At 46.2% G+C, this 60948-nt stretch overlaps 1 protein-coding gene and 1 non-coding gene across 2 annotated transcripts; both read left to right on the top strand.

Moving 5' to 3' along the window:
* The first annotated feature begins 2076 nt into the window (after positions 1-2076).
* LOC139356312 (POTE ankyrin domain family member I-like) lies at positions 2077-33005 on the top strand. The gene is made up of 11 exons (XM_071070041.1): positions 2077-2801; positions 7177-7291; positions 7451-7624; positions 10272-10378; positions 11708-11845; positions 14299-14369; positions 19062-19132; positions 20522-20566; positions 21602-21768; positions 30112-30235; positions 31584-33005. The coding sequence occupies exons 1-11, from the start codon at positions 2218-2220 to the stop codon at positions 32910-32912; spliced, it is 2925 nt and encodes a 974-aa protein (XP_070926142.1). The 5' UTR covers positions 2077-2217; the 3' UTR covers positions 32913-33005.
* LOC139356448 (U6 spliceosomal RNA) lies at positions 13080-13186 on the top strand. Its single transcript, XR_011608418.1, has one exon. It is a non-coding gene; the product is annotated as a U6 spliceosomal RNA (small nuclear RNA).
* Positions 33006-60948: the final 27943 nt, after the last annotated feature.

Here is a 60948-nt window from a genome sequence, read left to right as displayed (position 1 = left end):
AACTTAGTGCCCAAAGTACCCCTGGGCCCGGCATGGCTGGGCTGGAACTCGGGGATGCAGCTCAAGCCTTGTGGCATCTCTGGGTTCTCTGTCCACTGAGGGTGCCCTGGGACCCAAAGCTGCCGGGAAGAGATTGGCTTATCCTCATGCCTGGCACCCCAGACTGTCCTTCCTGGTCCAACGCCCTGGTCACATTCCCCAGGGCAGCTTAGGGCTTTGTTTAGGGATTTACCGTAGTCAGGTGCCTAATAAGTGCTGAGACCTGCAAGGCCATGTGGGCAGATGGGAGGTGCTCTTCGGTGAGCACCCCCAGCAGCCAGCAGGGCAGTCCCCCACCCAGGCGTCTCGTGCTCCGCTTGTTTGACTGTTACAGCACTTCATGTCAGGGACAGCACCTCCCGTCCCTCCTGTCAGGAAGGACACAGACAGCAGGTGCCTGGGGGCAAGGCATTTGCCAGGTAACTCAGGCTGCGAGTGCTGGAGCCGGGATTTGAACCCGGATCATGGCACTCTGTATGGGGCAATGGAAGATATAGGGATGTCCATGCAGGAAGGAAGGGCAGCCCGGTCCCACTGAGCCCAACTGGAGGAAATTGCTCAGCCTGCAGCTGGGGGGAGAGACCAGGAGGTCAGGCTTCCCCTTGCTTCCTGGTTCGGGATCACAGAGGGACAAGGAAATTTAGTGTGTGTGTCTTTTTTCTTTTTGTTTCATTCAAAATTTAGTTTATTATCAAGCAAGAGGAGTTTATGCAGCAGGAGGGTTGAGGTGCCACTGCCCTGGTCCAGCTCAGACGCCAGCACCAGGGAGGCGGGAACAGTGTCCTGTACCCAGGATCTGCACAGGGGGGTGACTTTCTGCATCTCCCCATCCGTGGGAGGTGCTCCTCCAAGCCTCCTCTTGCCAGTCTGGACACAGCAGCCTGCACCTTGACCCTATTGCATGCCAGTGGAGCAGAGCCCCCCAGGCCAGAAGCCCCACAGCTGTTGGCTCTGGCTTGGACACCAGGCAGGGGGCACCGGGGCAGGAGGTGGCCGCGATCCCGTGACCGCAAGTGCCCCCTCGCTGATGGCCTCGTGTTCTGTGTGCCGACCAAAGAGGAGCAAGTGTGGAAGGCACCTCAGGCAGGCACTGGGCTCGGTGGGCGTCTTGTGCTCCGCGATTTTGAGGCCATTTGCAGCCAGCTCCCTCAGCCCGAGTTCCGAGCTGCAGCCGCTGCCACGCACAACAGCACGGCCAGGAGTGTCTTGGGGGCTTTCTTCATAGGAGGCTGTCAGCATCCTCAGGTTCCAGGCGCTCAGGCCCAGTCCTGCTTCAAGAGGCTTTTTTCCCCCACCAGAGGCTTCTCAATGGCCTGAAAGCTCCGCTGACTCCGGGGAAGTTTGCTGGGAACACAAGGCTGTCAGTGACATTCGTGGCGCCAAGACTTAACCATGCGGGTTGCACGGATCCGCCACTGTCTGTGCCACGTGCACTGGCGCCACCTGAGATGCACGCGCACGCCGCACGCGCACGCCGCACGCGCACGCCGCACGCGCACGCCGCACGCGCACGCCGCACGCGCACGCCGCACGCGCGAAACGGTTTGGCTGACCTGTAACGGTTTGGCTGGCCTGTAACGGCTTGCACGCGCACGCCACACGCGCTTAACAGCTTGGCTGGTTTGTAACGGCTTGCACACGCACGCCGCACGCGCGTAACTGGCTGACCTGTAGCGGTTTGCACGCGCACGCCACACGCCTAACGGCTTGGCTGGTTTGTAACGGCTTGTACACGCACGCCACACGCGCGTAACTGGTAACTGGCTGGCCTGTAACGGCTTGCACGCGCACGGCACACGCGCGTAGCGGCTTGGCTTGGCTTTGCGTTCTTTGCTTGGCTTGGCGTGGGTCGCTTGGCCTTCTGTTCCTCCTCGGACCTCCTTGGATTGACGTTTTCTCCTTTGGGTTGACCTTTCCTCCCTAGTTCCTTTGCTGGGCTTGACCTTTTCTCTGCTGGGTTTGGCATTCCCTTGGGTGGGCTGGGTGTTTTATTGGGGGGGGGGTTGGCCCTTCCTGGGGTGGGCGTGGGTTTTCCCTGGGTGGGGTGGGCTGGGCTCCCCTGCTGGGGTTGGCAGGTTTTGGCCGGGATTGATCTTTCTCTTCAAACAGATCGGAAACCCGCAGTTACCTGCTAGTTGGTGAAACTGGTTGGTAGACGGGATCTGCTGTTAAAAGCAGATGGTGGCTGAAGTCGGTTCCATGCCGGTTGCGTCCTCTGTGAAGAAGCCATTTGGTTTCAGGAGGAAGATGGGCAAGTGGTGCTGCCACTGCCTCCCCTGCTGCAGGGGGAGCGGAAAGAGCAACCTGGGCGCTTCTGCAGACCAGGACGACTCCGCTAGGAAGACACTCAGGAGCAAGATGGCCAAGTGGTGCTGCCACTGCCTCCCCTGCTGCAGGGAGAGAAGGAAGAGCAACGTGGGCGCTTCTGGAGACCAGGACGACTCTGCTATGAAGACACTCAGGAGCAAGATGGCCAAGTGGTGCTGCCACTGCCTCCCCTGCCGCAGGGGGAGCGGCAAGAGCAACCTGGGCGCTTCTGGAGACCAGGATGACTCCGCTGTGAAGACAGTCAGGAGCAGCAAGAGCAATGTAGGCGCTTGGGAAGAATACGACCATAGTGCCTTCATGGAGCCGAGGTACCACGTCCGTCGAGAAGATCTGGACAAGCTCCACAGAGCTGCCTGGTGGGGTAAAGTCCCCAGAAAGGATCTCATCATCATGCTCAGGGACACTGACGTGAACAAGACGGACAAGCAAAAGAGGTAACCGGGCCTGGGCTGGGAGGAGGAGGGACGTGGGGGGATGATGGGGACATATCCTCCTGGTGGGGGAGGAGGGGGACCTGGCTTTCTTGTCTCCGCAGGCCCCACACCACCCTGGGTGTGGAAACCTCAGCGAGGTCAGAGGTCAGGGCACAGGTCCCTTCCTGAGCCGCAACACAAAACAAAACTTGAGCTGATTTCCAATCCAATTATAATTTCCCTCACAGAACACTAATAGATTGTTTTAAAGTGATTTAACTTGAAAAATTAAGTTGATGCAGCGGATTATTTTTAATGTACACATTTTAAAGCAATGTTCTATGTATTATAGAAAAGTGTATATTGAGAACTAAGAATGAAGCCCCATAACATATCAACTTCAAGGCTAAATATTCTTCAAATAAAATCCAGTATGGATTTTTTATCAATGTACCCTATGTAAATATGTTCTTTACTGAGGAACCTTAGAAGGAAACTGAAATGGCAAGAAGGTTTGTGTGCTTGAAAAGGAAGATTGAATTTTCTGAAGATGTGAGCTTTTTCTGTTTATCACTTTTACCTAAGCCAAATAAAAATAGGAAAGTTTTAGAGTTTTTACACATGCTGTCTTTTCTTATTGTGATAAATTATTTTTTTGTAACAGAATGGAAAAAGACTTGCTTTTCCAGATATCAAAATGTTCATGTGCTATTTCCACAAATTGTTTACTAACAGCCGAAAAGATCAATGAGTAGAACAGAATAGGAAATCCAGAAATACCCAAATATATGTAAGAATTTAGCACTTGATAATGGTGATATTTTGTATTATTTAAAAAAGGTGGATTGTTCATAATTCATTTTTGGAGAAAACTAGCTAGATTTTTATGTCACAAAAATAAGAGTATAGATTAAAAATTTTAAATATACAAAAGGAGAAACATACCAGAAGAAAACACAAATGCCTATTTATATATGCAGATATATATATATATATATATATATATATTTTTTTTTTTTTTTTTTTTTTTTTTTTTTTGACAGAGTCTCACTCTGTTGGCCAGGCTGGAGTGTAGTGGTGTGATCTTGGCTCACTGCAATCTCTGCCTGTTAGGTTCAAGCAATTCTCTGCTTCAGCCTACTAAGTAGCTGGGATTAAAGGCGCCTGCCACCATGCCTGGCTAATTTTTTTTTTATTTTTAGTAGAGATGGGGTTTCACCATCTTGGCCAGGCTGGTCTTGAATTTCTGTCCTTGTGATCCATGCACCTTGGCCTCCCAAAGTGCTGGGATTACAGGCGTGAGTCACTGTGCCCGGCCTATATATGCAGATGTAATAATAAAATACGCATTCTAAAATTGGGCATAGTACTTTTTAGCGTATCTACCGGTGACCTACGTACGTAGGAAAACAGTGTTCCTGGTAGGAGAAGGAATTTAAGTTAGAGGAATGAAATACTGTTTTCTACTTAAGTTAGAAGAGGAGTGAAAGGCCGGGTGCAGTGGTTCATGCCTGTTATCCCAGCACTTTAGGAGGCTGAGGCAGGCGGATCACAAAGTCAGGAGTTTGAGAGCAGCTTGGCCGGTGTGGTGAAACCCCATCTCTACTAAAAATACAGAAAATTAGCTGGGCATGGTGGCATGCACCTGTAATCCCAGCTACTCAGGAGGCTGAGGCAAGAGAATTGCTTGAACCAGGGAGGTGGAGGTTGCAGTGAGTCGAGATCACGCCACTATACTCCAGCCTGGGCGATGGAGTGAGAGTCCATCTCAAAAAAAAAAAAAAAAAAAAAAAAAAAAGGAATGAAATACTGTTTTTTATCCACAAAGTTTGTGAGGATGAAGAACAGTGGTACATATATAGTTGTTCAAAATTTAAGTTGCTGCAGCTTTTCAAACACACACTTTAGTGGTAAGAACCACATTTTTTAAATGTATATGCTTTTTACTGATCAATTCCATTATGCTGAAATATCTTTACGAAACAGATACATCTGTTTTTCTTAGTATTGCTTAAAACAGCAGTGTATTTAGAAGAATTCATAGATTTTATGAACAAATTTCAGTGCATCCATAGGATGGAATAATAAGTAACTATTGAGGGCATCAGTAGATACAGAGATATGTTGACATGCAAAGATGTACTTTGCTATATCAAGTGAGAAAAAAATCAGTTTGTTACACATATACACAAATATAATCTGCTCTTGTGTTAGCTGAAAATATGTAGAAAATATAATCAAACTTATTTCTGGGGATTTGTAAGTGAAGTTTTTTCCTTTCTCTTATCTGTGATTTCTGCAATGAACATCTGAAGTTTAGTTAAGGTTCATTAGTAATGAAATAATCCTTGGGAAGAGAAGGAATATGCTGCTTGCATAGATACAACTAATTCCTCACATTCTATTATTTATTTTTATTTCTGTGGATGGCTGTCTTCTGTGAACTTTTATCCTCTTCAGAAGTAGAGAAATTCTGTTTACCTGTTCCTGTAGATTTTATTGTATATACATTTTATTATATAATTATCTTTTCATTATATATAGGTTAACATGTGTAAAAAGTGTGATTCATTTTAGTTGAGTTATGTACTTATGAAAATTAAAATAGCAAATATAAATGATTATTACTGTTGCAAATGTATTCTCCTACTCTACAGCAGTTTCCTTTAAAAATATTGAACTCCCAAGCTGCGTTTATCCATTCTTTCAGTCCATTTAGTCATCAGACATAAGCCAGACACCTATTATGTGGCAGGCGTATTCTACTATCTCTCAGGATCCTTCCATCTTTGAAAACTTCATGTTTACCTGCTGGGCATGAGCAAGCTGAGAGATTTAAAGTTGGAGCATTAGGACTTAATCTCAATTGAAGCTTTTCCTCCCTCCTTTCAAACAAAAACATTTATGAAGGTAGAAAATAGTAAAAGATAACCTTTAATTGCCTTTTTGAACTTTTATAAGTCTTGAATAAAGACTGTTTTAGTTGTTTTAAGAACTAAAATGTGGTAGATAAACAGCAGGGACTACTATGCAGCCATAAAAGAAAGAACGAGAGCATGTCCTTTGCAGGGACAGGATGGTGTTGAAAGCCATTATTCTCAGCAAACTAACATAGGAAGAGAAAACCAAATACTGCATGTTCTTACTTATAGGTGGGAGCTAAATGATAACACACAGATACCTAGAGGGAAGGAACACGCACTGGGGCCTATCGGAGGTGGAGGGTGGGAGGAGGGAAAGAAGCAGGAAATAGAGTGAACGGGTACTGGGCTTAACGCCTGGGTAATGAAATCATCTGTCCAACCAACCCCCTTGGCGCACGTTTACCTGTGTAACAAACCGGCACATCTGCACCTGTACCCCTGAATGTAAACGTTGAAAAAAGCTCCACAAATAGTTTCATAAATCCATTTTAAAAAGAGGAAATTTATAACAGTCTTAAATCCTAATAGGAAAGATTGGAAATATCTGATGTACATACATTGTATAAATCTAAGTATTGAAACCAATGAGCCCATGGTGTTTATTTGAATTTCCAGGTTTTCTTTGCCTTAACGTTTTTTGAAAACCAAAGTAAGAATTAGTTTATTTTAGAAATTTTTGTTTTCACCTCAGCCCTCTTATTCCATAGTTTTTTTAAGAACTAAAATTTATCTAAATGCTGGTCATCTGACTGGAACTGCCCCAGGCCTGTTATAACATATTCTACTTAATGTGAGGCACCAGGGGTTATATGATGCCCCATTATTTTATGTCTCAATAAGAGAATTATTTAAATGCCGCCAATTATAGTAAATCATGAATTATAAGTGGTATTTCAGTGGAGACAACATGGAGACGATGATCATCTTAGAATCACTGAAATACAACGTTACCTGTAGTCTTTAAAACATACCTGAGAATGTAGGTATAATTGTATCATCTCACTTAATTCAAATGTCTTTAGGGTATTAGTAGAAATTATAATATCTAACAATTATTGAGCTGTTCTTTGTGTTAGGAACTATTCTATATCTTTTGCGTAGAGTCTCATTTAAGCATTACAGTGGTTTCCTGTGAGAAAGCTACTATTTTCATTCCCATTTTATTGATGAGGAAACTGAGACACCAAAAGGCTAAGCAACAGCTGGGAAGCGACAGAGCTTCAAGTAGGGTTCCAGTCCCAGCTGAATGTCATCCAAGGGCTGTGCTGTTTCTATTCAAATAGGCTGCTCTTTCATTAATACAGCGAGTAATGAGAGGTAATAAATAGTGTGCTTTCTTCATGGGAAAAGTAAATGTTTGTTTTGAAGGCAGAGTAACAGCAGGCTATTCAGTGTTTGTAATTACACGAATCATTGATGTGCCTGTAGCTAGTGCACTAACAATTTCCTAAAAAGTCTTCTCACTCTCCTAGGACTGCTCTACATCTGGCCTCTGCCAATGGGAATTCAGAAGTAGTAAAACTCCTGCTGGACAGACAATGTCAACTTAATGTCCTTGACAACAAAAACAGGACAGCTCTGACAAAGGTATGCAGTAGCCGACTATATCAGTGTGAGATGGGTTTGATTTCAATACATAGCACAAAAATGAGTTTTCTCCTTTAAATGTAACTAGTTGGTGAAAGCTGTGGAATGTTACTTTGAATTCCTAGCATTTATAATTTGTTTTTGGTCTAACACTGACAGGCTGTACAATGCCAAGAAGATGAATGTGCATTAATGTTGCTAGAACATGGCACTGATCCAAATATTCCAGATGAGTATGGAAATACTGCTCTACACTATGCTATCTACAATGAAGATAAATTAATGGCCAAAGCACTGCTTTTACATGGTGCTGCTATTGAATCAAAAAACAAGGTATAGATCTACCAGTTTTCTTTTCAAAATACTGAAATGCATTCATTTTAACAGTGACCTGTGTAAGGGCCAGTTTTCCATATTTGGAAGCTCAAGCATAACCTGAATGAAAATATTTTGAAATGACTTAATTATCTAAGATTTTATTTTAAATATTGTTACTTTCAAAGAAGCATTTGAGGGTACAGTTTTTTTTAATGCACTTGTGGTAAATACTTTTTTGAAAACACTGAATTGGTAAAAGGTAATACTTATTATTTTTCAATTTTTCCCTCCTAGGTTTTTTTTTTTTCCCTAATGAATGTAAAATTGCAAAATTTGCCCTGAAATAGGTTTTACATGAAAACTCCAAGAACACTTAAACATGTTTCAGTGAATAGAAATCCTGCTGCTTTGGCAAGTTCCTAAAAAACAGTAATAGATATGAGGTGATGTACCTCTCAGTGGCAAGGCTTAAGATATTTCTGATTGCTCATGAGGCAGAAGTGGAAAGGGAAAAAGAGCAATCAGAAATATCAAGGCCAGTCTGGAAATTAGGTAATAGAGGGAAAAGACCATAAAGAGGTTGCGTGCATATGCGTGTGTGTGTCTGTGTGTGTGTGTGTGTGTCTGTGTATTGTTCATTTATTTGTTTCCTTTGTATGGTGAGACAAGGTTCAGTTTTAGAGACTGACAGTTTTCATTTTGGGAGAGGGAGTTAGTGAGTTGTGAACTGCCTAGAGATCAATTTTAGGAGGCCTCTGAAGAACCAGATTGGCAGTAAATAGGTGGTCATGTAATGGGAAACCCTTGAGCAGAGGGAATAACAAGTAATTAACTGACTTAGTACCCTATTCTGGTAGAAATGGCCAGTTAGAGTCTCAACTCTGCTTTCAAATCTAGCATGTCTGGATGGGAAGGTGGGAGATAAGGAGCTTTAAGTAACAAGATCAAGTTGGATTTTGAGTTTACTAGACCTTGTTCTTCTCTTACCGGGGAAAATTATGTGGTGTTTTCAGCAAATGAGTCTGTCTCCTACTCTTTCCTCTTTTTGGCCAAATCTTCAAATGAGAAAGAGAATTGGTCACGTGGGTGAGAAATGAGACTGAATTAACTGTCTGTTGTACTAGCTTCCAGCTAGAAATTTGCATCCCAGTAACCTCAGGAAAATTTTTAAATAATCAATAAGTCTAGGCTTTTTCCTGAAGATTTTGATAGAGTAAGTCCAGTAAAGCCTAGATATGTATGTTTAAAAATGTTTCCTTGAAGCCAGGCATGGTGGTGCATGGCTGTAGTCCCAGCTGCTAGGGAGGCTGAGGGGGGAGGATTGCTTGAGCTCAGGAGTTCGAGTCTAGCCTGGTTAACATAATGAGACCCTGTCTCTAACATCAACAATAACAACAACAACAATTTTCTCAAAATCTGGATACACACCTGCTTAAGAACCACTGAATACATAAATGTAATATGTAAATTCTTATATCTCAGAAACTTAAGATATCTGTAGAAGAGTTGGAGTTGGATATGTGCTGATTTCTTTAAATCTTTCCTATCCAATTACATTAATCTGACTTTTTTTTTTTTTTTTTTTTGGAGATGTGGTCTCACTCTGTTTCCCAGTCTGGAGTGCAGTGGTGCAATCACAGCTCACTGCAGCCCTGACCTTCCTAAGCTCAGATGGTCTTCCAACCTCAGTTTTTGTATTTCTCTTTTTTTTTTTTTTTAGTAGAGATGAGGTTTTTGCCATGTTTCTCAGGTTGGTCTTAAACTCCTGGGTTCAAGTGATTCACCTGCCTCAGCCTCCCAAGATGCTAGGATTACGGGTGTGAGCCACCATTCCTGGTCTAGTCTGACTTTTATCTCTGTGGTGAGACATTAAAATGAATTTTTTTTTTTTTTTTTTTTTTTTTTTTTTTGAGATGGAGTCTCGCTCTGCCGCCCAGGCTGGAGTGCAGTGGCCGGATCTCAGCTCACTGCAAGCCCCGCCTCCCGCGTTCACGCCATTCTCCTGCCTCAGCCTCCCGAATAGCTGGGACTACAGGCGCCCGCCACCTCGCCCGGCTAGTTTTTTGTATTTTTTAGTAGAGACGGGGTTTCACCGTGTCAGCCAGGATGGTCTCGATCTCCTGACCTCGTGATCCGCCCGTCTCAGCCTCCCAAAGTGCTGGGATTACAGGCTTGAGCCACCGCGCCCGGCCTAAAATGAATATTATTGGCTTAATATTCATCAGCTTACAGAGTAATACCCTATTTAGTATTATTTATATTATTTATTATTGCTTTATACACAACAATTTTTCTTAGGGTGGAGGATATAGAGATAAAAGATACAGCCCCTGCCCTCAAGAAGCTCTTTGTTTAGATGGGAAAAATATTATCATCCAATAAGCTTGCCAAATGCTGGGTTAGAAGCAAAGAGTCTTGGAAGCAGTGAATGTTGAAAGTGAGTTTTTGAGATGATCAGAGTTGATGTGGTGAGGCAGAGAGGGGTGTTTCCAAGGGAGGGAGCAGCACGTGGGAAAGCACAGAAGATTGAGAAGGAAGCAGCTACATTTTACTTACTTTGTATGCGTGTAAGTCCGTAGGATCTTATATAAAGTTTCCGCTTCAGTTGAGGAATGTGTACTTTTTTGAATTACATTCGTTTTTGCTTTATATTGTTTTACAGCATGACCTCACACCGCTGTTACTTGGCGTACATGAACAAAAACAGCAAGTGGTGAAATTTTTAATCAAGAAAAAAGCTAATTTAAATGCATTTGATAGATATGGAAGGTATAGTTATTTCTTTCAATCTGTGTGTTGTTAACTAGATAGCAGTTACTCAAGTCATAAATGTTAAATTAATAAGATTAATGTATACTTATTGGGACAGTGATCAGTATCAACACAAATCAGTCAGGTAGAAAAACAATTATTTGGACTGGGCAACATAAAGAACAGTTTTTGTAGGATTCATCTTCTCTTATTGTATTGACTGATGTTCTTTGTTGTATGATGTTTTGGTTACATGATCTTATGTTAGCTAGAGGGATTTCGTATTAATTTTATGAAGTGTGAACTTTAACTTTCAGTTTACTTTATGACTCAGTATTGAACTTCTTAACCCTTTCTACCAGTTTTTAACCTCTGTGTCTTACATGCTTTTCCACTAAATATGCTATATTAAACATAAGTAGGGGTTGAAAATTCTTTTGTCTTTTCAATGACTCTGCTTTAAGTTGCTTTCTTTGAAGAATATTAATGTTAGCTTATCCCTACATGACAATTAATTGCTATTCCCACATACTGTGGGTTCAACAGCTTTCTTCCTTTTTTATTTCCAGTGTATTTTGATGTTTTTATTTTTAATTGGTATGGAAAGAGGGAGTGAAGATAGTTTTAAGTGGATACACTTTTCCTTACATGAAGGCAAGCTGTAGGTGGGTGATAAAGAGAAAAGAGCTAGGCTTTGGATTCACACAAGACAGAATTTAATTCCTAGCTTTCTTACCTGCTAGGTGTGTGACCTTGGGAATGTTACTTACCACCAAATGTATTGTCATATATGAAAAGCAGGAGAATATATGCTTCAAAGTTGACTGTGCATAAGTAAGAGAGATATATATGGCACTTAATTCAGTGCCTAGTACATGCTTATTGGCATCATTAACTGACACTCCTGTGACTACTATTCTTACTATTATTATTATTACTGCTTTCAGCATGCAGAGAGCTCTTGTTTATGTTACCCTCTAGCTAATTTTCTATTACAGCGTATCAGTCTAGGGAAGCTGTGATGAAATCTTCACTTAAATCTTTGTCCACTTCAGATAAGTGGCCCTAACATTGTTTCTTGCCCATCAAAGGACTTTAGATTAGTAGCTTCTACTATGCAATGCCCCAGTGAGATAAGAGGTTTCCTTTTTGTACCTTTCTTTTAACCTTGGTGTTACTTTACAAAGATGAACACTTGAGCACCCAAGATGCTATGTCTTTTGGTGCATGTAAATGTTTGATTCTGCACGGAGAGACAAGATGTTAAATTGGTAAAATATATCAAATTAGCTTTAAAAATAACTTTATTGCAGTTCCTAAGGGAGAAATTATCTCTTGTCATTTTAGAACTGCTCTCATACTTGCTGTATGTTGTGGATCAGCAAGTCTAGTCAGCCTTCTACTTGAGCAAAATATTGATGTATCTTCTCAAGATCTATCTGGACAGACGGCCAGAGAGTATGCTGTTTCTAGTCATCATAATGTGTAAGTGTTTACATTAAAAGGGGAGTTAATGCTAAATTGAGGTTTAAAATAATTATAACAATTGCGTCTTACGTATCAGGTGAGATGTCATAGTTCGGTTCAGGTTGTTTTAGAATGGCAGTGAGTTAGTACCCTGCATCAGCCAGAAATCAGAAAAAAAGCAAGACAAGTTAGAAGTACCAGTGGGTGGAGGATTCTTTATCTCAGGACTTTTAAGACCTTTATCCTTAGAGATCCCAACATTGTTAATTTCATCCAAGTATAACACCTATGCATGGGATAAAAAATGGTGTCACATCTTTGATTTTTCTGATTAGTTATTTGGGTCTTGAAATGTCCAGTTTAGCAGAAAGTCTTGTACTGTCCTCTGGGGACTATCTCCTACATACTCCATGAATTTTTCAGGAACCGAAGGGGTTCACTAAATCCAAGGAAGACAGTCCCTTTTATCAAGTCAGAAGGAGGAGGCAAAAAAGGACATTCCAGTCATTCTGTTGTTTCCATTGTTTCTGTGGCTGCATTGTTGCCACTCAAACTGGTCCTGCTGCCTGGTAATGGTTGACCTTTGACACCAAGATGCCCTTACTGATTCAGATCCCTCAAGCCTTCCTGGCAATTCATGCGGTGACTTTGAAGTTACAGCGTATTTTAGTTCCCATACCTATGCTTATATTCTCAGCCATTGTTCCCAAAGCACCAGCACCCTGCTCTGGCTGCTGGGCATCCTGACTTTATCCGCAGACAAAGTGAGCAGATTGACCCTTCCCCCCATATTCAGAACCTAATGTGGAACTCACATCTTAGCCAAGAATTAGCTGAGACCTTCATGGTCAGAGATCCTTTGAGGCAGTTGTTGGTCTTTTCTCTAGCAGATATCAGGTGGGCTTGTTCTGAAGGGTCAGAGGGGTTCAAATAACGTGGGAGAAAGAGATCAGTGTTTGTTACTTCTTCTTTGCTACCAGATCTGTGCTGTGAGGCACCTTTATATCCTGTATAGAACCTTAGGCAGGAGAAAGTCCTATATGAACCTTCCCCTAGCAGGGACTCCCAGTTGTGGTTGGCCCCTTGAGTGATCTGTTTTACATGATAATGAAAATCATCCAAGCTACTCCTATCTCTAGCTCAAGATTTTAAAATGTTTTGAAATTCTACCTCACAGGAAGCCATAGTTGGACTTAACAGAGCCAAGCCTCGTCCATGACTCATCACTAATCATGTGTAAAAGTAGGGCTTTGTGCTTGCTTCGGCGGCACATATCCTAAAATTAGAACAATACAGAGAAAATTAGCGTGGCTTCTGCATAAGGAGGCAGCACAAATTTTTGAAGCATTCCATATTCTGTGCAGTCACTGGAAGGTCATTTGACTATTTGCTGACTAGCTGTAAGGAAACACTGTGAAGCAAAGCAAAAGATGGGTGCCACCAAAATACTGAAATTGTGATTTGCGCTGCAAAAATAGTCATGTAAGATGGTCTATGAGATGACTTAGAGCTGAATAACATGTTCGGTGCAAAATTATATTGTTAGCATGTATGTCGAAAACTAGAAAATGTCAACTTGCAACTTCTTCATGGAAACTAAAAAAAATAAGAGTTTTGGTCTCCCCTGCCAGCTGGCATTGAACATCAATATAAAGCGTTATCCTAACAAACATCTGGCTCAGAGTTGGAGTCTGTAGAGAAGGATCATTGGTCCAAGCCAAGTCTTAACATCCATTAGTTTTTCTGCCCTTGGTGTGATTGGTCAACTCCATAATAGTGGACAATCACATTAGCTACTTTAATGAGATATTTATGAATAAATTTAGTTGCAAACTATGACATAGTTGAGATGCCCTGAATTATAAGCCATAAGGAGTAGGACAACTGAAAAGCAAAATTAGGACTTAATAACATTTTCTGAAAACTACATTTGCGTATTAGAACCTACGAACAAAATACACATTGGGTTTTATTTGGGATTCCAAGATAATTTTAGTCATAAAGTTTAGGAACAGATTATTCCATTGCTTTACTATTTCTCTGAGCATTTAAAAAATATCTTGTTAAATCTTTATAACAACCTAGTGAAATATGAAATAAGGCAGCAAAGTCCTCACTTTGTTGAAGAGGGCATTGAGCCTAAGAGAAGCAAATTGTCCAAGAACAAATAGCTGTTCATTATGGAGCTAGGACTTACGCAGAGCTGAGATGCTTTCTATTATGTCATGATAATGTAAGCTAATTTACTGGGTCACAATGCCCTTGATTTCTGAGCATTTCACCTTACATTGTTTTCTTCTTTAATTAGAAGCTTAAAGAGAAGTTTGTAGAATGTACTCACAAGTGAATGGGATAATACTGTTAAGTTCTGATATTATGATATTAGAAATACTCTAAGAATTTTACATTTGGTAAGTATTTTTAATATCAGTATTAAAATAGTAATTTGGTTTATTGCATTTTATACATAGAATTTGCCAGTTATTTTCTGACTACAAAGAAAAACGGATGCTAAAAATCTCTTCTGAAAATAGCAATCCAGGTAAGACTTGTGATAGTGAATTACTTTAGGTCAGTTGTCCCCAACCTTTTTGGCACCAGGGATTGGTTTTGTGGAAGACAATCTTTCCATGGGCTGAGGGAAGGTGGGAGTGGTTTCAGGATTATTCAATCATGTGACTTTATTGTGCTAGTTTATATTATTATTACATTGTAATATATAATGAAATAATTATACAACTTAGCATCATGTAGAATCCGTGGAAGCTCTGAGCTTATTTTTCTGCAACTAGACGGTCTCATCTGGGGGCAAAGTGAGACAGTGACAAATCATCAGGCATTAGATTTTCATACGAAGCACACAGCGTAGATCCCTCATACGGGCAGTTCACAACAGGGTTCATGCTCCAATGAGTATCTAATTCTCTGACTGGTCTGACTGGAAGCAGAGTTCAGGCGGTAATGTGAGCCTTTGGATGTGGCTGTAAACACAGGCGAAGCTTCCCTGGCTTGCCTGCTGCTCACTTCCTCCTGTGTGGTGTGGCTCATAATAGTCCATGGACTGGTCCCAGTCTGTGGCCTGGGAGTTGTGGACTCCTGCTCTGGGTGGTCCTACCATAGATAAAAAAGTAAAGTAAGGAATTTTTGATCACAAGAATGCTAAGCACAAGTCGTGTTACACATGCTTGTCCCAACAAGGTTTCACTATTACTGACTTCATTCCTCCTCATTTGAAGTTGGAAAGAGATACATTTACTTTGTTGGAACAAGATGTGTTCTACCTGCTAGTTAATTGTCATGGTAACAGTAATTTTGTTAGAACAAGATGCTCTGCTATCATTTGCCAAAAGATTGCCATAATAAATATACAAATTGCCCCACTCTAGGCTCAGTAGATTATAATAAAAGTAGAAAAATGTTTCACAATAACAAAAATGCTAGTATGCTAGTGGGTTGTGGACACCTGATACATTGTATAATCCAAACTGTAGGAGGACACCTTTAGCTATCTATTTATCACAGAGCTTCTGTAAGGTAGGTTTCATAAGTTGCGGGAGACAAAGATGGAACAGATGTAGTTTTGATCTTTAAGGTGCTCGTGATAGAGCTGTCTCCATTTCTGTGCTTTTTCAACAGAATTTTCAAAGAACACATTTCTATCTATGTTTTCACTTGTCCACTTAACAAATAACCATCAAATATCTTTTAGATACTAACCATTTTTGTAATGCTACAGAACACAAACAAAAATACAGACAGGAGCTTGTTATTATCATTGTCATTTTTATTATTTTACTACTTTGTTCGGTGCTTGCTGTGTGCTAGATGCCCACTGGAAGCTTATAATTATGATTTATTATATATTGATTATGTGCCAGACATATGTGATGAGGAATAAAAGTTTTGGAAAAAAAACAGGTGTGATTTAAGGTAAACATACAGAGTGAGAAGAATTTTTCTAGGTAAAGAAGCAGAAGAATAATGTTTGGCAGAAGGAACATGGAACGAGTTGGTGTGTTTGCCAGAAGGAACGTCTAATGAGATTGCCTGTTTGGCAGAAAGAGCAGCAAGTGCAAAAGACAAGATGCTTGAGTGAACTTTTCAGGGTTTCTAAGCAGTTCACTTTTGCTGGTACCAAAAGTGTGAGATACCAGAGGTTGGGAATGAGGTGAATACTTAGCTAAGGCAAATTTATGGTAGACGTTTTAATACTGTAGAAATGAGTAGGTCTTATCCTGTGGGCCATAGGAAATTTACCAGATAGAATGGTTTGGACTGCAAATACTGATGAGCAGTGGCTAAAACAGTAGGAACCAGAGTTGTTTTGGTTGTTCGGTGATATCTTAGGTATCCCACTTGTTCCTCTTTCAGCTGTGCTGTTGGCAGTGTTTTATTCATGTCTCCTTTCAGGGTTGGCTAATCGCAGCAGCTCCAAACATCTTGTTCTCACAGCACAACATCACAAGAGCTGCTTTTCTTCACATGTGTCTTTTAAACAGGGAGAAAACTTAGAAGCATGCAAGGGGCTTCCTGTAACATTTCATTGGCTGGGTCACATCACATGCTCATTCCCAAACCAGGCACTGGGAAGGCAAATATGTGATTAGCTTAGAATAAACATTTCTGTTTCTGAGGCTGAGGAGGGGGATTGAGATAATAAATATCCCAATAGACTTGTGTTTCTTCTGCAAGAAAGAATAAGGCATGGCTATTGCAAGGGAGCCCACAGTGTTTGCTGCAGAGGCTCATTGGAGACATTTGAGCAGGGGAATTGCAATATTAAATTTTAGTACTAAGGCCTTCTGGTCATGGTGTAAAACGAGTTAGCAAGCTTTTTCTGTAAAGGACCAGGTGGGTAATATTTGAGGTTATGTGGTCTCTATCATATCTACTTACCCTGCTGTTGTTTGCTGTTGTAGTGTGAAAGCCACGATGATTCTATGTAAGCAAACAGGCATGACTGAGCTCCTATAAAACTTTATTTACAAAGCCATAGGCAGATTAGATTTGGCCTGTGGCCTATAGTTTGCTGGAATTGATGGAAGGGAACCAGGTAAAGAAACCAGGAGACAAAGGAAGCTTTTGCAGTAGTGAACTATAGTTTCCTTGTCACACATCCTTGGACTAGTATCAGTGTATTAGAAGGTTTTCACCCATCCATGGTGAAATAAATAAAGTTCAGAATCTCAGTTACTCATTTTAATATGTTGGCCTTTTTTTGGTGTTATGCTTTTTTCATTTGTTTTGCTTAATTTTTTTCATGTAAAAAACGCATTAATAGTTGGCATTTTCTTTTAAATAAAAAGCATTTTGTAAATGTTTATGTTCCCAGTGGTAGTGGGAGTATAAAGCAGAGGCAGAAAAGAGGTATAGTCAATATGATTTAGTGATAATTGAGTGAGAAAGGTTTGGGGCACAGAGAGAAATGTCAGATAATTTCCAGCTTTCCAGGTTGTACACTAGTATTTAACCTGGATGTGAGGCTTTCATAATCTGCCTTCTGCCCCACTCTCCATCTTTAGCCCTTTTCCCTGTGTGCCCTTTCTCTGGCATTGATGACCTGCTGGTAATGCTCTGCTCACTCATCCTTCTATTGCAGGCAAATCCTTTCCCTCTTTTAGGCCTCGCTCCTGCCCTTGCTGCTGCATGGCATGCTGTCATCTTTTCCTGCCTCTACCCTTTTAATCTGGCTGGCCTCAATATTTCAGTCTCTGCTTAGGCATGTGTTCTAGAAAAGCCATCCCTGACATGCCTTATTTTCATTCTTTTTAAACCCTAATGCCTAGCATGTATGTAGCAGGACTCAGTAAGAAATTTCTGAGTAAAATGTGAGTTAGACAATGTGCAGGATTGTCCTCTGCAGTCTTGGAGCAGAGGGGACAGACACGTGGAGGAATAATGCACAGTTCGGGTGGTAAAGATGCAGTAGAAAAATCATTGAAGTACTAAGGCAGCCTCAGGGAGGGAGGTACCTGTTTATTTGGGGAAAGACATGCAGAATCAAGGAAGACTTCACACAGCATTGTTTTAAGAGATGAAAAGAAGGCTGAGTGTGGTGGCTCATGCCTGTAATCCCAGCATTTTGGGGGGCTGGAGCGGGTAGATCACAAGGTCAGAAGATCAGGACCATCCTGGCCAATGGTGAAACCCCATCTCTACTACAAATACGAAAATTAGCTGGGTATGGTGGTGCATGCCTGTAATCCTGGCTTGACAGGAGAATCACTTGTACCAGGGAGTCAGAGGTTGCAGTGAGCTGAGAATGCACCATTGCACTCCAGCCTGGTGACAGAGTAAGACCCCAGCTAAAAAAAAAAAAAAAAAAAAAGAAAGAAAAAAATAAATTTGTCAGAATCCTGGAGGGAAACATTTTAGATGTTAGGAAGACATTGTACACTAATAAAGGTGTCAGTCAGTAGTAATTTTGGAAATCGTTTATAAGGTACTATTGTTGCAAAAAACAGGAGGCAGGAGAGACCCTGTGGGTGAAACAGGAGGATTTCATTTAGGTACACATCAGCTCAGCAGATTTGCATCCAAAAGCTGAGCCCTGAACAAAGGGAGGGCTTGGCTTATATAGGCAAGCTTCCAGAAGCAGAATAAAGGCAATTAATCATATAGTGACAGTTTTGCAACCTCAGCATAGCCTGTGACCTTGCAGCTGCTTTGAAGGAAAACAGAAAGTTGCAAAATATATGCATTTATAAAAATAGCTATGAGTAAATGCTAAGGGGAAGGGGAGACGGGAAAGGAATTTGTTTTCTTAACCTTGCTCTGGGATGTCTGGAGCCCATACCTGTGGGCTCTGGCTTCTCAGACAGGGTCACCCTGACCTTTCCTGGGTCCTGCCTGTTGCTATCCTTAGAGTCAGAGTAGCTAAGTGCAGGAAAACTAAATTTTCTTTTCATTACATTTACTGCTTCACTGTTAGGAAGTGGAGAACAACATACCGTGTCACCTTATACGTTTCTACTGTATTTTAAAGTTGTGTTTCTGGTGGTTTTGTTCATTTCTGTTGGGTGGATGAATTTGTGAGTGAATCACATCAGGTATCTCCCCAAGTGGTTTGTTGAAGTTTTGGATAATTATTTCCTAAGTAACTATTTCATGAAAGACTAAACCCTGAATTTATGAAATAAAATAAAATGTTGTCTTAAATCTATTTTTATAAAGACAATAGTTTTTAACTGTTCTAAGTGGTTCATTTTAACTGAATACATGGATTTCTCAACAGAACAAGACTTAAAGCTGACATCAGAGGAAGAGTCACAAAGGCTTAAAGGAAGTGAAAATAGCCAGCCAGAGGCATGGAAACTTTTAAATTTAAATTTTTGATTTAATGTTGTTTTCTTTGCTTTAATAATATTAGATAGTCCAAATGAAATTACCTTTCGGGCTAGGTTTTGAGAATCAATAGATTCTTTTTTTTAAGAATTTAAAAATAGATTCTTAAAATTTATTTTAATAAATTCAGCAATCTCATTAACAGAAGAATCAATGGATTCTAATTGACATTTGATATTTAACTTCAAAAACATAACCACTGTGAAATTTAAAATACTCTAATTTTGCAGTATTCTTATTTAAAATATTCTTATCTGCCTTTTTGATTAGCTTATAGCTAATCTTTCCTTTTGGAATAGAGGCAAAAACAAATTCCAGAACTTTGTTCTTTTATTTTTAAAACACCCTAACATGATAAAGTAACATCAATTATTGGATTATATTATTAAGCAGTAGAATTATGAACAATGTAATCCTGATGGTCCCTGAGCTGGATTCATGGTTAAGGAGCAATCATGGCTAGTGATTGAAAATCTGCAGTTTTCTATTGTCAGTCACTGATACCAAGGTTAAAGATATATTCTGCCTTGTGGTCTCTCATTGACCTCAGCGTTTCTGTTCAGGGAGGGAATCAGGTTCATAAAAGCAACCCAACTGCCTATTCCAAGAATCACATCTTGCAGAATGGGAGCTTTGGTGTTGATGCACAAACACAGTAACATTCAAACTTACTTCAGTTGCAGAAAATCAGTACAGATTATCAAACAGTTTTATCCACTGTCATTAGTACACATTATAGAACTGGACTTAAGCACATAATCTAGATTCATAACACTCTCATATTACAGCATATAATTTCAATTAAAATTTAAGAATTTGCATTTCTTTCTGTTTGGTGTTTATTTCAACTCCTAATAATTTAAAGCGTGCGTACAGTTCAGTTAGGAATCTTTTAAAAAAAGGACTTCAGTGCAATGTAGGGGCTCACTAGTTAGGGTTTCGTGAGGTAAACCCTTTTCAAGTGAGGAAGCCTTTGAAACACTACAAATCATCTGCTAATTCATTTTTGGTAGATCTAACACATAACAAATTAAGTTTAGTCCAAACAAATGGTGAAAAGTTAAGTTTGCTGGTTCATGTTTTTCTTCTCCCTTTATCTAAGGTGAATTATTTTTCACATGTTAGAAGCCAGTGATGTGGCAGTAGCTACATGTAGATTAAAAAGTTAATTCTTAATTTTAATTATTTAATTATTTTAACAGTTAAATTTTAAGTTTAATTATTTTCTTATTTTTCATTGTCCATACTTGATTACTGAAGAATAAAATTATTTTAAAAACATAAATTCCGAAAGAGGAGACATCACGGAAATACAGCAAGCAGATTAACCTTCTGTTTTTGCATTTGCAGAAAATGTCTGAAGAACCAGAAATAAAGAAGGATTGTGATAGAGAGGTATACCTTTATATTCAGATGTTTCTGTTGAATTAGATTTTTATGTTACATTGTTTAACAAAGTGTAGTAAGTTTAGGCATACATGATCCTATCATGTAAGTAGCATAAATCACCAGTGAAAAATTTAATATTTAACTCAGAAAGAATTCTGTATACTGAGTTTTAAAGAGATGCAAACCCTAGAGATGTTCTTTCATTATTATGGAATAATCCTGAATGGTGCCTTAAAATGCTAAGTAATGCCACTTTAGGAGCTTTGGATCAGTCATTTTATCTTTCTTGGTTTTAGTCTGATTATCAATAGACAATGTGGCTAAAGAGGACAGTTTCTTATTCTGTGTATTTTCCAGCTGGAAAATTGTATGGCTATTGAATGTGAAATCTGGGGAGCATCTCATTTTCTGGAATTCCACGCTTGTGCCTCAGCAGCTTCACTCTGCTCATTGTGTTGTGGCGAACTTTGGTTCCCATGTTTCAGTGAGCACAATCATGTTTTCGATATCCCAGGAACCAAATGAAAAAGGAATGATCAAAGGCAGTGGGAGAAGAATATCTTAGTGCAGAAAAGGGCAATCTTCCTTTCTACTCCTGAAGCCCCACAGTGTTTCATCCTCTAAATCTGACCGTTGAATGTAAAATCTAGGTGGTAAAGACAGGAGACACAATTTGCGTCTTTGTCTTTTTATGTGTGTGTTCCCACGAGTCAAATGGGGTAAATACATATATAAGATTCTGAAGAGTGGTTGGGAATAAAAGCATAAAATGAAGGAGGGCCCTTTTTGAATTTTGGAAAATTCTGTTTTATTCAGTAAAACAGAAATCAAGCAAACATTTCAAAAATTTTAGTGAGATACTAATGATAATTACATCATAAAATTATATGCTACTAGTTCTGTATATATGATTAAATTTAAATGTGAAATATTTTTAATGACTAAAATAATGATAAACTGTTCAAGTGATAAAATCAATTGAAAAGATCCTTTCTATTCAATAAAACGATAACCATCCTTAATATCAAACTTCCACTCAAGGTTGAAGAAGAAGTGAAGAAGCACAGAAGTAATCATGTGGGATTACCAGAAAACCTGACTGATGGTGCTGCTGCTGGCAATGGTGATGATGGATTAATTCCACAAAGAAAGAGCAGAACACCTGAAAGTCAGCAATTTCCTGACACTGAGAATGAAGAGTGTCACAGGTAAGCCTCTGGCAACATTTAACAGGAGACAACCATGTGCTGTCAAACTAATCCTAATTTGGGCTAATATTCATGATGAACACATTTTATACTTTTACTATGATATTCAGCCTTGCCTGGTAATCAGAAAAATGAAAATCAGCAAACAATGAGTTACCATTTTTTCTGGTGATTAATTTATTTGAAAAATAACCAGTATTGGCAAATGTGAGGGAAAAGGCATTTTCTTTTTTTTTTTTTTTTTGAGACGGAGTCTCGCTCTGTAGCCCAGGCTGGAGTGCAGTGGCCGGATCTCAGCTCACTGCAAGCTCCGCCTCCCGGGTTCACGCCATTCTCCGGCCTCAGCCTCCCGAGTAGCTGAAACTACAGGCGCCCGCCACCTCGCCCGGCTATTTTTTTTTGTATTTCTTAGTAGAGACGGGGTTTCACCGTGTTAGCCAGGATGGTCTCGATCTCCTGACCTCGTGATCCGCCCATCTCGGCCTCCCAAAGTGCTGGGATTACAGGCTTGAGCCACCGCGCCCGGCCAGGCATTTTCTTTTCTTTTTAGTGAACTTTTATTTTAGCTTCTTGGGTACATGTGCAGGTTCGTTATATGGGTAAACTGTATCATGGAGGTTTCAGCTACATAAGAAGCAAAATACCCAAAAGGTAGTTTTTTGGTCCTCTCCCTCCTGCCATGCTCCATCCTCAAGTAGGCCCCAGTGTCTGTTATTCTCCTGTTTGTGTCCATGAGTTCTCATTGTTTAGTTCCCACTAATGAGTAAGAATATGTGGCATTTGATTTTGTGTTCCTACATTAGTTTGCTTAGGATAGTGGCCTCCAGCTCCTTCCATGTTGCTGCAAAGGAAATGGTTTTGTTGGAAAAGACATTTCATACACTGTTAGTATACATTTTGAGCATTAATTTAGTGGCATATTCACACACACATATATAACATAGTAAGGATATATAATACATGTAAAGGATGTTTGTATAGATATGTTACATATATACTTACCTATATATTTATTACAGCATTATTATATCAAAAAGTTGGAGCTAGTCTAATTCCTTATCAATAGGAAATAGCTCAGTTTCCATACCCCCAAAATAAGGTAGTATAAACCATTTTTTTTAAGATGAGGTTAGATCTAGAGAGTACTGATTATTTCACAATTAAATTGTATTTAAAGCATTTAGTTTGATGACGCATCTTAAGAATTCTTGTTAGAATTCTTGTAATATCTGCTGTGTTGCAAATGGAAGCTACATGCTACATTGACACTGTACTTTGTTAGCCACAAGATTGCTAGTGACTAAATTTGTGTTGTCAGTGGCCTGAGTGCTGAAATATTGGACCCTCAATCTGAATATTGCCGAGGGATTATACGTGGGGATCTAGATTTAATATAAACATTTCAGTGTATTGGGTAAAAATTTTATTAAAATACATCAAAGGATCTTTTATCTGCTGAACCAGGAGTTGTCCAGCTTTTTCTGCAAAGAGCCAGTTAGTAAATATTTTAGGCTTTGTGGACTATATATATTTATTTTCTTGAGACAGGGTCTTGCTCTGTTGCCCAGGCTGGAGTGCAGTTGTGTGATCACGGCTCACTGCAGCCTTGACTTTCTGGGCTCTAGCGATCTTCCCCTCTCAGCCTCTCTACTAGCTGGGGCCACGGGTGTGTAACGTCACACCCAGCTAATTGACTCCATGGACTGTAGAGTCAGTAAGCCTGGCTGCGTTGCAAGATACTTGACTTATAAAAACCGGCAGTGGGCTGGATTTGGCCCACAGGTGCTTATTTTCCGACCCTTGTGCTAAAAGGAAGGTGCTGCTAATGCAGTGACTCTTATTTGTAAAAGTCCCCTGCGTGTGACATTATCCTTCCTTTGAGAAAAGGATATATTTCAGTATTCACCTCACCGTATTTTTCAACAGTGGCTTCATAAAATTTTTAAAATAAAAATAAGATTATTTTCTGCATTTCTCCCACTTTATTCCTGTTAGTAGAACTCAGTATTTTACTGTGATCAATGACTTTGTATATTTGATGAGTATCAACTCTCCTAGAATTGGCTGATTTTTATCAAGCAAGAAATACTCTCCCTGAAACTTTCAGTATTTCTTGGTCTTTATGTATCAGCATGAAGAAAATGATAATCAGCTTATGTAATCTAGAAATGTTCAAGGGACCTTTAGTATCTCAGTCTGGCATTTTTTAATGCCATATGTATATAATTTTTATAAACTTTAAAATACATAATTGTTATATAAAATTTGAAAACTCCACCTGCTATATACAATTTGAAAACTGCTATTGCTTGTCTATCACTTTTCCATGACTGTGGAAGAAAATTACATCATTCTCAGTCATGACTGTGTTAAGTATGATGTCCTTAAAAGAACTGTCTACACTCACAAACTCAGGTTTTCTTTCTGTTCACTCTTGATCTCAATGCCAGTAAGTCTTCGGTGTCAGCACTCCTCCAAAGTTGTTTTTCTCAAGGTTATCACTACTTTTTTCTGTAACTAAATCTAGGCATTTTTTCTTACACCTCATTTAATCTGTCAGCAATATTTGAGCCAGTGAAGGACATCTCCTCCCTAATGGCATCTTCACTAGGCTTTCAGGACCTCACCCCCTCAAGCTTTTCCTCCTGCCTTTCTAGTCCATTCATCGTGGTCTGTTTTGCTTGCTCTTCCTCATCTTTCTCCTTTTGGACGTTGTTGTTTCCCAGAGCTCAGTCCTCAATCTTCTTTCTCATAACTTTTTTATTTTTTTAAGACGGAGTTTCGCTCTGTCACCCAGGCTGGAGTTCAGTGGCATGATCTTGGCTCACTGCAACCTTTGCCTCCTGGGTTCCAGTGCTTCTCCTGCCTCAGCCTCCTGAGTAGCTGGGATTACAAGTGCACGCCACCATGCCCGGCTAATTTTTGTATTTTTAGTAGAGACAGGGTTTCCCCATGTTGGCCAGGCTAGTCTTAAACTCCTGACCTCAGGTGATCTGTCTGTCTGTGTTGGGATTACAGGCATGAGCCACCATGCCTTGCCCCTCATGACTTTTTCTACTGTGTATGTGCTAGTGATTTCCAAATGTATGTCTCCAGCTCAGGTCTCTCTCCTTAATTCCAGATCTCTATATCAGCCCGCCTACTTGACATCTCTATTTGATTAGCTGTTGGGTATCATACACTTGTCAGATGCAAAACTGGGCTCCTGATGCCTTCCAGAAATCTACAGCTCAGGTAGTCTTTCCTCCTCTGGTTAAGGGCAACTCTTCCAGTCGCTCTGCCAAAAACCTTGGTGTCATTCTTGACTCATCTTTCTCTCTCTCTGACACCTCACATCTAATCTCTCAGTAAATGCCAGGCCTACCTGAAGAATGTATCCCGAAGCCAGTCATATCTTGCACATCTGAGCCACCATCATCTGCAGTCTAGATGAGTGTCGTAGACTGGGAATTGATAGTCCTGGTTTTTAAAAACTTCCCCTTTCATCAATTCTTAACTTAGTGGATGGATTTAAAACATAAGTCAAATTGTGTCATTCCTCTGCCCCAGCCCTTCTGATTGCCTCCCATTTCACTCTTTGAGTATGTGACAGAGTTCCTCCTAATAACCAAAAGGCAGTAAACCATCTGGCATGTTACCTCTCCTGCTTGAACTTCTGTTCCTTACCTCTTTGCTCTGCTTCAGCCACACTGAGCTTCTTGCTATTCCTTACCTATCCCTAGTGCTTAGACTCTAGGCACACCTCTGTCTGCCCTTAGAAGTTCCCTGTGTCTGGATATTCGTCTAGCTTTCCATCTCTTCAGTTCTTTACTTAAAATCCCCTTTCTAAGAAGAAAAGGGGTAAAAGAAACACATTAAGGAATAACCACTTTCTGAGGAAGAACCGTGTACCAGCACAATTCCTAGTCCAGAGAAAAATGAAGGAAAAGGAAAAAAAGAGAGAGAACGATGACTAGCAGAAAGGAATTACAATTGTATCACCAGGACACATCATGCTTAAGATTCAGCTGGGAGCCTACCAGGGATGCTGTCTAACATAATCAAGGGAAGGTTCAGTGAAACAGTGGTTTATCATCTCTAACTTTAAACCTGTTTGTATCTTGACATCAACTCTGTTAACATCATCACTTTCTAGAGTCTTTGATATACAAATATAATATTCTTTGTATTAAAGAAAAATCCTCTTTCTCAGCAGGGGCTTTTCTGGCCTCCCAACTTTCCCACCACCCTCCTCGTCAAACACATAAACATTTCATTTTCCTGCTTTAGTTTTTCTCCTCTAACGTACTGTGTATTTTGCCTTACCTGTCTGTTGTATTGTGTGTTTATCTCACTCTCATGAATAGGGGTTTTATTGTTCATTACCATATCCTCACTTCCTAGAAAAAGGCCTAACATATGAGACGTAGCTACCTAATAAATAGTTATTGGACAAAGGAGTGGAGTTTATCCTGGATATGTTGTTTGATTGAGTCTCACTTAAAAAGTGTTCGACAAGGTTCATTTTAACAATTTTGCCAGGTGATTATATGCATTTTTAAAATTCTTTTGGCACTTTATAATACGCTACATTGTTTGTATTAATATTTTTTCGCTTAGGGAGAAAAGCCCAATATTGTGGTTATTCACTATTCTTTTACTGGTAATCATGATAATTGCAATTATGGTAAAATGAGTGAGAGGAATTGCAGACTTTACTGGTATTTTATTTATTTAGAGACAGAGTCTTGCTCTGTCACCCAGGCTGCAGTGCAGTGGCGTGACCTCAGCTCGCTGCAACCTCCGCCTCCTGGGTTCAAGCAATTCTCCTGCCTCAGCCAGCTGAGGAGCTGGGATTACAGGTGCGCGCAACTACGCCCGACTAATTTTCATATTTTTAGTGGAGAGGGAGTTTCACCCTGTTTGTCAGGCTGGTCTTGAACTCCTGACCTCAGGCAATCCACCCGCCTCGGCCTCCCAAGGTGCTGGGATTACAGGCGTGAGCCACCACGCCCGACCACTAGTATTTTATATTAAAAACTATTAGAGTGGTAAATTTAATGGACCACAAATTCTTTCCAAGGGATTATGGACCTTTGGTATTTGAAATAAAAAGTCAGAGTTGGAATTTTTTGCTTCCTCTAGTAAGACGTATACTGGTCAGGCACTGTCTATTCTGATGGAGCAGCTCTTGCTGCTGGGCTGTCTTTCAGAAGCAAGCTGCTCACATGGATATGGGTTGGTGAGCAAGGCCAGTGGTCATTGGTGGATTGACTAGATTTTGAACTGGCTCTGGGTGGCTTCTTGTTACCATGGCTACAGGTCAATTCTTTCCTAAGTTGAGTCAACTTTAACCAGAAATTTTCTGTTCAAAAGTTGCCTTCCATTAACTATGTTCAAAATGAAACTTTTTAATATTCCAGAATTGTAGACTTAGAGTTTTGGTTATGATGGATTGGTTAATAATAGCTCTCAGGATGATTTTTTTTGATACATCATCTTAACCAGAAGAATTCTGTGTATAATTTATTTCTTGAAAATAATTATTTTGTTTTTGCTTTTGGTATTTTTAGAAGCTTTTGCTCAAGTCCTAACATAATCTCTAGTAGGAGATTTTAGTCTCCTTGTCAGTTCATGTATGTATATGGTAGTGATATTCTCTCTTTTTAAATTCCTTTTCTTTTCTTGTTCACTTTCTTCTCTGTACAGTAATCATGATATTGTTATACATTTTTATCTCATTAAAAAGTAGTTACAATTTTCTGCTGGCAAATCCAGCTTTTTATATATTTTGACTGAATAAGTTAAAAGTGAAGAAAATTTACCAGATCATTTTATTTTCAAATAAAATCATAACTAATAAAAATTACCATTTTTGAATTATAAATAATGACATTTAGATATTTTAAAAGTAAGGATACACCCCCCAGTAGTTTAGCTTTGTGTTTCCATGCAAATCTCATGTCAAATTGTAATTCCCAGGTGTTGAGAGAAAAGAGCAGGTGAGAGGTGATTGGATCATGGGGTCAGTTGCTTCCATGCTGTTCTTGTGATAGTGAGTGAGTTCTCAGAAGAGCTGATGGTTTCTTAAGGGGCTCTTTCCCCTTCACTTCTCTCTCTCCCTCTCTCCTGCGGCCTTATGAAGAAGGTGCCTGCTTCCCCTTCATCTTCTGCTATGGTTAAGTTTCCTGAGGCCTCCCCAGCCATGCCTAACTGTGAATCAATTAAGCCTATTTCCTTTATGAATGACCCAGTCTCATGTATGTATGTGTATGAATTACCCAGTCTTGGGTATATGTATGTATATGGTGTGTGTATATACACACAGACATATATATGATATATATATGTGATGTGAGATATATATATATCCATTTTCTTTATTCCACTTATCAGTTGACGGACACTGGTTGATTCTGTATCTTTGCATATTGTGGATTGTGCTGCAGTAAACATATGTATGCGGGTATCTTTTTGAGAGTACGATTTCTTTTGTGTAGATATCCAGAAATGAGAATTCTGGATAAAATGGTAGGATCTACTTTTAGTTCTTTGAGAACTCTGCATACTGTTTTCCATAGATTTGTACGAATTTGTATTCCCACCAGCAGTGTATAACTGTTCTCTTTTCACCACATCCACACCAACATCTGTTGTTTTATGATTTCTAAAAGTGGCCATTGTGGCTGCAGTGAGGTGATATCTCACTGTTGTTTTATTGTACATTTCCCTGATGATTAGAGATATTTAGCATGTTTTTATATGCTTGTTCACCATTTGTACATCTTCTTTTGAGAAAGGTCTATTCATGTAATTTGGCCACTTTTTAATGGAATTCTTTGTATTTTTCCTGTTGATTTGTTTGAGTTTCTTGTAGGTTGTAGATATTAGTCCTTTGTTAGATTCATAATTTTCAAATATTTTTTCCCATTGTATAGGTTGTTGGTTTACTCTGATGATTATTTCTTTTGCTTTGATGAAGTTTTTTAGTTTAATTAGGTCTTATTTATTTTCATTTTTGTTGCTTTTGCTTTTTGGGTCTTCATCATAAATTGTTTGCCTAGGCCAATATTTTCGGGTCTTAGGTTTAGGCCCTTAATCCATCTTGAATTTATTCTTGTACATGGTGAGAGATAGAGATCCAGTTTCATTCTTCAACATGTGGCTATCTTTTTTCCCCAGCTCCATTTGTTGAATAACGTGTACTTTCTCCAGTGTATGTTTTTGTATCCTTGCTCAGAGATCATTTGGTTGTAGTGACTTTATTTCTGAGTTGTCTATTCTGTTCCATTGATCTAGGTATCTACTTTTATACCAGTGCCACGCTGTTTTTGTTACTGTGGCCTTAGAGTATAATTTGAAGTCAGGTCATGTGATGCCAACATATTTGTTCCTTTTGCTTGGTATGTCTGTTGCTATTCAGGCTCTTTTGTGGTCCTTCATAAATGTCAGCATTTTAAAATAACTTTGTGAAGAATGACATTGGTACTTTGCTAGAAATTGTATGGAATGTGTAAACGGCTTTGGGCACTATGGTCATTTTCACGATATCAGTTCTTTGAGTCCATTAACATAGGATGGATCTTCATTTGTTTGCATCATCTATTATTTTCTTCAGTGGTGTTTTCCAGTTATCTTTATAGAGATCACTCACCTTTTTCATTAAGTATATTCCTAGGCATTTCACACTTTTTTGCAGCCTTTGTAAAAGGGATTGGATTCTTGATAAGGACTCTCAGCTTGGTCGTAGTTGGTGTATAGTGGTGCTACTGATGGTATTCATTTAATTTGTAACTTCTGAGACTTTACTGTTTCATTTATCAAATCTCCCATTACCACCCAAGCTCCTACTCCTGTTGGATCAGCGGTGGCATTAGATTGTCATAGGAGTGTGACTCGAACCCTGTTGTAAGCTGCTCATGCAGGGGATTCAGGTTGTTCACTTCTTATGAGAATCTAATGCCTTATGATCTGTCACCGTCTCCTGTCACCCCCAGATGGGACCATCTAGTTGCAGGAAAACAAGCTGAGGCTCCCACTCATTCTGCATTTTGGTGAGTTATATAATTATTTCATTATGTATGAATAATAATAGAAATAAAGTGCACAATGAATGTAATGTGCTTGAATCATCCTGGAACCATCCCCCACCTCAGGTTCCTGGAAACATTATCTTCCACAAAACCAGTCCCTGGTGCCAACATGGTTGGGGCAGCTGGGTTAACAGATGTGAGACCCCTTTGCCTTGTCTAGGATTCATGTGCAGATATACATCGTGTGAATGATGTCTGATGGCGCCATTGTGCCCTGTAGATCATTTTAGGGACACCTCCAGTATTTCATGAAAATTAAAATTTCTTCTAGTGATGAACAAAATGATACTCAGAAGCAAGTTTCTGAAGAACAGAACACTGGAATATCACAAGATGAGATTCTGACTAATAAACAAGAGCAGATAGAAGTGACTGAAAAGAAAATGAATTCTGAGGTATTTTCTTTAGTTATTTTCAAATTTTTCATATATGTATATATTTAAAACATGATATATTTTGGAAATATAAAGGATTTTTAAGTCTCATATATGTGTGTATATATTCTATATATCCTTTGTCATATATCTACATATGTACATATAGGATAAAGCTATGTTCTGAATTCAACTCCATTTGCCTGCAGCAGTCGAGCAATGGCCTCAATCCAAAGGAGAAGCATTTGATATTTTTCATCAGAATTGATGATCTTTCCAATATCAAAAATAAATTTCGCTAGTAAAAACAAATTTTCTAGTTTTTGGACATGGGTTTATTTTTTGAAAATATTAATAGAGAAGTGAATTGATTATTTTCACTGATAGGAAAGTCGGAAATGTATAGCTGGGTCAGAGGCCACATTGTGGATGTCATTATCCTTGCTTTTGCAGAGAGGAACAGTTTGCTCTGAGAAGTTTCTCATTTCAATGCAAAGAGCTTTGAAAACAATGACATGCCATGATACACATTTATTGATAATTTATTGATAAATATTTTGTTCCTAGAGAAATAGTTCAGTGTATTTCCCCTATTTCACACTTACTACTGTTTCAAACATTGTAAAGAGGAAAGAAAAGTTATTGCAATGGCAAATAATCTCATGATTTCTAAGAAAATCTCTCTAAGTTCCATCTTATTTACCATTCGTAGTTTGAAATAAAAGGCTTCTTTTGTATTTATGTATTTACACCATAGAAGTAACTGTGATTTTGTGGAGGATCACTAGAAGTAGCATCAGGAGACCTGGGGAAAATCCTGCATCTTGTATATATTTTTTGACCTCTCCTTTTAAGAATCGTGATCTTAAATGAGTTCAGTGTTGCATGTAGAAGTCCAATGCTTAGATGCAGATGTGTACAGGGTAGAAGGGTACAGTGCTTAGATGCAGATGTGTACATTGTGGAAGGGTACAATGCTTAGATTTAACCGTTATGAATAAATGTCACTCTTATAACTGAGTATAAAAATATTAGAAATGTAGAATATCAGTAAAATGTTCTTCAGTAAAAGGAACTTAAAGAATTTAACCTCTGGGTTTTTTTGTAACTCAGAGAAAGGCTTTATAAATTCTGAGATTCTTTAAAATCCTCTAGTGATTTATTTTTCATAGTCTTTAAATAAATACTTAAAATTTTGGGAATTTACACTCTATTAGGTTTGAAATTTTGTCCAATTTTTTTTCCAGTTAAATGTCCACTATGGGGATTCTTTCATTATACAAATACACATGTTATTTTTTAATTTCAGAAGAAATCATGATATGTCATTTTATTGAGTGCTAATTAAAAGTTCCCTTTGTTTATTTAGCTTTCTCCTTGTCCTAAGAAAGAAAAAGATCTCTTGCATGAAAATAGTACGTTGCAGGAAGAAATTGCCATGCTAAGACTGGAGCTAGACACGATGAAACATCAGAGCCAGCTAAGAGAAGAGAAATATTTGGAGGAAATTGAAAGCACGAAAAAAGAGAATGATGATCTTTTAAAGGCTATGCAGTTGAATGAGCTCACCATGGATGATGATACCGCGGTGCTTGTCATTGACAACGGTTCCGGCATGTGCAAGGCTGGATTTGCGGGCGACGATGCCCCCCGGGCTGTCTTCCCTTCCATCGTGGGGCGCCCCAGGCACCAGGGCATAATGGGGGGCATGGGTCAGAAGGAGTCCTATGTGGGCAACGAAGCCCAGAGAAAGAGAGGCATCCTGACCCTGAAGTACCCCATGGAGCACGGCATCATCACCAACTGGGGCGACATGGAGAAGATCTGGCACCACACCTTCTACAACGAGCTGCGTGTGGCTCCCGAGGAGCACCCCATCCTGCTGACCGAGGCCCCCCTCAACCCCAAGGCCAACCGCGAGAAGATGACCCAGATCATGTTTGAGACCTTCAACACCCCAGCCATGTACGTGGCCATCCAGGCAGCGCTGTCCCTGTACACCTCTGGCCGTACCACTGGCATCGTGATGGACTCCGGTGACGGGGTCACCCACAGTGTTCCCATCTATGAGGGGAATGCCCTCCCCCATGCCACCCTGCGCGTAGACCTGGCTGGCCGGAACCTGACTGACCACCTCATGAAGATCCTCATGGAGCGTGGCTACAGCTTCACCACCACCGCTGAGCGGGAAATCGTGCGTGACATCAAGGAGAAGCTGTGCTATGTCGCCCTGGACTTTGAGCAGGAGATGGCCACAGCGGCCTCCAGCTCCTCCCTAGAGAAGAGCTACGAGCTGCCCGATGGCCAGGTCGTCACCATCGGCAATGAGCGGTTCCGCTGCCCCGAGGCGCTCTTCCAGCCTTCTTTCCTGGGCATGGAATCCTGTGGCATCCACGAAACTACCTTCAACTCCATCATGAAGTCTGACGTGGACATCCGCAAAGACCTGTACAGCAACACAGTGCTGTCTGGCGGCACCACCATGTACCCTGGCATGGCCGACAGGATGCAGAAGGAGATCACCGCCCTGGCGCCCAGCACAATAAAGATCAAGATCATTGCTCCACCGGAGCGCAAGTACTCCGTGTGGGTCGGTGGCTCCATCCTGGCCTCGCTGTCCACCTTCCGGCAGATGTGGATCACCAAGCAGGAGTATGATGAGTCAGGCCCCTCCATTGTCCACCGCAAATGCTTCTAGGTGGACTGTGACTTAGTTGCGTTACACCCTTTCTTGACAAAACCAAACTTCGCAGAAAACAAGATGAGATTGGCATGGCTTTATTTGTTTTATTGTTTCAATTTTTTTTTTTTTTTAATTGACTTGACTTAGGATTTAAAAACTGGAATGCTGAAGGTGACAGCAGTTGGTTGGAGTGAGCATCCCCCAAAGTTCTACAATGTGGCTGAGGACTCTGATTGTACATTGTTCTTCTTTTCAATAGTCATTCCAAATATTGTGAGATGCGTTGTTTCAGGAAGCCCCTTGCCCTCCTAAAAGCCACCCCACTTCTCTCTAAGGAGAATGGCCCAGTCCTCTCCCGAGTTCACACAGGGGAGATGATAGCATTGCTTTCATGTAAATTATGTAATGCAAAATTTTTAAAATCTTCGCCTGAGTACTTTTTGATTTTGTTTCATTTTGAACAGTTTTCATGGCCCCCTTTTTTGTACCCCAACTCGGGGTGTATGAAAGCTTTTGGTCTCCCTGAGAGTGGCTGGAGGCAGCCAGGGCTTACCTGTACTCTGACTTGAGAAGAATTGGATGAACGTGCACACCTTAAAAAAATTGAATGAGGAAGCACAGTATTTCAATACAGTGAACAGCTTAGCATTTTGACAACTGAGAATAAAATGCTCAGTTCTGGACAATGTAAGACACACCAAGGAAACACTGGAAATGGAAATTCAGTTATGTCATTGTGGACTGGCTACTGCTCTACATGACTGTGACCAAAGTCAGATGGCTAAAAGAGACTTCTTTCCAGAGAACAAGACATGAACAGGTTTATTTACAGAAAACAGTGAATTCTCATATATCTAACCTAAAATATAACAGATTCTTTCTGAACAAGTCTAATGTAGAAAGTAAAATCAACAGGCTGAAAATTAAGCTCCATCAAACAAGATTAACTCTGAGAGAAAAGATAGAGCAGGCCACCATCTTTCCTGTTCAGGCAACTTAGTCGTTCCAGCCTGCCCCGACCAGGGACAGAAGAGATCCCGCAGCACAGAGCAGCTGCTTTACCAGACCACTGCCAGACTGCTTCTGTAAGCAGGGCCCTGATCCTGTTCCACCTCACTGGACAGGACCTCCCACCTGGGGCCTCCAGCTACCCCCGCCAGCATTCCTTGGCCAGTGGAAATTTGAAATGTTCCTGGGACAGAGCTCCCAGAGAGAGGGACAGGCCACCTCCTTTGCTTTTTGGATGACTAGCTGTTCTGGCCTGCAGGCTTTGGAGAGCCCAAGCTGACAAGGGATGGAAGAGGTACCACAGCACAGCCATGCTACGAAAATGTGGCCAGCCTCTTGTTTACGTCAGTCACCGACCCCATTTCTGGTCAGCGGGTGAAGTCTTTCAACCAGGGTCTCCGGCTACCTTGACTGCTGTTCTCTGGCCGACAGAGGTCTCAGGCCTCCCTGAGTCAGAGCTCCCAGGGGGAGAACCAGACTGTTTACTGTTTGGGTGACTCAGCCATTTTAGCCTTAGGGCTTCAGAGTGTCTGAGGCAACCAGGGGCTGAAGTGAACCCCCAGCACAGCACAGCTGCTCTACAAAAATGTGGCCAGATGTTTTTTTAAAGCAAGTCCCTGTTCTTTCTCCTGACTAGGTAAGACTTCTCCACTTGCCTCCAGACATGTCTCACAGGTGTGTTCAGATTGGCAACAAGTTCGCACCTCAGTGGTACAGAGCTCCCAGAGGAAGGGGCAGGCTATCATCTTCCCTGGAAAATACGAGGCAATTAGGGATGGGAGAGGACCCCCAGCATACCACAGCAGCCCTACAGAAAAGTGGCCAGACTGTCTGCTTGATGGGCAGGTCCTCCTGGCCTGGGTCTCTAGCCAGCCCACACCAGAGCTGTCAAGCGAGCAGCAACTGCTAGTTCCCTGGACAGCTTCCAGGAGCCAATGAAATCCTTTCTGCCACGGTCTCTGCAGTGGAACTGCCCTTGCTACCCTCAGAATATCAAGGGAGCAAAGACCCTAAGTGCCTTGACAACACCTCCAATAAGCTGCAGTTTATTGGAGCAAGCCAGTCCATCTCCCATGTGCATGACATGCCCTCCACTGCTCATCACCAGACAAGCAACCCTGGCTTGGGCCCACAGCACAGACCCTCCATCCTGGGCTGATTACACTAGTGATTGCTAACTCACATGTCTCTGGGATGGAGCACCCAGGAGAGGAGCAAAGTGGTGGAGCAGCAAGTCAGGTGATGTGGAGCCCAGAGGGCAGGGACAGCTCTCTCTCTAGGGTCCACTTGCTCTCATGAGACACTTTATCCCAGCACTTTAGGAATGCTGAGGTTAGACCAGCCACATCTCATGTACAGTATTGCCCAGCAGAGATCAGGTCTGAGAGTTCCCCTCTTTAAAAAGGGGACTTGCTTAAAAAAGAAGTCTGGCCACGTTTGTGTAGAGCAGCTGTGCTGTGGTGGGGGTTCACTTTTGAAAGAGTTCTCCTCTGAGACCTGATTTTGCTGTACTTGCCCTGACAGCACAGGGGAGTGCAGCACCCACCCCAGCCTACACCAACTGCTATTGACGAAAAGAATTTTCAGCCTAGAATTTCATGTTCAGCAAAATTAAGCATCATAAGTGAAGGAGAAATGAGATCCTTTTCATACAAGCAAATGCTGAGGGAATTCAGTATCACCAGATCTACCTTATGAGAGCTCCTGAAGGAAGCACTAAATAGGGAAAGAAAACACCACCACCAGCCACTACAAAAACTCACTGAAGTACACAGACCAGTGATGCTAAAAACCAACCACATACACAAGTCTGCAAAATAACCATCTGACAACATAATGATAGGATCAAATCCACATGTACCATTACTAACCTTAAATGTAAATGGGCTAAACGCTCCAATTGAAAGACATGGGGGCAAGCTGGATAAAGAACCGTACCCATTGGAGTACGCCATCTTCAAAGAACCCATCTCACATGCAGTGCCATACATAGGCTCAAAATAAAGGAATGGAAAAAAATCTTTCAAGCAAATGGAAAAAAGAGAAAAGCAGGTGTTGCACTCCTAGTTTCTGACAAAACAGACTACCATTAAAGATAAAAAGAGGACATTACAAAGGTGGTCCTGACCTTTGAGAAATCTCATTATTGCTTGATACCAACCTGGGCTATCTTTATTGCCCAAACCAAGACGATAATTTGCTGAGGTTGGGGAGCTTAACAGAGAGCCTCTGATCTCCCAAAATTTGGTTGAGATCTATGGTTGATTTTGTTGTATATCTCTTTTCTAAAGTTTTACTCATTTCCAACAAGGATGGCAAGTTTTCCTGCTTCCATGACGATGGAGAGCAGGCACCTCCTTTCCTGAGTTTCAGCTTCTTAAGGGAAGGTGAGTGTAAGTTTTTTCCAGCTTCTAAGAGGGCAGAGAACGATGACTAGCCTGAACCTTATTTCCAGGTAAGTAGCTGAATTAGAGTTTTGTCTTAAAATATTTCCTTGATGACTAAAATGTAAGATTACCCACCAGCTGCTTTTAATTTCTCCTTACCATTAGAACACTCAGTAATCATATGGATTATGCATTTGTTAGTTTTGCTGAACTCTGTTTGTGTTTGGGGTTTTATTGTTGTTGTTTCATTTTTCTCCCATCTCTTCCTGACTTGGTCAAATCCAAAGGAATGTTCCAAATTGTGGGTAGCAAGGCATCTGAATTGGCTGAATCTCCTGTGGCTGCAAAAACAACAACAATGCAACAACAATGCAAAACAAAACAAAAACAAAAAAACCCCAAGAAAACAAAAAACAAAACAAAACAAAAAAACAAGTCGGCATGGTCAGGTTCCCGCAGCCCGAGTGGGTGCCACCTGACGGCTGATGGAGGTGAGACCTGAGGAAAAGCAGATGGCACTGGGACCGTACCGCTAGGGTTGAAAAACTGAGGTACCCTGAATGGCAGCGAATGAGGTTGGCATCTGTTCCACCTGCTCCTGGCACACCCTTGCAGAGGTGGCTGATTGCTCTTCGAGCCAACTTGCCCTTGCCTGGCATGCACAAGCCTCAGTGCAACTACCGTGCTACAAATGGAACCATATAGAGGAAATGAGCAGCAGGCTCAGGAGCATGGTGTGCACTGCCTTTGGGGCCCATGTCTCGGGTCTGCTATGGAACTGCAGGGTTGTTGGTTACCAAGAGGTAGACCACAGACCGTCTTGAGAAGGGCTTTATGTTCAAGTGCAGAAAGCAGGCAGGATTACCACCCAGGGGACTTGGCCTTCTGAGGCCCTGGCCAGACTTAGAATTTGGGACAAGCTGACTCGGAGTATCTGTGTGTAGGTAGCTGGAGCCTGTGAATGCCAGGCAAGGCCAAGCTGGCTCAAAGAGCAACCAGCCACATTTGCAAGGGTACGCCTGGAGCAGGTGGGCCATCAAGCAACCTCACCCAGTCAAGGAATCAGGGATGGCCAGGTTCCTACAGCCTGAGGTGCTGCCTCCTGATGGCTGATGGAGCAGAGTCCTCAGGAAAAGCAGATAGCACTGGGGCCCTACCTGTAGGGTAGAAGAGGTGATGTACCCTGACCGACAGCAAGTGAGGTTGGTGACTCATCCAGCGACTCTTGGGACACCCTTGTAGAAGTGGCTGGTTGCTTTTTGAGCCAACTTGGCCTTTCCCGGCATGCAGAAGCCTCAGTGCAACATCTGTGCTACAAATGGAGCCATGTAGAGGAAACAAGCAGCAGGCTCAGGAGGAGGGTATGTGCTGCCTTTGGGGCTCAAGTCAGTGCCTCAGGGGTCCTGAGGTACTGCATGCTTGTTGGTTGCCAAGATGCGGACCACAGGCCTTCTTGAGGAGGACTTCATGTTCAAGTGTAAAAAGCAGGCAGGATTACCACCCCAGGGACTCGGTCTTCTGTGGCCATGGTCAGACTTAGAATTTAGCACCAAGACAGGACAAGCTGATTTGGAGGACCGAGTGGGTAGCTGGTATCTGTGGATACTACGCAAGACCAAGCTGGCTCAAAGATGAACCAGCCATCTCTGGAAGGGTGCGCATGGAGCAGGTGGACCAGTCAGCAACATAGGCTACTCAAGGAAGCTGAGATGGCCAGGTTCCCACAGCCTGAGTGGCTTCCACCTGACAGCTGATGGAGCTGAGACCTGAGGAAAAGCAGATGGCACTGGGACCCTACCTCTATGGTAGAAAAACTGAGGTACCCTGAACGGCAGCAAATGAGGTTGGCATCTGTTCCACCTGCTCCTGGCACACCCGTGCAGAGGTGGCTGGTTGCTCTTTGAACCGGCTTGGCCTTACCTCGCATGCAAGAGCCACAGTGCAACAACCGTGCTACAAATGGAACCATATAGAGGAAATGAGCAGCAGGTTCAGGAGCAGGGTATGTGCTGCGTTTGGGGTTCCAGCCATGTCTCAGAGCTCCTATGGAACTGCAGGTTTGTTGGTTGCCAAGAGGCAGACCACAGGCTGTCTTGAGGAGGACTTTATGTTCAAGTGCAGAAAGCAGGCAGGATTACCACCCAGGGGACTCGGCCTTCTGTAGCCCTGGCCAGACTTAGACTTTGGGACAAGCTGATTAAGAGCAGCGTGTAAGTGGCTGGAGCCTGTGTATGCCAGGCAAAGGCCAAGCTGGCTCAAAGAGCAACCAGCCACCTCTGCAAGGGTGCACCTGGAGCTAGTGCACCATCCAGTAGCCTCAGCTACTCAAGGACGCAGGAATGGTCTGGTTCCCACAACCTGAGTGGATGCCACCTGATGGAGCAGAGGCCTGAGGAAAAGCAGATGGCATGTTGAACTGTTTAATCCATCTTAATTTTTGTATAAGGCAGATGGCATCAGTTCATGCCTCAGGGCGTGTGGGCACTGCAGTCACAGAAGGCCGAGTCCCCTGGGTGGTAATCCTGCCTGCTTTCTGCGCTTGAATATAAAGTTCTCCTCAAGACGGCCCGTGGTCTACCTCTCGGCCCTACCTTTAGGGTAGAAGAACTGATATACCAGGTCCATCAGCGAGTGAGGGTGGTGGCTGTTCCACCTGCTCCTGGCACACCCTTGCAGAGGTGGCTGGTTGCTCTTTGAGCTTGTTTGGCCTTGCCTGACATGCACAAGCCTCAGTGCAACAACCATGCTACAAATGGAACCATATAGAGGAAACGAGCAGCAGGCTGAGGAGCAGGGTGTGTGCTGCCTTTGGGGTTCCAGTCCACATCTCAGGGCTCCTATGGAAGCGCAGACTTCGTGGTTGCCAAGAGGCAGAGCAGAGGCCGTCTTGAGGAGGACTTTATGTTCAAGTGCAGGAAGCAGGCAGGATTACCACCCAGGGGACTCGGCCTTCTGTGGCCCTGGCCAGACGTAGAATTTGGGCGAAGGCAGGGCGAGCTGACTGAGCAGCGTGTAGGTAGCTGGAGCCTGTGCATGCCAGGCAAGGCCAAGCTGGCTCAAAGAGCAACCAGCGACCTCTGGAAGAGTGTACCTGGAGCAGGTGGAGCAGCCAGCAACCTCAGCGACTCAAGGAAGCCGGGATGGCCAGGTTCCCACAGCCTGAGTGGCTGCCACCTGACGGCTGATGGAGGTGAGACCTAAGGAAAAGCAGATGGCACTAGGACCCTACCTCTACGGTAGAAAAACTGAGGTACCCTGAACAGCAGCAAATGAGGTTGGCATCTGTTCCCCCTGCTCCTGACACACCCTTGCAGAGGTGGCTGGTTGCTCTTTGAGCCAGCTTGGCCTTGCCTGGCATGCACAAGCCTCAGTGCAACTACCGTGCTAAAAATGGAACTATATATAGGAAACAAGCATCAGGCTCAGAAGCAAGGTATGCATTGCCTTTGGGGTTTCAGTCTATGTCTCAGGGCTCCTATGGAACTGCAGCCTTGTTGGTTGCCAAGAGGCAGACCACAGGCCGTCTTGAGGAGGACTTTATGTTCAAGTGCAGAAAGCGGGCAGGATTACCACCAGGGGACTCGGCCTTCTGTGGCCCTGGCCAGACATAGACTTTGGGACTAGCTGATTTGGAGCAGCATGTAAGTAGCTGGAGCCTGTGCATGCCAGGCAAGGCCAAGCTGGCTCAAAGAGCAACCAGCCACCTCTGCAAGGGTGCACCTGCAGCAGGTGCACCATCCAGCAACCTCAGCTACTCAAGGATGCAGGAATGGCCAGGTTCCCACAACCTGAGTGGCTGCCACCTAAAGACTGATGGAGCAGAGGCCTGAGGAAAAGCAGATGATATTTTGACCCTACCTCTAGGGTAGAAAAACTAACGTACCCTGACTAGTAGCGAGTGATGTTGGTCACTCTTCCACTGGTTCCTGGCACACCCTTGCAGAGGTGGCTGGTTGCTCTTTGAGCCAGCTTGGCCTTGCCTGGCATGCACAAGCCTCAGTGCAACAACCGTGCTTCAAATGGAACCATATAGAGGAAACGAGCAGCAGGCTCAGGAGCAGGGTGAGTGCCGCCTTTGGGGTTCCAGTCCATGTCTCAGGGCTCCCATGGAACTGCAGGCTTGTTGGTTGCCAAGAGGCAGAGCACAGGCCGTCTTGAGGAGGACTTCATGTTCAAGTGCAGAAAGCAGGCAGGATTACCACCCATGGGACTCGGCCTTCTGTGATCCTGGCCAGACTCGTACTTTGGGACAAGCTAATTCATAGTAGCATGTAAGTAGCTGTGGCCTGTGCATGCCAGGCAAGGCCACGCTGGCTCAAAGAGCAATCAGCCACCTCTGCAAGGGTGCATCTGGAGCAGGTGCACCATCCAGCAACCTCAGCTACTCAAGGAAGCAGGGTCCCACAGGCTGAGTGGCATCTCCTAATGACTGATGGAGAAGAGGCCAGCGGAAACGCAGATGGCACGTTGAACTGTTTAATCCTTCTTAAGTTAATTTTTGTATAAAGGAGATGGCACCAGTCCATGCTTCAGGGCTCGTATGGCACTATAGGCCACAGAAGGCCACGTCCACTGGGTGGTAATTCTGCCTGCTTTCTGCATTTGAACATAAAGTCCTCCTCAAGATGGCCTGTGGTCTGCCTCTCGGCCCTACCTTTAGGGTGGAAGAACTGATGTACCATGTCCATCAGCGAGTGAGGTTGGTGGCTGGTCCACCTGCTCCTGGCACACCCTTGCAGAGGTGGCTGGTTGCTCCTTGAGCCAGCTTGGCCTTGCCTGGCATGCACAAGCCTCAGTGCAACAACCTTGCTTCAAATGGAACCATATAGAGGAAACGAGCAGCAGGCTGAGGAGCAGGGTGTGTGCTGCCTTTGGGGTTCCAGTCCATGTCTCAGGGCTCCTATCGAAGTGCAGGCTTGTTGGTTGCCAAGAGGCAGAGCACAGGCCGTCTTGAGGAGGACTTTATGTTCAAGTGCAGAAAGCGGGCGGGATTACCACCCAGGGGACTCGGCCTTCTGTGGCCCTTGCCAGACGTAGACTCTGGAAAAGCTGATTTGGAGCAGTGTGTAAGTAGCTGTGGCCTGTGCATGCTAGGCAAGGCCAAGCTGGCTCAAAGAGCAACCAGCCACCTCTGCAAGGGTGCACCTGCAGCAGGTGCACCATCCAGCAGCCTCAGCTATTCGAGGACGCAGGAATGGCCTGATTCCCACGACCTGAGTGGACGCCACCTGATGGAGCAGAGGCCTGAGGAAAATCAGATGGCATGTTGAACTGTTTAATCCATCTTAAGTTAATTTTTGTATAAAGGAGATGGCACCAGTTCATGCCTCAGGGCTCGTGCGGCACTGTAGCCGAGTCCCCTGGGTGGTAATGCTGCCTTCTTTCTGCACTTGAACATAAAGTTCTCCTGAAGACGGCCCGTAGTCTACCTCTTGGCCCTACCTTTAGGGTAGAAGAACTGATGTACCATGTCCATCAGCGAGTGAGGTTGGTGGCTGGTCCACCTGCTCCTGGCACACCCTTGCAGAGGTGGCTGGTTGCTCTTTGAGCCAGCTTGGCCTTGCCTGGCATGCACAAGCCTCAGTGCAACAACCGTGCTACAAATGGAACCATATAGAGGATACGAGCAGCAGGCTGAGGAGCAGGGTATGTGCTGCCTTTGGGGTTCCAGTCCACGTCTCAGGGCTCCTATCGAAGTGCAGGCTTGTTGGTTGCCAAGAGGCAGAGCACAGGCCGTCTTGAGGAGGACTTTATGTTGAAGTGCAGAAAGCAGGCAGGATTACCACCCATGGGACTCGGCCTTCTGTGCTCCTGGCCAGACTCAGACTTTGGGACAAGCTAATTTGGAGTAGGGTGTAAGTAGCTGGGGCCTGTGCATGCCAGGCAAGGCCAAGCTGGCTCAAAGAGCAACCAGCCACCTCTGCAGGGTGCACCTGGAGCAGGTGGGCCAGCCAGCAGCCTCAGCTACTCAAGGAAGCAGTAATGGCCAGGTTCCCACAGGCTAAGTGGCCTCCACCTAATGACTGATGGAACAGAGGGCTGAGGAAACACAGACGGCATGTTGAACTGTTTAATCCATCTTTAATTTTTGTATAAAGGAGATGGCACCAGTCCATGCCTCAGGGCTCATATGGCACTGTAGGCCACAGAAGGCCGAGTCCACTGGGTGGTAATCCTGCCTGCTTTCTGCACTTGAACATAAAGTCCTCCTCAAGACGGCCCGTGGTCTGCCTCTCGGCCCTACCTTTAGGGTAGAAGAACTGATGTACCATGTCCATCAGCAAGTGAGGTTGGTGGCTGGTCCACCTGCTCCTGGCACAACCGTGAAGAGGTGGCTGGTTGCTCTTTGAGCCAACTTGGCCTTGCCCGGCATGCGGAAGCCTCAGTTCAACAAACGTGCTGCACATGGAGCCACGTAAAGGAAATGAGCAGCAGGCTCAGGAGCAGACTGTGTGCTGCCTTTGGGGCTCCAGTCAGTGCCTCAGGCCTCGTATGGCAATGCATGCTTGTTGGTTGCCAAGAGGCGGACCACAGGCCATCTTGAGGAGCACTTCATATTCAAGCGTAGGAAGCAGGCAGTATTACCACCCAGGGGACTCGGCCTTCTGTGGCCCTGGCCAGACGTAGAATTTGGGCGAAGGCAGGGCGAGCTGACTGAGCAGCGTGTAGGTAGCTGGAGCCTGTGCATGCCAGGCAAGGCCAAGCTGGCTCAAAGAGCAACCAGCGACCTCTGGAAGAGTGTACCTGGAGCAGGTGGAGCAGCCAGCAACCTCAGCGACTCAAGGAAGCCGGGATGGCCAGGTTCCCACAGCCTGAGTGGCTGCCACCTGACGGCTGATGGAGGTGAGACCTAAGGAAAAGCAGATGGCACTAGGACCCTACCTCTACGGTAGAAAAACTGAGGTACCCTGAACGGCAGCAAATGAGGTTGGCATCTGTTCCCCCTGCTCCTGACACACCCTTGCAGAGGTGGCTGGTTGCTCTTTGAGCCAGCTTGGCCTTGCCTGGCATGCACAAGCCTCAGTGCAACTACCGTGCTAAAAATGGAACTATATATAGGAAACAAGCATCAGGCTCAGAAGCAAGGTATGCATTGCCTTTGGGGTTTCAGTCCATGTCTCAGGGCTCCTATGGAACTGCAGCCTTGTTGGTTGCCAAGAGGCAGACCACAGGCCGTCTTGAGGAGGACTTTATGTTCAAGTGCAGAAAGCGGGCAGGATTACCACCAGGGGACTCGGCCTTCTGTGGCCCTGGCCAGACATAGACTTTGGGACTAGCTGATTTGGAACAGCATGTAAGTAGCTGGAGCCTGTGCATGCCAGGCAAGGCCAAGCTGGCTCAAAGAGCAACCAGCCACCTCTGCAAGGGTGCACCTGCAGCAGGTGCACCATCCAGCAACCTCAGCTACTCAAGGATGCAGGAATGGCCAGGTTCCCACAACCTGAGTGGCTGCCACCTAAAGACTGATGGAGCAGAGGCCTGAGGAAAAGCAGATGATATTTTGACCCTACCTCCAGGGTAGAAAAACTAACGTACCCTGACTAGTAGCGAGTGATGTTGGTCACTCTTCCACTGGTTCCTGGCACACCCTTGCAGAGGTGGCTGGTTGCTCTTTGAGCCAGCTTGGCCTTGCCTGGCATGCACAAGCCTCAGTGCAACAACCGTGCTTCAAATGGAACCATATAGAGGAAACGAGCAGCAGGCTCAGGAGCAGGGTGAGTGCCGCCTTTGGGGTTCCAGTCCATGTCTCAGGGCTCCCATGGAACTGCAGGCTTGTTGGTTGCCAAGAGGCAGAGCACAGGCCGTCTTGAGGAGGACTTCATGTTCAAGTGCAGAAAGCAGGCAGGATTACCACCCATGGGACTCGGCCTTCTGTGATCCTGGCCAGACTCGTACTTTGGGACAAGCTAATTCATAGTAGCATGTAAGTAGCTGTGGCCTGTGCATGCCAGGCAAGGCCACGCTGGCTCAAAGAGCAATCAGCCACCTCTGCAAGGGTGCATCTGGAGCAGGTGCACCATCCAGCAACCTCAGCTACTCAAGGAAGCAGGGTCCCACAGGCTGAGTGGCATCTCCTAATGACTGATGGAGAAGAGGCCAGCGGAAACGCAGATGGCACGTTGAACTGTTTAATCCTTCTTAAGTTAATTTTTGTATAAAGGAGATGGCACCAGTCCATGCTTCAGGGCTCGTATGGCACTATAGGCCACAGAAGGCCACGTCCACTGGGTGGTAATTCTGCCTGCTTTCTGCACTTGAACATAAAGTCCTCCTCAAGATGGCCTGTGGTCTGCCTCTCGGCCCTACCTTTAGGGTGGAAGAACTGATGTACCATGTCCATCAGCGAGTGAGGTTGGTGGCTGGTCCACCTGCTCCTGGCACACCCTTGCAGAGGTGGCTGGTTGCTCTTTGAGCCAGCTTGGCCTTGCCTGGCATGCACAAGCCTCAGTGCAACAACCTTGCTTCAAATGGAACCATATAGAGGAAACGAGCAGCAGGCTGAGGAGCAGGGTGTGTGCTGCCTTTGGGGTTCCAGTCCATGTCTCAGGGCTCCTATGGAACTGCAGGCTTGTTGGTTGCCAAGAGGCAGAGCACAGGCCATCTTGAGGAGGACTTTATGTTCAAGTGCAGAAAGCGGGCGGGATTACCACCCAGGGGACTCGGCCTTCTGTGGCCCTTGCCAGACTTAGACTCTGGAAAAGCTGATTTGGAGCAGTGTGTAAGTAGCTGTGGCCTGTGCATGCTAGGCAAGGTCAAGCTGGCTCAAAGAACAACCAGCCACCTCTGCAAGGATGCACCTGCAGCAGGTGCACCATCCAGCAGCCTCAGCTATTCGAGGACGCAGGAATGGCCTGATTCCCACGACCTGAGTGGACGCCACCTGATGGAGCAGAGGCCTGAGGAAAATCAGATGGCATGTTGAACTGTTTAATCCATCTTAAGTTAATTTTTGTATAAAGGAGATGGCACCAGTTCATGCCTCAGGGCTCGTGTGGCACTGTAGCCGAGTCCCCTGGGTGGGAATGCTGCCTGCTTTCTGCACTTGAACATAAAGTTCTCCTGAAGACGGCCCGTAGTCTACCTCTTGGCCCTACCTTTAGGGTAGAAGAACTGATGTACCATGTCCATCAGCGAGTGAGGTTGGTGGCTGGTCCACCTGCTCCTGGCACACCCTTGCAGAGGTGGCTGGTTGCTCTTTGAGCCTGCTTTGCCTTGCCTGGCATGCACAAGCCTCAGTGCAACAACCGTGCTACAAATGGAACCATATAGAGTAAACGAGCAGCAGGCTGAGGAGCAGGGTGTGTGCTGCCTTTGGGGTTCCAGTCCATGTCTCAGGGCTCCTATCGAAGTGCAGGCTTTTTGGTTGCCAAGAGGCAGAGCACAGGCCGTCTTGAGGAGGACTTCATGTTCAAGTGCAGAAAGCAGGCAGGATTACCACCCATGGGACTCGGCCTTCTGTGATCCTGGCCAGACTCGTACTTTGGGACAAGCTAATTCATAGTAGCATGTAAGTAGCTGTGGCCTGTGCATGCCAGGCAAGGCCACGCTGGCTCAAAGAGCAATCAGCCACCTCTGCAAGGGTGCATCTGGAGCAGGTGCACCATCCAGCAACCTCAGCTACTCAAGGAAGCAGGGTCCCACAGGCTGAGTGGCATCTCCTAATGACTGAAGGAGAAGAGGCCAGCGGAAACGCAGATGGCACGTTGAACTGTTTAATCCTTCTTAAGTTAATTTTTGTATAAAGGAGATGGCACCAGTCCATGCTTCAGGGCTCGTATGGCACTATAGGCCACAGAAGGCCACGTCCACTGGGTGGTAATTCTGCCTGCTTTCTGCACTTGAACATAAAGTCCTCCTCAAGATGGCCTGTGGTCTGCCTCTCGGCCCTACCTTTAGGGTGGAAGAACTGATGTACCATGTCCATCAGCGAGTGAGGTTGGTGGCTGGTCCACCTGCTCCTGGCACACCCTTGCAGAGGTGGCTGGTTGCTCTTTGAGCCAGCTTGGCCTTGCCTGGCATGCACAAGCCTCAGTGCAACAACCTTGCTTCAAATGGAACCATATAGAGGAAACGAGCAGCAGGCTGAGGAGCAGGGTGTGTGCTGCCTTTGGGGTTCCAGTCCATGTCTCAGGGCTCCTATGGAACTGCAGGCTTGTTGGTTGCCAAGAGGCAGAGCACAGGCCATCTTGAGGAGGACTTTATGTTCAAGTGCAGAAAGCGGGCGGGATTACCACCCAGGGGACTCGGCCTTCTGTGGCCCTTGCCAGACTTAGACTCTGGAAAAGCTGATTTGGAGCAGTGTGTAAGTAGCTGTGGCCTGTGCATGCTAGGCAAGGCCAAGCTGGCTCAAAGAACAACCAGCCACCTCTGCAAGGGTGCACCTGCAGCAGGTGCACCATCCAGCAGCCTCAGCTATTCGAGGACGCAGGAATGGCCTGATTCCCACGACCTGAGTGGACGCCACCTGATGGAGCAGAGGCCTGAGGAAAATCAGATGGCATGTTGAACTGTTTAATCCATCTTAAGTTAATTTTTGTATAAAGGAGATGGCACCAGTTCATGCCTCAGGGCTCGTGTGGCACTGTAGCCGAGTCCCCTGGGTGGTAATGCTGCCTGCTTTCTGCACTTGAACATAAAGTTCTCCTGAAGACGGCCCGTAGTCTACCTCTTGGCCCTACCTTTAGGGTAGAAGAACTGATGTACCATGTCCATCAGCGAGTGAGGTTGGTGGCTGGTCCACCTGCTCCTGGCACACCCTTGCAGAGGTGGCTGGTTGCTCTTTGAGCCTGCTTTGCCTTGCCTGGCATGCACAAGCCTCAGTGCAACAACCGTGCTACAAATGGAACCATATAGAGGATACGAGCAGCAGGCTGAGGAGCAGGGTATGTGCTGCCTTTGGGGTTCCAGTCCACGTCTCAGGGCTCCTATCGAAGTGCAGGCTTGTTGGTTGCCAAGAGGCAGACCACAGGCCATCTTGAGGAGGACTTTATGTTGAAGTGCAGAAAGCAGGCAGGATTACCACCCATGGGACTCGGCCTTCTGTGCTCCTGGCCAGACTCAGACTTTGGGACAAGCTAATTTGGAGTAGGGTGTAAGTAGCTGGGGCCTGTGCATGCCAGGCAAGGCCAAGCTGGCTCAAAGAGCAACCAGCCACCTCTGCAGGGTGCACCTGGAGCAGGTGGGCCAGCCAGCAGCCTCAGCTACTCAAGGAAGCAGTAATGGCCAGGTTCCCACAGGCTAAGTGGCCTCCACCTAATGACTGATGGAACAGAGGGCTGAGGAAACACAGACGGCATGTTGAACTGTTTAATCCATCTTTAATTTTTGTATAAAGGAGATGGCACCAGTCCATGCCTCAGGGCTCATATGGCACTGTAGGCCACAGAAGGCCGAGTCCACTGGGTGGTAATCCTGCCTGCTTTCTGCACTTGAACATAAAGTCCTCCTCAAGACGGCCCGTGGTCTGCCTCTCGGCCCTACCTTTAGGGTAGAAGAACTGATGTACCATGTCCATCAGCAAGTGAGGTTGGTGGCTGGTCCACCTGCTCCTGGCACATCCGTGAAGAGGTGGCTGGTTGCTCTTTGAGCCAACTTGGCCTTGCCCGGCATGCGGAAGCCTCAGTTCAACAAACGTGCTGCACATGGAGCCACGTAAAGGAAATGAGCAGCAGGCTCAGGAGCAGACTGTGTGCTGCCTTTGGGGCTCCAGTCAGTGCCTCAGGTCTCGTATGGCAATGCATGCTTGTTGGTTGCCAAGAGGCGGACCACAGGCCATCTTGAGGAGCACTTCATATTCAAGCGTAGGAAGCAGGCAGTATTACCACCCAGGGGACTCGGACTTCTGTGGCCCTGGCCAGACGTAGAATTTGGGCGAAGGCAGGGCGAGCTGACTGAGCAGCGTGTAGGTAGCTGGAGCCTGTGCATGCCAGGCAAGGCCAAGCTGGCTCAAAGAGCAACCAGCGACCTCTGGAAGAGTGTACCTGGAGCAGGTGGAGCAGCCAGCAACCTCAGCGACTCAAGGAAGTCGGGATGGCCAGGTTCCCACAGCCTGAGTGGCTGCCACCTGATGGCTGATGGAGGTGAGACCTAAGGAAAAGCAGATGGCACTAGGACCCTACCTCTACGGTAGAAAAACTGAGGTACCCTGAACGGCAGCAAATGAGGTTGGCATCTGTTCCCCCTGCTCCTGACACACCCTTGCAGAGGTGGCTGGTTGCTCTTTGAGCCAGCTTGGCCTTGCCTGGCATGCACAAGCCTCAGTGCAACTACCGTGCTAAAAATGGAACTATATAAAGGAAACAAGCATCAGGCTCAGAAGCAAGGTATGCATTGCCTTTGGGGTTTCAGTCCATGTCTCAGGGCTCCTATGGAACTGCAGCCTTGTTGGTTGCCAAGAGGCAGACCACAGGCCGTCTTGAGGAGGACTTTATGTTCAAGTGCAGAAAGCGGTCAGGATTACCACCAGGGGACTCGGCCTTCTGTGGCCCTGGCCAGACATAGACTTTGGGACTAGCTGATTTGGAGCAGCATGTAAGTAGCTGGAGCCTGTGCATGCCAGGCAAGGCCAAGCTGGCTCAAAGAGCAACCAGCCACCTCTGCAAGGGTGCACCTGCAGCAGGTGCACCATCCAGCAACCTCAGCTACTCAAGGATGCAGGAATGGCCAGGTTCCCACAACCTGAGTGGCTGCCACCTAAAGACTGATGGAGCAGAGGCCTGAGGAAAAGCAGATGATATTTTGACCCTACCTCTAGGGTAGAAAAACTAACGTACCCTGACTAGTAGCGAGTGATGTTGGTCACTCTTCCACTGGTTCCTGGCACACCCTTGCAGAGGTGGCTGGTTGCTCTTTGAGCCAGCTTGGCCTTGCCTGGCATGCACAAGCCTCAGTGCAACAACCGTGCTTCAAATGGAACCATATAGAGGAAACGAGCAGCAGGCTCAGGAGCAGGGTGAGTGCCGCCTTTGGGGTTCCAGTCCAAGTCTCAGGGCTCCCATGGAACTGCAGGCTTGTTGGTTGCCAAGAGGCAGAGCACAGGCCGTCTTGAGGAGGACTTCATGTTCAAGTGCAGAAAGCAGGCAGGATTACCACCCTTGGGACTCGGCCTTCTGTGCTCCTGGCCAGACTCAGACTTTGGGACAAGCTAATTTGGAGTAGGGTGTAAGTAGCTGGGGCCTGTGCATGCCAGGCAAGGCCAAGCTGGCTCAAAGAGCAACCAGCCACCTCTGCAAGGGTGCACCTGGAGCAGGTGGGCCAGCCAGCAGCCTCAGCTACTCAAGGAAGCAGTAATGGCCAGGTTCCCACAGGCTAAGTGGCCTCCACCTAATGACTGATGGAACAGAGGGCTGAGGAAACACAGACGGCATGTTGAACTGTTTAATCCATCTTTAATTTTTGTATAAAGGAGATGGCACCAGTCCATGCCTCAGGGCTCATATGGCACTGTAGGCCACAGAAGGCCGAGTCCACTGGGTGGTAATCCTGCCTGCTTTCTGCACTTGAACATAAAGTCCTCCTCAAGACGGCCCGTGGTCTGCCTCTCGGCCCTACCTTTAGGGTAGAAGAACTGATGTACCATGTCCATCAGCAAGTGAGGTTGGTGGCTGGTCCACCTGCTCCTGGCACAACCGTGAAGAGGTGGCTGGTTGCTCTTTGAGCCAACTTGGCCTTGCCCGGCATGCGGAAGCCTCAGTTCAACAAACGTGCTACACATGGAGCCACGTAAAGGAAATGAGCAGCAGGCTCAGGAGCAGACTGTGTGCTGCCTTTGGGGCTCCAGTCAGTGCCTCAGGCCTCATATGGCAATGCGTGCTTGTTGGTTGCCAAGAGGCGGACCACAGGCCATCTTGAGGAGCACTTCATATTCAAGCGTAGGAAGCAGGCAGTATTACCACCCAGGGGACTCGGCCTTCTGTGGCCCTGGCCAGACGTAGAATTTGGGCGAAGGCAGGGCGAGCTGACTGAGCAGCGTGTAGGTAGCTGGAGCCTGTGCATGCCAGGCAAGGCCAAGCTGGCTCAAAGAGCAACCAGCGACCTCTGGAAGAGTGTACCTGGAGCAGGTGGAGCAGCCAGCAACCTCAGCGACTCAAGGAAGCCGGGATGGCCAGGTTCCCACAGCCTGAGTGGCTGCCACCTGACGGCTGATGGAGGTGAGACCTAAGGAAAAGCAGATGGCACTAGGACCCTACCTCTACGGTAGAAAAACTGAGGTACCCTGAACGGCAGCAAATGAGGTTGGCATCTGTTCCCCCTGCTCCTGACACACCCTTGCAGAGGTGGCTGGTTGCTCTTTGAGCCAGCTTGGCCTTGCCTGGCATGCACAAGCCTCAGTGCAACTACCGTGCTACAAATGGAACTATATATAGGAAACAAGCATCAGGCTCAGAAGCAAGGTATGCGTTGCCTTTGGGGTTTCAGTCCATGTCTCAGGGCTCCTATGGAACTGCAGCCTTGTTCGTTGCCAAGAGGCAGACCACAGGCCGTCTTGAGGAGGACTTTATGTTCAAGTGCAGAAAGCGGGCAGGATTACCACCAGGGGACTCGGCCTTCTGTGGCTCTGGCCAGACATAGACTTGGGGACAAGCTGATTTGGAGCAGCATGTAAGTAGCTGGAGCCTGTGCATGCCAGGCAAGGCCAAGCTGGCTCAAAGAGCAACCAGCCACCTCTGCAAGGGTGCACCAGCAGCAGGTGCACCATCCAGCAACCTCAGCTACTCAAGGATGCAGGAATGGCCAGGTTCCCACAACCTGAGTGGCTGTCACCTAAAGACTGATGGAGCAGAGGCCTGAGGAAAAGCAGATGATATTTTGATCCTACCTCTAGGGTAGAAAAGCTAACGTACCCTGACTAGTAGCGAGTGATGTTGGTCACTCTTCCACTGGTTCCTGGCACACCCTTGCAGAGGTGGCTGGTTGCTCTTTGAGCCAGCTTGGCCTTGCCTGGCATGCACAAGCCTCAGTGCAACAACCGTGCTTCAAATGGAACCATATAGAGGAAACGAGCAGCAGGCTGAGGAGCAGGGTGTGTGCTGCCTTTGGGGTTCCAGTCCACATCTCAGGGCTCCTATGGAAGCGCAGACTTCGTGGTTGCCAAGAGGCAGAGCACAGGCCCTCTTGAGGAGGACTTTATGTTCAAGTGCAGAAAGCGGTGGGATTACCACCCAGGGGACTCGGCCTTCTGTGGCCCTTGCCAGACTTAGACTCTGGTAAAGCTGATTTGGAGCAGTGTGTAAGTAGCTGTGACCTGTGCATGCTAGGCAAGGCCAAGCTGGCTCAAAGAGCAACCAGCCACCTCTGCAAGGATGCACCTGCAGCAGGTGCACCATCCAGCAGCCTCAGCTACTCGAGGACGCAGGAATGGCCTGATTCCCACGACCTGAGTGGACGCCACCTGATGGAGCAGAGGCCTGAGGAAAATCAGATGGCATGTTGAACTGTTTAATCCATCTTAAGTTAATTTTTGTATAAAGGAGATGGCACAGTTCATGCCTCAGGGCTCGTGTGGCACTGTAGCCACAGAAGGCCGAGTCCCCTGGGTGGTAGTGCTGCCTGCTTTCTGCACTTGAACATAAAGTTCTCCTGAAGACGGCCCATAGTCTACCTCTTGGCCCTACCTTTAGGGTAGAAGAACTGATGTACCATGTCCATCAGCGAGTGAGGTTGGTGGCTGGTCCACCTGCTCCTGGCACACCCTTGCAGAGGTGGCTGTTGCTCTTTGAGCCTGCTTTGCCTTGCCTGGCATGCACAAGCCTCAGTGCAACAACCGTGCTACAAATGGAACCATATAGAGGGAACGAGCAGCAGGCTCAGGAGCAGGGTGTGTGTTGCCTTTGTGTGTTCCAGTCCATGTCTCAGGGCTCCTATGGAACTGCAGGCTTGTTGGTTGCCAAGAGGCAGAGCACAGGCCGTCCTGAGGAGGACTTCATGTTCAAGTGCAGAAAGCAGGCAGGATTACCACCCATGGGACTCGGCCTTCTGTGATCCTGGCCAGACTCGTACTTTGGGACAAACTAATTCGTAGTAGCATGTAAGTAGCTGGGGCCTCTGTATGCCAGGGAAGGCCAAGCTGGCTCCAAGAGCAATCAGCCAACTTTGCAAGGGTGCATCTGGAGCAGGTGCACCATCCAGCAACCTCAGCTACTCAAGGAAGCAGTGATGGCCAGGTTCCCACAGGCTGAGTGGCTTCTCCTAATGACTGATGGAGAAGAGGCCAGAGGAAACGCAGATGGCACGTTGAACTGTTTAATCCATCTTAAGTTAATTTTTGTATAAAGGAGATGGCACCATTCCATGCCTCAGGGCTCATGTGACACTGTAGGCCACAGAAGGCCACGTCTACTGGGTGGTAATTCTGCCTGCTTTCTGCACTTGAACATAAAGTCCTCCTCAAGATGGCCTGTGGTCTGCCTCTCGGCCCTACCTTTAGCGTGGAAGAACTGATGTACCATGTCCATCAGCGAGTGAGGGTGGTGGCTGGTGCACCTTCTCCTGGCACACCCTTGCAGAGATGGCTGGTTGCTCTTTGAGCTTGCTTGGCCTTGCCTGACACGCACAAGCCTCAGTACAACAACCGTGCTTCAAATGGAACCATATAGAGGAAATGAGCAGCAGGCTGAGGAGCAGGGTATGTGCTGCCTTTGAGTTTCCAGTCCATGTCTCGGGACTCCTATGGAAGTGCAGACTTCTTGGTTTCCAAGAGGCAGACCACAGGCCGTCCTGAGGAGGACTTCATGTTCAAGTGCAGAAAGCAGGCAGGATTACCACCCAGGGGACTCGGCCTTCTGTGGCCCTTGCCAGACTTAGACTCTGGGAAAAGCTGATTTGGAGCAACATGTAAGTAGCTGGGGTCTGTGCATGTCAGGCTAGGCCAAGCTGGCTCAAAGAGCAACCAGCCACCTCTGCAAGGGTGCACCTGGAGCAGGTGCACCATCCAGCAACCTCAGCTACACAAGGAAGCAGGGATGGCCTGATTCCCACAACCTGAGTGTCTGCCACCTAATGGTTGATGGAGCAGAGGCCTGAGGAAAAGCAGATTGCATGTTGAACCGTTTAATCCATCTTAAGTTCATTTTGTGTAAAGGAGATGGCACCAGTCCATGCCTCAGGGCTCATGTGGCACTGTAGGCCACAGAAGGCCCAGTCCACTGGGTGGTAATCCTCCCTGGTTTCTGCACGTGAACATAAAGTCCTCCTCAAAATGGCCTGTGGTCTGCCTTTCGGCCCTACCTTTAGGGTAGAAGAACTGATGTACCATGTCCATCAGCGAGTGAGGTTGGTGGCTCTTCCACCTGCTCCTGGCACACCCTTGCAGAGGTGGCTGGTTGCTCTTTGAGCCTGCTTGGCCTTGCCCGACACGCACAAGCCTCAGTGCAACTACCTTGCTACAAATGGAACCATATAGAGGAAACAAGCAGCAGGCTGAGGAGCAGGGTATGCGCTGCCTTTGGGGCTCCAGTCAGTGCATCAGGCCTTGTATGGCAATGCGTGCTTGTTGGTTGCCAAGAGGTGGACCACAGCCCGTCTTGAGGAGGGCTTTATGTTCAAGTGCAGAAAGCAGGTGGGATTACCACCCATGGGACTCGACCTTCTGTGGTCCTGACCAGACTCAGACTTTGGGACAAGCTAATTCGGAGTAGGGTGTAAGTAGCTGGGGCCTGTGCATGCCAGGCAAGGCCAAGCCGGCTCAAAGAGCAACCAGCCACCTCTGCAAGGGTGCACCTGGAGCAGGTGGGCCAGCCAGCAACCTCAGCTACTCAAGGAAGCAGTGATGGCCAGGTTCCCAGAGGCTGAGTGGCTTCCACCTAATGACTGATGGAACAGAGGCCTGAGGAAATGCAGACGGTACGTTGAACTGTTTAATCCATCTTAAGTTAATTTTTGTATAAAGGAGATGGCACCAGTCCATGCCTCAGGGCTCGTGTGGCACTGTAGGCTACAGAAGGCCGAGTCCACTGGGAGGTAATCCTGCCTGCTTTCCGCACTTGAACATAAAGTCCTCCTCAAGATGGCCTGTGGTCTGCCTCTCGGCCCTACCTTTAGGGTGGAAGAACTGATGTACCATGTCCATCAGCGAGTGAGGTTGGTGGCTGGTCCACCTGCTCCTGGCACACCCTTGCAGAGGTGGCTGGTTGCTCTTTGAGCCAGCTTGGCCTTGCCTGGCATGCACAAGCCTCAGTGCAACAACCTTGCTTCAAATGGAACCATATAGAGGAAACGAGCAGCAGGCTGAGAAGCAGGGTGTGTGCTGCCTTTGGGGTTCCAGTCCATGTCTCAGGGCTCCTATGGAACTGCAGGCTTGTTGGTTGCCAAGAGGCAGAGCACATGCCCTCTTGAGGAGGACTTTATGTTCAAGTGCAGAAAGCGGGCAGGATTACCACCCATGGGACTCGGCCTTCTGTGGCCCTTGCCAGACTTAGACTCTGGAAAAGCTGATTTGGAGCAGTGTGTAAGTAGCTGTGGCCTGTGCATGCCAGGCGAGGCCAAGCTGGCTCAAAGAGCAACCAGCCACCTCTGCAAGGGTGCACCTGCAGCAGGTGCACCATCCAGCAGCCTCAGCTACTCAAGGACGCAGGAATGGCCTGATTCCCACAACCTGAGTGGAAGCCACCAGATGGAGCAGAGGCCTGAGGAAAATCAGATGGCATGTTGAACTGTTTAATCCATCTTAAGTTAATTTTTGTATAAAGGAGATGGCACCAGTTCATTCCTCAGGGCTCGTGTGGCCCTGTAGCCACAGAAGGCCGAGTCCGCTGGGTGGTAATGCTGCCTTCTTTCTGCACTTGAACATAAAGTTCTCCTGAAGACGGCCCATAGTCTACCTCTTGGCCCTACCTTTAGGGTAGAAGAACTGATGTACCATGTCCATCAGCGAGTGAGGTTGGTGGCTGCTCCACCTGTTCGTGGCACACCCTTGCAGAGGTGGCTGGTTGCTCTTTGAGCCAGCTTGGCCTTGCCTGGCATGCACAAGCCTCAGTGCAACAACCTTGCTTCAAATGGAACCATATAGAGGAAACGAGCAGCAGGCTGAGGAGCAGGGTGTGTGCTGCCTTTGGGGTTCCAGTCCATGTCTCAGGGCTCCTATGGAACTGCAGGCTTGTTGGTTGCCAAGAGGCAGAGCACAGGCCATCTTGAGGAGGACTTTATGTTCAAGTGCAGAAAGCGGGCGGGATTACCACCCAGGGGACTCGGCCTTCTGTGGCCCTTGCCAGACTTAGACTCTGGAAAAGCTGATTTGGAGCAGTGTGTAAGTAGCTGTGGCCTGTGCATGCTAGGCAAGGCCAAGCTGGCTCAAAGAGCAACCAGCCACCTCTGCAAGGATGCACCTGCAGCAGGTGCACCATCCAGCAGCCTCAGCTATTCGAGGACGCAGGAATGGCCTGATTCCCACGACCTGAGTGGACGCCACCTGATGGAGCAGAGGCCTGAGGAAAATCAGATGGCATGTTGAACTGTTTAATCCATCTTAAGTTAATTTTTGTATAAAGGAGATGGCACCAGTTCATGCCTCAGGGCTCGTGTGGCACTGTAGCCGAGTCCCCTGGGTGGTAATGCTGCCTGCTTTCTGCACTTGAACATAAAGTTCTCCTGAAGACGGCCCGTAGTCTACCTCTTGGCCCTACCTTTAGGGTAGAAGAACTGATGTACCATGTCCATCAGCGAGTGAGGTTGGTGGCTGGTCCACCTGCTCCTGGCACACCCTTGCAGAGGTGGCTGGTTGCTCTTTGAGCCTGCTTTGCCTTGCCTGGCATGCACAAGCCTCAGTGCAACAACCGTGCTACAAATGGAACCATATAGAGTAAACGAGCAGCAGGCTGAGGAGCAGGGTGTGTGCTGCCTTTGGGGTTCCAGTCCATGTCTCAGGGCTCCTATCGAAGTGCAGGCTTTTTGGTTGCCAAGAGGCAGAGCACAGGCCGTCTTGAGGAGGACTTCATGTTCAAGTGCAGAAAGCAGGCAGGATTACCACCCATGGGACTCGGCCTTCTGTGATCCTGGCCAGACTCGTACTTTGGGACAAGCTAATTCATAGTAGCATGTAAGTAGCTGTGGCCTGTGCATGCCAGGCAAGGCCACGCTGGCTCAAAGAGCAATCAGCCACCTCTGCAAGGGTGCATCTGGAGCAGGTGCACCATCCAGCAACCTCAGCTACTCAAGGAAGCAGGGTCCCACAGGCTGAGTGGCATCTCCTAATGACTGATGGAGAAGAGGCCAGCGGAAACGCAGATGGCACGTTGAACTGTTTAATCCTTCTTAAGTTAATTTTTGTATAAAGGAGATGGCACCAGTCCATGCTTCAGGGCTCGTATGGCACTATAGGCCACAGAAGGCCACGTCCACTGGGTGGTAATTCTGCCTGCTTTCTGCACTTGAACATAAAGTCCTCCTCAAGATGGCCTGTGGTCTGCCTCTCGGCCCTACCTTTAGGGTGGAAGAACTGATGTACCATGTCCATCAGCGAGTGAGGTTGGTGGCTGGTCCACCTGCTCCTGGCACACCCTTGCAGAGGTGGCTGGTTGCTCTTTGAGCCAGCTTGGCCTTGCCTGGCATGCACAAGCCTCAGTGCAACAACCTTGCTTCAAATGGAACCATATAGAGGAAACGAGCAGCAGGCTGAGGAGCAGGGTGTGTGCTGCCTTTGGGGTTCCAGTCCATGTCTCAGGGCTCCTATGGAACTGCAGGCTTGTTGGTTGCCAAGAGGCAGAGCACAGGCCATCTTGAGGAGGACTTTATGTTCAAGTGCAGAAAGCGGGCGGGATTACCACCCAGGGGACTCGGCCTTCTGTGGCCCTTGCCAGACTTAGACTCTGGAAAAGCTGATTTGGAGCAGTGTGTAAGTAGCTGTGGCCTGTGCATGCTAGGCAAGGCCAAGCTGGCTCAAAGAACAACCAGCCACCTCTGCAAGGGTGCACCTGCAGCAGGTGCACCATCCAGCAGCCTCAGCTATTCGAGGACGCAGGAATGGCCTGATTCCCACGACCTGAGTGGACGCCACCTGATGGAGCAGAGGCCTGAGGAAAATCAGATGGCATGTTGAACTGTTTAATCCATCTTAAGTTAATTTTTGTATAAAGGAGATGGCACCAGTTCATGCCTCAGGGCTCGTGTGGCACTGTAGCCGAGTCCCCTGGGTGGTAATGCTGCCTGCTTTCTGCACTTGAACATAAAGTTCTCCTGAAGACGGCCCGTAGTCTACCTCTTGGCCCTACCTTTAGGGTAGAAGAACTGATGTACCATGTCCATCAGCGAGTGAGGTTGGTGGCTGGTCCACCTGCTCCTGGCACACCCTTGCAGAGGTGGCTGGTTGCTCTTTGAGCCTGCTTTGCCTTGCCTGGCATGCACAAGCCTCAGTGCAACAACCGTGCTACAAATGGAACCATATAGAGGATACGAGCAGCAGGCTGAGGAGCAGGGTATGTGCTGCCTTTGGGGTTCCAGTCCACGTCTCAGGGCTCCTATCGAAGTGCAGGCTTGTTGGTTGCCAAGAGGCAGACCACAGGCCATCTTGAGGAGGACTTTATGTTGAAGTGCAGAAAGCAGGCAGGATTACCACCCATGGGACTCGGCCTTCTGTGCTCCTGGCCAGACTCAGACTTTGGGACAAGCTAATTTGGAGTAGGGTGTAAGTAGCTGGGGCCTGTGCATGCCAGGCAAGGCCAAGCTGGCTCAAAGAGCAACCAGCCACCTCTGCAGGGTGCACCTGGAGCAGGTGGGCCAGCCAGCAGCCTCAGCTACTCAAGGAAGCAGTAATGGCCAGGTTCCCACAGGCTAAGTGGCCTCCACCTAATGACTGATGGAACAGAGGGCTGAGGAAACACAGACGGCATGTTGAACTGTTTAATCCATCTTTAATTTTTGTATAAAGGAGATGGCACCAGTCCATGCCTCAGGGCTCATATGGCACTGTAGGCCACAGAAGGCCGAGTCCACTGGGTGGTAATCCTGCCTGCTTTCTGCACTTGAACATAAAGTCCTCCTCAAGACGGCCCGTGGTCTGCCTCTCGGCCCTACCTTTAGGGTAGAAGAACTGATGTACCATGTCCATCAGCAAGTGAGGTTGGTGGCTGGTCCACCTGCTCCTGGCACATCCGTGAAGAGGTGGCTGGTTGCTCTTTGAGCCAACTTGGCCTTGCCCGGCATGCGGAAGCCTCAGTTCAACAAACGTGCTGCACATGGAGCCACGTAAAGGAAATGAGCAGCAGGCTCAGGAGCAGACTGTGTGCTGCCTTTGGGGCTCCAGTCAGTGCCTCAGGTCTCGTATGGCAATGCATGCTTGTTGGTTGCCAAGAGGCGGACCACAGGCCATCTTGAGGAGCACTTCATATTCAAGCGTAGGAAGCAGGCAGTATTACCACCCAGGGGACTCGGACTTCTGTGGCCCTGGCCAGACGTAGAATTTGGGCGAAGGCAGGGCGAGCTGACTGAGCAGCGTGTAGGTAGCTGGAGCCTGTGCATGCCAGGCAAGGCCAAGCTGGCTCAAAGAGCAACCAGCGACCTCTGGAAGAGTGTACCTGGAGCAGGTGGAGCAGCCAGCAACCTCAGCGACTCAAGGAAGTCGGGATGGCCAGGTTCCCACAGCCTGAGTGGCTGCCACCTGACGGCTGATGGAGGTGAGACCTAAGGAAAAGCAGATGGCACTAGGACCCTACCTCTACGGTAGAAAAACTGAGGTACCCTGAACGGCAGCAAATGAGGTTGGCATCTGTTCCCCCTGCTCCTGACACACCCTTGCAGAGGTGGCTGGTTGCTCTTTGAGCCAGCTTGGCCTTGCCTGGCATGCACAAGCCTCAGTGCAACTACCGTGCTAAAAATGGAACTATATAAAGGAAACAAGCATCAGGCTCAGAAGCAAGGTATGCATTGCCTTTGGGGTTTCAGTCCATGTCTCAGGGCTCCTATGGAACTGCAGCCTTGTTGGTTGCCAAGAGGCAGACCACAGGCCGTCTTGAGGAGGACTTTATGTTCAAGTGCAGAAAGCGGTCAGGATTACCACCAGGGGACTCGGCCTTCTGTGGCCCTGGCCAGACATAGACTTTGGGACTAGCTGATTTGGAGCAGCATGTAAGTAGCTGGAGCCTGTGCATGCCAGGCAAGGCCAAGCTGGCTCAAAGAGCAACCAGCCACCTCTGCAAGGGTGCACCTGCAGCAGGTGCACCATCCAGCAACCTCAGCTACTCAAGGATGCAGGAATGGCCAGGTTCCCACAACCTGAGTGGCTGCCACCTAAAGACTGATGGAGCAGAGGCCTGAGGAAAAGCAGATGATATTTTGACCCTACCTCTAGGGTAGAAAAACTAACGTACCCTGACTAGTAGCGAGTGATGTTGGTCACTCTTCCACTGGTTCCTGGCACACCCTTGCAGAGGTGGCTGGTTGCTCTTTGAGCCAGCTTGGCCTTGCCTGGCATGCACAAGCCTCAGTGCAACAACCGTGCTTCAAATGGAACCATATAGAGGAAACGAGCAGCAGGCTCAGGAGCAGGGTGAGTGCCGCCTTTGGGGTTCCAGTCCATGTCTCAGGGCTCCCATGGAACTGCAGGCTTGTTGGTTGCCAAGAGGCAGAGCACAGGCCGTCTTGAGGAGGACTTCATGTTCAAGTGCAGAAAGCAGGCAGGATTACCACCCTTGGGACTCGGCCTTCTGTGCTCCTGGCCAGACTCAGACTTTGGGACAAGCTAATTTGGAGTAGGGTGTAAGTAGCTGGGGCCTGTGCATGCCAGGCAAGGCCAAGCTGGCTCAAAGAGCAACCAGCCACCTCTGCAAGGGTGCACCTGGAGCAGGTGGGCCAGCCAGCAGCCTCAGCTACTCAAGGAAGCAGTAATGGCCAGGTTCCCACAGGCTAAGTGGCCTCCACCTAATGACTGATGGAACAGAGGGCTGAGGAAACACAGACGGCATGTTGAACTGTTTAATCCATCTTTAATTTTTGTATAAAGAAGATGGCACCAGTCCATGCCTCAGGGCTCATATGGCACTGTAGGCCACAGAAGGCCGAGTCCACTGGGTGGTAATCCTGCCTGCTTTCTGCACTTGAACATAAAGTCCTCCTCAAGACGGCCCGTGGTCTGCCTCTCGGCCCTACCTTTAGGGTAGAAGAACTGATGTACCATGTCCATCAGCAAGTGAGGTTGGTGGCTGGTCCACCTGCTCCTGGCACAACCGTGAAGAGGTGGCTGGTTGCTCTTTGAGCCAACTTGGCCTTGCCCGGCATGCGGAAGCCTCAGTTCAACAAACGTGCTACACATGGAGCCACGTAAAGGAAATGAGCAGCAGGCTCAGGAGCAGACTGTGTGCTGCCTTTGGGGCTCCAGTCAGTGCCTCAGGCCTCATATGGCAATGCGTGCTTGTTGGTTGCCAAGAGGCGGACCACAGGCCATCTTGAGGAGCACTTCATATTCAAGCGTAGGAAGCAGGCAGTATTACCACCCAGGGGACTCGGCCTTCTGTGGCCCTGGCCAGACGTAGAATTTGGGCGAAGGCAGGGCGAGCTGACTGAGCAGCGTGTAGGTAGCTGGAGCCTGTGCATGCCAGGCAAGGCCAAGCTGGCTCAAAGAGCAACCAGCGACCTCTGGAAGAGTGTACCTGGAGCAGGTGGAGCAGCCAGCAACCTCAGCGACTCAAGGAAGCCGGGATGGCCAGGTTCCCACAGCCTGAGTGGCTGCC

Source organism: Macaca nemestrina, chromosome 9 (genome assembly GCF_043159975.1).
Source record: "Macaca nemestrina isolate mMacNem1 chromosome 9, mMacNem.hap1, whole genome shotgun sequence".
In the NCBI taxonomy this organism is placed as follows: Eukaryota; Metazoa; Chordata; class Mammalia; order Primates; family Cercopithecidae; genus Macaca; species Macaca nemestrina.
Note: the sequence above shows the minus strand (reverse complement) of the source record. Positions and strands in the feature narration are given on the sequence as shown.

Excerpts from the sequence above, each read along its gene's own strand:
- LOC139356312 (XM_071070041.1), top strand. The coding sequence starts at position 2,218 with ATGGTGGCTGAAGTCGGTTCCATGCCGGTTGCGTCCTCTGTGAAGAAG. Across the intron at positions 7,292-7,450 it reads ACAGGACAGCTCTGACAAAG|GCTGTACAATGCCAAGAAGA; the intron begins GTATGCAGTAGC and ends TAACACTGACAG. Across the intron at positions 11,846-14,298 it reads GTTTCTAGTCATCATAATGT|AATTTGCCAGTTATTTTCTG; the intron begins GTAAGTGTTTAC and ends TTTTATACATAG.